This window comes from Salminus brasiliensis, chromosome 22 (assembly GCF_030463535.1).
Source record: "Salminus brasiliensis chromosome 22, fSalBra1.hap2, whole genome shotgun sequence".
In the NCBI taxonomy this organism is placed as follows: Eukaryota; Metazoa; Chordata; class Actinopteri; order Characiformes; family Bryconidae; genus Salminus; species Salminus brasiliensis.
Window position 1 is genome coordinate 22601728 of NC_132899.1, and position 70473 is coordinate 22672200.

At 41.8% G+C, this 70473-nt stretch overlaps 7 protein-coding genes and 1 non-coding gene across 10 annotated transcripts; 4 read left to right on the forward strand and 4 right to left on the reverse strand.

Annotated features, from left to right (window-relative positions):
* Positions 1-315: 315 nt before the first annotated feature.
* pank1b (pantothenate kinase 1b) lies at positions 316-13619 on the forward strand. The gene is made up of 7 exons (XM_072667371.1): positions 316-924; positions 4615-4967; positions 5534-5787; positions 8017-8193; positions 8299-8422; positions 9414-9539; positions 9760-13619. Exons 1-7 carry the CDS (start codon positions 666-668, stop codon positions 9817-9819), a joined length of 1353 nt encoding a protein of 450 aa, XP_072523472.1. The 5' UTR covers positions 316-665; the 3' UTR covers positions 9820-13619.
* Positions 13620-18140: 4521 nt separating this feature from the next.
* slc16a12b (solute carrier family 16 member 12b) lies at positions 18141-30899 on the forward strand. Its single transcript, XM_072667000.1, has 6 exons — positions 18141-18474; positions 22484-22587; positions 24301-24444; positions 25546-26143; positions 26980-27239; positions 29841-30899. Exons 1-6 carry the CDS (start codon positions 18362-18364, stop codon positions 30071-30073), a joined length of 1452 nt encoding a protein of 483 aa, XP_072523101.1. The 5' UTR covers positions 18141-18361; the 3' UTR covers positions 30074-30899.
* Positions 30846-34242, reverse strand: LOC140543773 (interferon-induced protein with tetratricopeptide repeats 5-like). The gene is made up of 2 exons (XM_072666999.1): positions 34181-34242; positions 30846-33868 (listed from the first exon to the last, which is right to left on the reverse strand). Exon 2 carries the CDS (start codon positions 33865-33867, stop codon positions 32419-32421), a length of 1449 nt encoding a protein of 482 aa, XP_072523100.1. The 5' UTR covers position 33868; positions 34181-34242; the 3' UTR covers positions 30846-32418.
* A 6432-nt stretch (positions 34243-40674) lies between these two features.
* On the reverse strand, positions 40675-42831 carry LOC140544071 (interferon-induced protein with tetratricopeptide repeats 5-like). The gene is made up of 2 exons (XM_072667436.1): positions 42769-42831; positions 40675-42473 (listed from the first exon to the last, which is right to left on the reverse strand). The coding sequence occupies exon 2, from the start codon at positions 42470-42472 to the stop codon at positions 41024-41026; it is 1449 nt and encodes a 482-aa protein (XP_072523537.1). The 5' UTR covers position 42473; positions 42769-42831; the 3' UTR covers positions 40675-41023.
* A 5281-nt stretch (positions 42832-48112) lies between these two features.
* LOC140543927 (interferon-induced protein with tetratricopeptide repeats 5-like) lies at positions 48113-53341 on the reverse strand. 3 transcript variants are annotated; one of them, XM_072667249.1, is made up of 2 exons: positions 53310-53341; positions 48113-51934 (listed from the first exon to the last, which is right to left on the reverse strand). In XM_072667249.1, exon 2 carries the CDS (start codon positions 51931-51933, stop codon positions 50503-50505), a length of 1431 nt encoding a protein of 476 aa, XP_072523350.1. In that variant the 5' UTR covers position 51934; positions 53310-53341; the 3' UTR covers positions 48113-50502. The 3 variants fall into 3 exon arrangements, with proteins under 3 accessions (XP_072523350.1, XP_072523352.1, XP_072523351.1); XM_072667251.1 differs by lacking the exon at positions 53310-53341 and adding an exon at positions 52656-52717; XM_072667250.1 differs by lacking the exon at positions 53310-53341 and adding an exon at positions 52243-52282.
* Positions 52669-52750, forward strand: trnal-aag (transfer RNA leucine (anticodon AAG)). The gene has a single exon. It is a non-coding gene; the product is annotated as a tRNA-Leu (tRNA).
* A 1931-nt stretch (positions 53342-55272) lies between the features above and the next one.
* LOC140543938 (interferon-induced protein with tetratricopeptide repeats 5-like) lies at positions 55273-59965 on the reverse strand. The gene is made up of 2 exons (XM_072667261.1): positions 59762-59965; positions 55273-57674 (listed from the first exon to the last, which is right to left on the reverse strand). The coding sequence occupies exons 1-2, from the start codon at positions 59764-59766 to the stop codon at positions 56240-56242; spliced, it is 1440 nt and encodes a 479-aa protein (XP_072523362.1). The 5' UTR covers positions 59767-59965; the 3' UTR covers positions 55273-56239.
* A 6129-nt stretch (positions 59966-66094) lies between these two features.
* Positions 66095-67283, forward strand: ch25h (cholesterol 25-hydroxylase). The gene has a single exon (XM_072667505.1). It carries the CDS (start codon positions 66142-66144, stop codon positions 66895-66897), a length of 756 nt encoding a protein of 251 aa, XP_072523606.1. The 5' UTR covers positions 66095-66141; the 3' UTR covers positions 66898-67283.
* Positions 67284-70473: the final 3190 nt, after the last annotated feature.

Here is a 70473-nt window from a genome sequence, read left to right on the forward strand (position 1 = left end):
AGCTAAGGTACAGCCGTATGCTGCGTTCCGGTGACATGTCCATTTTTATTATTCCCACCCTTATTCCGGCAAGCCCCGCCCTCTTTAGCGTGCAAGGGCTCGCAAGCTATTCGTTTTAAATGGCCTCCAAACCACGCCCCGTTTGCGCTGGGATTGGCTAATGGGTCACAATATGGTTCGCATTAGCCAATCCCAGGGTAGAAAGGCGGGACGTCGTGCAAAAAACGGTGGCAGCAGGACGGAAAACAGGTGGATCTACGAACTCCCAGCCAACCCCAGCAGAGATGGGCGGGGCCTGTCGGAATACAGGTGGGAGAAAAAGCCTCAGCAGACCCGCTTTGAGGGGTGACGTCGCGAACCGGGTGTTTGATTCGGAAGCTGCGACAGTGGAGCGAAAAACGCGAAAATAGCCCGACAGTGACCTCGCATTAATGTCCTAGAAACGGGTTCTGACCCCATCCGTCCTTTAACACCGCCGACGAACAGCCGTATGATCGTTCCTTAGTGAAAAACATCGAGGATTTGAAGACTCCGTCGCCACATCGAGGAAGAACAGTAGAGACGGAGGGTCGGACGGTCGGACGGACGGACTCGCTCGCTCGCTCACCGCCTCGGTCTTCAGCTGTTTAACGCTCCCCTCGGCTTCACACTCGCCTTGTGACATTATGGAAAATGCCGACCAGAAAGGGACCCCCACACACTACACGAACGGGCTTCTCAACGGCTTTCACCCGTCAAACGGAGGCGCTGGAGGAGGCGGAGGAGGAGGCAGCGCCAGTGGCACTAACGCTCACTGTGGCGGTGGCCATCATGGTATTGAAAATTTCCACCATCTTCACCGACCTGATGTTCACAACAATGGCTCGCCTGCGAAGCGCTGCAGACTGCGGAGACGGATGGACTCGGGGAAGAAGAACCGACCCCGTAAGACCCTCATTCCCACACAACACACCGCTTTATCCCCGCCGCTCTCTGCCAGGTCACTTCCTCGAACAAAGAGAGAAGAGGGGAGATGCTTTGACGGGTTTAGGAGGGAGTGGGGTACAGGGCGAAACACCGTCAGCACTGACACTGACACACACGGGTTTTTACGCGTTAGTAGGTCTGGCACTCGGGTGGTCTCGTTTGACAGATGGGCATTTTGGCTGTGTGTAAAATGTAGCTAGCGTAATTAGGGGAGGGAGCTGCAGTCAGTCAGTCCCCTCCCCTGGCAGTCCTCCTCAGTATGTCCTTGGATCTGTAATAGACAATTTATAAGACACAACTTATCAGATTTAGATTTAGCTGGGAGTACCTTTAAAAAATTCATTTTAATTTTAAATCGAATAAATCTGACAAAAAAAAATCAGCATAAAATTAATGTTTCTCACGCGGGTTGTGTGATTAGCTAACACTGGATTTAGCTGTAAAAATGCCGATATTATTTTTGTGTGAATCTTTGTGTATCTTCCGTACTGCGGATTTGATTGGACGAAACTGGTTCGGTGGGTGCGGCTCTGGTATGATTGACATGACGTTCAACCAACCAAGCAACCAACCAGCCAAGGAGGGGGAGGGGCGCTCTGGGGGCGGAACGGGGTGCACCTTCAATACTCACCCACTATTAAAATGACTCGATTTAATCGACTAACGAGTATACCTCGATCAGCCATAACATTAAAACCACCTGTCTAATATTGTGTGTATTGTGGTCCCCTTGTCCTGCCCAAGCAGCGCTGACAGATCGAGGCCTCTGAAGGCGTGACCCTTGAAAAGTCCTGTAAGTTGTGAGGTGGGAGCTCCATGCATCGCATCCCATGACCCTGTCCCCAGTTCACTGGTTGTCCTTCCTTGGAGCACTTTTGGTAGGTATTAACCACTGCATATACTGAGAACACCCCACAAGAGCTGCCTGATGTTTTGGAGAAGATGCTCTGAGCCACATTTTGGCTCTCATCATCAGAGTGAATCCTCAGATCCTTACACCTGCCCATTTCTCCAGTTTCCAACACATCAGCTTCTAAAACATGCTGCCTAATATAGCCCACATCTTGACAGACGTCACTGGGAAAGGAAAATCAATGTTATTCATTGATCTGTCAGTGGTTTTAATGTTATTGCTGGTCGATGTACAGATTTACTTTAATGATGACAAGGCACAGCAGTTTATGAGACTATATTGAAGTTCCAGAGCTCTGATTCTATAGCTGGGCTCTATTGGATGTTTTAGTGTTTTTTTTTTTTTGTTTGTTTGGTTTTTTTTTTAATTTTGTTCAATAATTTTCCAACCATAAGTGTAAGTAAGTCTGCATTCCTGCATGTTAGTAATTAGTATATATGTGCAACAGTACAGAGGAGGCTGTTCACCCAGTAACAGCATTTCTGCTTTTATTTACAGGCAGTAAAGATTAATTAGCACAATATAGTGGAACTAGGATAAACAAAATACTATTTGTCTATTTGTATTCAATTAATGTTTAAAGTTGGAGTATTTTATTGTTTCATTGTAACATTATTAACCCGGTATAATACAGTGATATGAAAAGAAAAACACCATGACACCCTGTGCGAACATTTTTCCCTTTTTTTTAAATATATTTAAACATAGATATCTTTATTCTAACACTGTTGTGGCATGGCTGGTGTATAATTATTCTGGGATCTTTTTAAATCCCTTCCCAGATTTCCCATATGCATCTACAACCTTCTCAGAGAGTTCTTTGGATTGCACCATGGTAATACCGCTTACTTCAACAATCAGCAACAAAAGGTTTAAATAAAACAAGCCCCTCCAAAATCTTCTCTAACCATGTTGGTAACCACCTGGTTCTAATTTTAGACATTTTTAAGTTGTAATAAATGTGTTGCACTATGTTTAAGATTCCTTTAAGTCAGTGAAGTGTTTGAGGGATGCTAAAGCTAGAAGATTTCTTCTGAAGGCTAGTAAAAAGAGTCCATAACTGAAGTAACTACAGTGATCTTAACACCCACGTGCTGCTGGAGCAAAACAAAACAGGACCACTGCTAGTGCTGGCCACCATTCCCTAACAAAGTGATTTGTTTGGTCCACTAATACTGAATTCTAAAAGCGTTTCTGTAGAAATCCCCCTACTGATAATACTCCTATATCAGCCTAAACCGGCTCTAATGCTTTGAGTAAAATCTCTGGGATTTGGAACTTGGTTTTTATTATTAGTTTCAAACCCCTGCTCCATGAAGATTCCAGGTTACAGATTTCAGTCCTGCAATGCAACCTTTTACAGCAGCGCAGAGAGTTATACATCACTGTTAACGTACAGGCTTAGATTAATAATTTGGTCTGAACCAGTCAACTTTCCCACTTTTCTCAGTTCAAGCTCCACTGCAGCGTTCCAGGGAGTAAAGAGCAAAACCACCTTTGCACTGGCAGTACTTGTAATGTAAGAGGATTACAGTAATAGCTATTAATCAACACATTAATTAACAAAGTACTTTTGCCCCAACAGAAACTGCTACGCCTGGCATCTGGACCTTTTTGCACAAAGAATCTTCTTTGCTCAAATAAGAGTTTTCTAGTCCTATTGTCAGGCTTTTCTCCCCCAAAACATGTATTTACCATTACGGCAAAGGTTTTCAGTTGATTTAGGGAGGCACAGATGTGGATGCTGTCAACATGGATGTCAATATCCATTTTTTCTTGTACATATCTGCAGATGTGATAGTGCTAAATAAACATTTAGAAATCATCAATTAGAAATCATCATTACAGAAAGATATAGAGGCTGGCCAATTTCCCCCCCCCCCCCCAATTTTGGCATTAAATAGTCTAGGTTGACCTTCATTAATAGATTACCTTTGCTGTAGCGACATGGTGCAGTCCTTCATTGCAGGTGCTTCAGAAGGTTGTTTGAACAAATGCCATAGAAGAACCAATTTTGGTTTCCTTAAAGAATGACATTTTTAAAAGGGATTTTAAGTATAAAATACTTTACGTTGTTTAGTCTCTGCTCGTATCAAGTAGTCTGCGCTTGTTGATCATATCTAGCAGTCAGTTTGTTTAGTCTGTGTGTTTGAGCGGTATTTAACGGTAATGCCTTATACTGAGGTATTTTAAAAAATTATGGTGGTGTCTCCTAATGAGGACAGTACAGGACATTGCCAAAATAGGGGGTTTAAAATGTTCTTAAAAATGTTCACTCAACTTTGTGCAGCTACAGGTCCAAACACAGCAGAACCAGCCTTATTTCACCTTTCTGTTCCTTCCAACGCCAGACGCTTGACTTCACGCTCAGACTCTGACATCAATTGTCCATACTCCTGTCATTTAGTCAGCAGCTGCTCTGGGGTGTCTGATACTCGGTGTATCTGTAGCCGAGCCAGCTAAGCATAGTGGGTGAAAACCTTTAACTTCGTCTTTCTGTTCTTTCAGCAGCAGTCGCTCGATTTGACATGGTGTTAGTTCTTTTTAATGCTCCTGCATCATCGTTGTGCTGGAAAGTATTTTATTGATCTGTTGTTGGGTTAAATCCAGCAATTATTCTGTTTACCTTAATAATTCATTTATCATCAGACTAGCTAGCTGTAGATATCACCCACTATATAGAGAGGATCACCGCAGGTATGGGCTTCTAATGATTTCCGAATTTGTTTCTGCAGCCTTCCCTTGGTTTGGCATGGATATTGGAGGCACCCTGGTAAAGCTGGTGTACTTTGAGCCAAAGGACATCACGGCTGAGGAGGAGCAGGAGGAGGTGGAGAGCCTGAAGAGCATCCGCCGCTACCTGACCTCCAACGTGGCCTACGGCGACACAGGCATTCGAGACGTTCACCTGGAGCTGAAGAACCTCACCATGTGCGGCCGCACTGGCAACCTGCACTTCATCCGCTTCCCCACGCACGATATGCACAGCTTCATCCAGATGGGCCGTGATAAGAACTTCTCCAGCTTGCATACCACGCTGTGCGCCACCGGAGGAGGAGCCTACAAGTTCGAGGAGGATTTCAGGACGGTGAGTGCTAAGCAGGAATCCTTCTGGAATTGTGGCCTTAGTCATTGAAAACTGCTACGTTTTAGCCTGGTATCACCAGCGCACCTCTCGGTCTGTTCAGAGGGTCTCTCATTTGTGGTGTGTGCATATAAATGCAGCTCTGTAGATTGTAAATTTGCTAGGTTTTGAGCATCAGACAGAGTCTGGTTTATACACACTGTGGCAAAACACGTGCACCACTGCACCAGACTGTCCACATTCCTCAATATTCATACCTCTAGCACCAGCCTCGCTGGCGACCCTGTACTTTGATGCCACTTTGAACTTTTTGAATTACCCATAAAAAAACATATTTCTTTGTTAATTCCTTTCTCTTATGTATAGATGAACCTTTTCTGTAAATCCTTTGCTTAATATTGTATGTAAATATAAAAAATACCCTAAAAAACAACATCAAGAGGTTCAGCTGATTAGATTTGTTAACAGGGAACAATGTAGTGTACTCTTTTGGGGGAAAGGGAAGGGTTGCCTTCAGATTGCCTTTCCTGCTCATGCTGCTCTTACTGGGGATGTGTGTTCCGCTGCAGGTGGCCAATCTGGAGCTGCAGAAGTTGGATGAGCTGGACTGTCTGATCCAGGGTCTGCTCTATGTCGACTCCGTCGGCTTCAACGGCCACCCCGAGTGCTACTTTTTCCAAAACCCCTCCGACCCTGAGAACTGTGTCAAGCAGCCATGTTGCCTTGACAACCATTTCCCCATGTTGCTGGTAAACATCGGCTCGGGGGTCAGCATCCTGGCGGTCTACTCCAAAGACAATTACAAACGGGTCACGGGCACCAGGTAAACAGTGTCTGCATGGGTACACAAAACTACCTTGGTGTACTTTCACCTAGGAGGGACTTGCTGAATCATGATGTAGTTTAGTTTAGAAGGCCAGATGTTTCTGAAACTGTGAACTTGAACACTATTGTGAGTCTTTCCCTTGTCATATGTTCACATGTCTGAGGCTGCTCCTTTATTTGCCCACTGGTCATGCAGCATTGTTTGACTGACTAGTTGACTGCCACACAACTAATAAGATAGACCACAACATTGAAAGAGGAGAAAACAAGTAGACCCTGTTTCTACACCCGGAAAGACTGTGGTGTCTTTCCAGGGAGTAGAGGACTTTAAGCTGTTCTGAGCAGTCTCTGAAATCTGGCAGAATTTCTTGTAAGGCAACATTGTGTATACTGAAGGAAGGTACAGTAGGCCATGTAATATGAAACAGTAGCCACATGTGTCATGTGGTCTAATTTTAGCACAAGGACAAGTAGATCTAGAAGTATTAAACTGATATATCAGCATTAGTGCATATTTATATATTTGCTCATAAAAATCTACATTTTTAAAGTTTGCTGTCCGTATCTATAGGTTTCAGTATCAACACTGGAAAAGGACAAACAACATTGCTTTATTTCTATTTGATATAGCTATCAGGTTTGGGCGGTATCTACTTTTTTTCCCCCCATACAGTCATAAAATCTTACCTCTGTGTACGGTATTACAGGCTGGTGGGGGATGAGGGTGTAGTCAACTAGCTCAATGTGCACAACTAACACAGATTATTCTATGTTTACGTGGCTTCCATACAATCCCATCCTGCGTTCTTTTAAAAAACAAAAACCAACCAAATGCAAAGTTCAGTTTTCTCACAGGGTGACAAACTAAGTGAACTCTGTGCACACAATCATTCATTCAATACATGTCAAGCTGTCAGTCTGACCACTGCAAATGTTAAACTGCTCTAAATCAGGAGCGAGGAGCTGGTTAGCTTTAGCTTAGTTAGCATGATCACAATCTGCCCACTGCAGAACAAAGCCTGGTTGACTGAAAGTCTACTTATAAATGACTCTGATTGAGCGGCTGGTGTTGGAAGGACAGAAGGCTGAATTTATTTATTTTATTTTTTTTATCTGTAACTTGGGTAGCACAGGTTTACACGCAGTTGACATTTTTGAGCTGTAATAGAGCTGTAAAACAGGCCAGTTCCATATTTGCACACTGAAAAAAATGGCAAAAAAAATGCAAAATTTGACTTCAGTGTAACGACATCGCAGTTCGGACATTAGGGTTCAGTATGAGTTTGGTATGGCGGGGGGAGGCGGGGGGAGGATCAAATAAAAAAAAAAAATACAAAAGAAAATGTATATTCCCTTCCAAGGTACGTTGGCATGTTTAATGTATTTTGCACACACAACTGTCCACAACTGTCCAACAACCCTGACACAGCGTCCTCGTCTGACCCCCCCCCATGATTTCATGATTTGACCTAAGATGGAAAAGACCAGAATGTTTGTGAAATACATTTAGTATTTTAACATTTCGGTAAACAGAACAGTGAGTCAGATGTATGTGAAGAGAACTGGAAGTATGTAAACTATTCTGTCTGAAGGCGAGTAAAACAGGACTGCAGTCACCATAAATCCACTACAGTTCCCACAATACAATACAAATCCAAACTTGACTTGCAGATGACTTCAATGTGCTTCTACATCGTCCTTGTCAGACTCCCCTATGACCGCATGACTGAACAGTAAGCATCAGATGTATGTCCTCTATTCTCTCTGAGGAAGTGAAATGCAGGCTTCAGTTATTATTAGTGCACTACAGTTCCCACAATACAATGCAAATCCAAACTTAAGGTTTGCATGTGGAACTTGCACATAAAGCTCATCACATATCATGTGTCCTCCATGCGACTGTGCGCACACCGGCCTGTGGTGTTCATGCCATGGCAGTTCGTTGCGAATATGTGTACCATTTATTTGTGTATAATAATGGTACATTATTTGTATTACCAGTATTTTATATGGTGTTTTTTGGTACTCGTAGACAGCTCCTCATTTCATTCTATATCAGACCACGTAAATTCTCAATAAATTCTATGGCCTCCTTTAAAATGAGTATAGTAGAGGCTAGTAATATACGATGACTCCCTGTCTTTTGTGTTCAATGTACTTTTATTGTGAAGTAGTACAGACTGCTTTCAGTGGCATGTCATTAATACGTTGCCTCTGCTTTTCTCAGTTTGGGAGGGGGCACGTTTCTCGGCCTGTGCTGCTTGCTGACTGGCTGCGAGACGTTTGAGGAGGCCTTGGAGATGGCGACAAAGGGTGACAGCACTAATGTGGACAAGCTGGTAAAGGACATTTATGGCGGGGATTACGAGCGCTTCGGCCTTCAAGGGTCTGCTGTAGCATCCAGGTACCAGACCGTTTCATCTGAAAGTTCTGAGCTTTTCATCATGAAAGCCTGTGGTTTTTTTTTGGGTTTTTTTTTAAAGGCCTAAAAATGTTCCCTGTTCTTTAGTTTTGGTCATATGATGAGCAAGGAGAGACGTGATAGCATCAGCAAAGAGGACTTGGCCAGAGCTACCCTTGTCACCATCACAAACAACATTGGTTCCATCGCCCGCATGTGTGCTGTGAATGAGGTTTGATTGATATTTCTTTCTTTTCTTTTTTTTTTGGTAATGCAACACCAACACAATGAAGATGAATGAATCTGAAAGAGTTTAATTGTGTTTAATTGTAGTTTCGTTTCATTAAGATTTGTTACTCATTTGTAGTTAATATGTGACAAAGTTTCGCTTGGGAGAATTTGGTGTCCTCCATGAGTGAAGTGAAATATGCCCCCACGTCACCATTACAGGCGCTACAAGGGGTGACGTCAAGCCTGCAGGAATGATCTGTGTGCTTTCAGCTTCTTTACAGTGTTGCCTTGTGGCATGGAGATCAAGCAGCATTGTACAGGGCTATCAAAGCGCACAGAAATGCAACACAGACACCACAGACGGTTGGAGGTAAAAGCAAAAGTTTTAATAAACGGGCCACAGTTCAGGAACTTAAACAACCATACAGTTTATTTCTATAAATATGTGAATCATATTTAGATTAGATTTAATAAACATATAGCAAATAGTAAAAAATACAAAAGTATTGGGACACCTACACATTACACCTTTCATTTAATATCGAGTTGCCCCCCCCCCCCCCCTTTTTTTTTTTTTTTTTTTTTTTGCAATATTAATAGCTTCCACTCTTCAGAGAAGGCTTTCTACAAGATTTTAGAGTTTGTCTCTGAATGGTAAACTTTCAAAATGAGATGTTTTACATTAACTAGGACTGGCTGCTTTTCAGCTGAATCTCATTATTCAATGTGTTGCGTGAGTAAGGAGGGGTCCGTTACTTTTTTTTTTTTTTTGTTGTTCTAAATTTGCTTTTAGGTTCCTCCTAAAATAAAGGTTGTCAGTTCTTGCTTGCAGTTTTTCCCATTGGTGCAAAAGCAACCACCATAGTGCAGCCTCTCACAGCTAGATGGCAGTCATAGCTTTACTTTTCCAGCTTCCCCTAGTTAGAAACATGTGTGTCAGAGTTGGTCTCCCACAGCTTTCCAATGTTGTTCCCTTTTTTTTTTTTGTTCAGAAAATCGAAAGAGTTGTATTTGTTGGGAATTTCCTGCGGATAAACACTGTGTCGACAAAGCTGCTAGCATATGCCATGGACTTTTGGTCAAAAGGACAGTTGAAAGCCCTGTTTTTGGAGCATGAAGTAAGTCCCTTGTCTCAGCATTTGTGCATAACTTCTATATATAGAATAGAATATCTGTTATGATATTTTTTGAATAATATCCTCGACTAAATAATAATTCCATTAGTCCATTGTCACTGTTTTTATTTGACACATGTAGCACATACAGATGCGGGTGGGCAGATGTACATGTATGATCAGTGGCTCCCTCACTAATCTGAATCGTCCTGATTTTACGCAGGGTTACTTCGGGGCTGTCGGTGCCTTCCTAGAGCTACTGAGGATGACTGAAGACCTCTGAGGATTTTGAGGAACTCAAAAACTTGCCAGAACCAGAAGCTGCTGTAAGATGTCAGGAAACCTCCTCCCATAACAAGGAAAAGCCATTTGGATAATGTTAGATATTTAAGATAATGCCTGTATACTCCTTCCCTGATTTTAAGCTTATTGCAAGCTTGCTCTCGATACATGAATGAGTTTCGGAGGTGAGCGTTTTGCGTATTGACCACTAACGAGAGAGCCTCTCAAGGTACAGTCTACTGAATTGAAGACGTTTGTGTTAGTAGGCCGTGCCCTACAAGCCAAAATTAGTTTGTTTGTTTCTGTTTTATTATTTTTTTAGACTAATGAGCACTTCTACAGATCACCAGTTTGTGTTGTATGTTTTACATACCTGGCTTTACAACCGTGGTCTAAAAGAATTAGACCCAAAGTCCATTGCAGACCATTTTGTTTGTGTATGTGTGTTTGTGTGTGTGGTCATCTTGTTCCAAGTCAAGGTTTCATTGACTTAACCTACCTTACGACATGTAAAATATGCTTCAGTTAGATTTCTGGCTGAAATTTCTGGTTTTAAATGTCCAATACGTAAGAGATTACCTTACTTTCATAGGCATTAGGTCTCCGCAGTTGTTGTTGGAAGTTGGTCTGACTGCTGGTCATTTTCAAGACTGGAATTGCTTCCAGTCCAGATGGCTTCCAGTTTGACTTGCAGTTACTCAATAATATGCAGTACACGACAGGGCAGGTTGTGAGCAGTACTATGCACACTTCGATAAGCTAAGCGGACTGTGGTCCGGCGATGGTTCGAGAGCCAGAAACGAGTTACTTATTGGACTTTTAAATTGTCAGTTTGGAAGTGATGCATTATAGCCCAGGTCAGGTTTAGATTTTAAACCTAAGATTCTGCAGTATTTGCCAGCTCAGTTTTGCTTTCTTCTCCCTCTGCCAACTATCGGTCTACTAATCCACATTTTGCAACTATAGAGACTATAGATTTGTGGGGACCAAGCTTTCAGTGTTGAACTGATCAACAGCTTATTCATTAATTTAGATGAGTAGTTGAGCGAGAAGCTGATGTCTGATTTCCCATCGGCTCGGATCTAATCACATAGAAGAATGAGTAATGAAGTGTTCGCTAAATGACTACTTTACTCTAACGACCATTTTCTTCTTACCCTTGAGATGTACTACACTGTAATAGAGGTTATTATTTGTTTGTTTGTTTGTTTTTTCTATTTAATCCATTTTTTTGCAAATTGTATAATTTTATTGATTGTCCTATTTGTGGCATTACATGATGGTATCATAGTTTCTCTTGGAACTACAAATCAAGCCTGTAAACCGGTCACCTGCCTTTCCTCCTGCCTTTTCCAACAAATGCCTTCATCCTCATCTCCTTTTTTAGGTCTTGCTGTATCGCTTTTTTCTCTGAGAAGCCCAGCATCACACACCTAAACGCATTGCGGGAATACAGCACTACGCCTGTAGAGTTTGCTGCTATTCCGGTCAATGTAGCTACATGTCCCAGACTGTAGACTTTCAACAGAGGATCCCTTAACTAGGGTAAAGGTCCCATAGCTAATTCCAGAAAATCTGGAATTTCTAGTCACTACAAGCTATATATAGGTTAAGAACTCAATGCTCCTCTTTGAGTGAGTGTTCTTTTAATCAAGGTTTCCTCCCCCTTGCTGTGTGGCTGTATATGAATTGACCCAGAGCAAGGCAGGAGAGCTACTTTAGGGCGTACGCAGTGTATGTAAACATATGCACTGCTGGCCTGTGTGCTTTAGCCAAGACTTGATTGGTTGTATTCCCAGCTAGCACACAGCAGCTAGTTAAGTGATGATAGTCGAACACTAGAAACCAAAATCATGTTTGGTTCTGGTTTCCCTACATTCCATAAACCTCTTTATCAGCCTCACATGTACTTTTGTTTTTCTCTTATAAACAGTGAATCCGTATCCAGCCAACGTTCTGAATAGATATTGTATGTATTTATTGAACTGTGTTGGATTTATTTATTGTACTGTCTTTTGTAATCCTACAATCCAGAGAAGTTGAACCCAGTTTATAAATTCAAAATCAACGGATTTTGGAGGAATTGCAGGAATCAGCCCGGAATTCCCATTTCTGCGCATTTCTCATTCTGTTTCGGAGCATCACTGTGTGACAAAATGTTGTTTCACTGAAATTCTAACATCCTTTTATGCAAAAAGTAACTTTCTGTGGGCTATTCGTTGCGTAATGTAAAGAACAGCTGGGAGATTTCAGATTTGAGTGTATGTGATGCTGGAGCGCTCTCAGACCGTTTACGTAGACCATTTTCCATTGCCTCTCCTCAGTCCTCAGAATTGCCTTATGCAGTTGGTCGCCATTTAGACTCGGGGTAGCTTCATATGCACGATGGCGGTCCAGCACAAATCTGAGCCACTACAGCAACTTCTGCGTGTATAGGGGTGCCTTTTACTGATGGAGTCCAGACTTTTTTTCTTTTTTTTTTTATCTGTGCATCTTCCTTATGCTCCTCCTTCTTCTTCTTCCAATGTTACGTCCAGATGTGTCCGTTCTAAGCGTTCATCCTGCGCTGTGTGGAATTCACTTCATCTAGTCATGTTTCTTGTTTGTTTCTTTCAGCAAATTGAACACACGTGTTTTAATACATGCTGTTGTAAGCTCTGAGCCACCGCAACCTATAGTAACTACAGCAGGATGAATGGAGTGAATGAAAAACAGGGAAAGAAACGAGTCAAGGCACTACATAATTTGCTATCAATTTGCTTCGTACAGGCTCAAGTTCAGCTTTTGTGCTTGAATGGAAAGGCCTAGCGTTGTGTGTAGGCATGTTTGTTCAGTTTTTTTGTTTCTTTTTGTTTGTTTGTTTGTTTTCTTTGATTCTCAATTAATCAGTTGCTCTGGAAGCTACAGTATAAAAACTACTGTATAAAGTAATGTACATAATTTCCATGACCCATAATGAATACTGAATGAATGCAGTGGTTGCTAAAAGTAATTAAACTCAAACATGTTAGAGATTTTATTCATCTGGAAATTATGTCCATGTTTGAATCTGTAAGTCATCATTTATGCATGTTCATAAATCTGTAAGCATATCGTCGCTGTTGTGCTGAAAACCTTGTATCTTCATTTTGTATTCTTTCATTTTTCACTTTCTGACATAAAAGTTTAAATCCAGCAGTTGGTGTTATTTACATTTTGACCAAATTTCATAATGAATGGACCAATAGAAACGCTCCAAAATGACTTGGACAATGAATGGTTTTCTATAGACTTCCATTGAAAGTTAAGAAGTTTTTTTTGGTGGTTTAATTTGCCATTTTGGAGACACTGGGTTTTTGCGTGCCTGCGACGACATGTTGAAAGATTCAATATGATTGAATCATGAACTCCTTCCTGAGCTGGATTTTATTTCTAATACTAAACCATTCGTGTGGTAATGATTACTTACAAGTCTGACCTCCCGATGGTGTACATTAATGTGCCTGGCCTCTATGGTGCAGCACATGTAGGCAACATCTACTTTATCCACTAACAGCGACAGTATATTACTGTAGTCTTCAGTCTTCAGTGTTTTCATTGGCCCTGTTCTCTCAGTATCACTACATCCAAGTGTTTTGTGTTTACACGTAGATGTAGGGACCATGGCTTAGTTATGCCTCCTCGCCCCCGGCCTCTCCGTCAAGTGAACAGCTCAGTCCACACCTGTTCTGAAATTCCTGTCACGCCTTTCAGTGTTGACCATGTTTCTGTTTCTCCTGCAACTTTTTCTCTGTCGCCAATAAACCTTGAATACTTATCAGATGTTCTGTATGTGTGTGTGTGTGTACGGTTTCTCAGTGCCACCTCATTTACATGTTGGCTGACCATGTGTGTATATGACTGTGAGGCTGTGGGTGTGGTGGACGTTTGTGGTCACACACTTTCAGGAATAAAATGTTCTAGCTTTGTAGGAAAGCCTGAGGGCAGAACAAAGGGAACCTACAGAGAAAATAACAAAAAAAAACACTTAAAATAATTTCTTCTAATGATAAGAAATGCAATATTATTTATTTTTAGTTTATGTTTTATGACCGATTGAGTGTGCATCAAACACATCCCACAGCTTTTGAGATACTGACACTATTTCAACCCCAGACAGTTAGGCCTGAGAGTGTGATTTGGGCTTGTGTACAATTCCCACAAAGCGATTGATTAAAAGTTGTAATAATTTATTAATAATAATAATAATAATATTTTGTTTTACAGAATTTATCCATTTTACCGCTAGTAACACCCAAACAACTACAGCACTCGCCCAGCGACCACTTAGCAACGCCATAGAAACATCCTAAGATACCACAGCAACAACATAAAGTTCACCTAGGAAAATAAAGCAACCGCCTACCAACACCATAGCAACCCCTTAGCAAGGCCACAGTAACTGCCCAGCAACCACTTAGCAATCTTATAGCAACCCTAGGATACCATATCCTAGATACCCCATAGCAACCACCTCCAGCAACCGCCTGGACACGCTCTTCTCTATATGATGGTGAAGGTGGTTGAAAGGCTGGTCATCCGGGCAAAAGCCCTAAGCTAGTTGGCCAGTTTATGGATTAGCTAGTCGTCGCGCTGGTTATATGTTGGTGGACTAACATGGTCAGGCTTGTTGTGACGGTGAATCAGCTTGGTCCTGCTGGTCATGGGGATCAATCGGGGTTAACCATTGTTCGCGCTGGTTGACTAGCTAAACCATCAAGCTCCAACAACAACATAAAAAAAAGACACTCTATGCTAGTCAGGAGCTAACCTGGTCGACCAGCAGGGCCAGGCAGGGAGGTGTTGAGTAATTAAGCAAATTAATGCGGCTGGTGGCGTCCAGTTCATGATCAACACGGAAACACACATGGACACAGCCTCATGGACACATGGACACAGCCTCACAGCCTCATGGACACATGGACACAGCCTCACAGCCTCATGGACACATGGACACAGCCTCACAGCCTCACAGGACCTGTTTAACTGCTATCGTGGCTTTATCGCCTTCCTGCAGAAGTGACTGCTGGTCCAGGGAGAGGGGAACTCTCGTGTAATTGCATAATTTGTCTCCACGTGTTTGGGGGTGGAGAACTGAGAGGTGCTTTCTGCACACCCATACACACACACGAACGCGAGCGCGCGCGCGCGCACACACACACACACACACACACACACACACACACACACACATGTTGGATGTTCCTGCAGCTGCCGGAGAGGAACTTTGGAGGCTGGTGGGAAGATGCAGGAGCCGCCGAATCGATATCAAGTGAGGAAAGGTCAGTGTTGCTGATCTGGAGCTGAGAGAGACTGGAGAGGGTGGTGCAGCAGCAGAGGCAGCAGAGGCAGCAGCCCGATGAGGAGCTCCTGGAGCAGCAGACTACTTTCACCCACGGTAAGAACTTTATGTCCTCGGTTTGGATCAGCTAAAGCTCTAGAGACTCTTTTAGTTTCCAGCCTAATGCTGAACGTCCTCGTCCCACGTTTTGTGCTGCTGCTGTTTCTGTATCTGACGCTTGGCTGTGCGTTTATTAGCATAATTTATTCATATTTGATATGTAATACAGTGGAAACAGTGTGCTAATACATGATCAACGCCCTGCAGTTTATATCACATTAAAAACCCACTGATAGCCAGAAGTAATGATTAACTTTAGCTGCAGACCCCCAAGAATAAAAACACGTGCTGCTCTACTGTACAGCAGTGCTATAAACAGACACCCCCCCCAACACACACACACACAAAAAAAAAAACCTAAAGCCAGATTCTCCTGGGTGTGTTTTTCTAGTCAGTTGCATGAATCCATGCTATACATGACTGCATACCATACATACTAAGAGGCCCAGCAGTAATTACTGGCTCTTAGGGCTTTTCTTCTCTCTTCTTTAACCTCTGCAGGGTGTATTGAGCATTGCATGTTACCCACAGCAGTGCACTACAAGTCCCTGCATGTGACCAGATTCAGGATGGATGTCAGATGGAGGTTTCAGACATGCATGTTACATTCCTTATAACTGCCCAAGCCTAAGCAGAAATATCTGACCTGGTGAACAAAGGAGGAGAGCATAGAAAGTAGTTTGGCGTATATGGAGGTTTCACAAGCAGCAAGTAAGATTCCCAGATGTCCGACCCAACCTCGAGAGTTGTGTGTGACTGGTTGTGGTTGTTATTACTCATTATAGTTTTCGTTGTATTAATGTTTGGAGTTGTTATTAAGTTATAGGAGGACGGAGCCGAAGTCTGGAAAGTCTGAACGGTTGTGAATACTAAGAAATCGGTGGCTAATCAAACATAAAACACTATTTTCAGCAAATCCTGATGCACGTTTCTTTGTCCTCAAGTAAATAAATCAAATCAACATCTCAACAGTGTGTCCTGTTCAAGTCCAAGTATTGCAAAATATATTTTTTTAAATGAGCAAATCAGTCCCGAAGCATGTCTCCAGTTCTGATTAGGAACTGTCAGCCGAATCTAATTTCGAAACGTAATATGGGCTCCTCTAAACAACTGTCTAAAGACCTGAAAACAAAGGGGATCAGAGCTGAGGAGGTCTGCAAGAAGATTAGTACTGAGTACTGAGTACTTGATTTAGTACTGCCAGTTAAGCCACCCGTTTGTAACTCGCCCTAGTACTAGCAACGCTCCAGGCGCTAGGAGGGATACCTGCGAATTCCAGTCACCGCCTCTTGTCCACATTGCCGGTCAGCCGACATGCTCGGAGGAAAGCGCCAGGTCCCTTGCTCTGCCCCACCAGCTGACAGGCGCCTGTGCTGGGCCATAGTGGCAGCGCATAAGGCCATTGAGCCAAACATTTTACTAGTAGAGGGAAGAATATTCCATTCAATTCCAGCAAATTCTGGAAACAAACATAATACTGACTAAAAAAAAAAGCTGAAGATGAACAGAAAATGGCTTCTAAAGCAGGATAATGCTCCATAACTCAAATCTTAGAAGGGTTTGCCATGGCCCTCACAGTCCCTGGACCTTCGAAATCCTTCAAAATCTCTTCGAACTAACACTCAACAACCATGGACTCCTCTAAGCAGATCACGGTGCTGTGAGGTCAAAGCCAGATCTTTCAATCAAATAACAGCTTTGGACTAATGAAGGTAAAACACCTGGTGTATCTCTTATACTTTTGGAGTTGTATGGAAGCCAGTGACACGGGAAACACGGCACGGGTACAAGGAAACATGGATCCCACTAAACATCAGCAAATTCTGAAAGCAAATGTGACTGAGGCTGAAATGATGCTGGACAGTACCCCCAAACATACCTCAAAATCCTCAAGTACTCTCGTGAAATGCAAACTTGAGCTTTTGGAATGGCTCTCACAGTCCCCTGACTTCCTTGCAACATGAGCATCGTTAAAATGTGCATGCTGTGCAGTGAGGCGTCCCAAGAACATTGCAGGGAGAGAGCGCGAAAGAGATGTGAGAGTGAGGGGGATGCAAAGCTTTTCCAATGACAAAGCCATAGGCCTGTGTAGTGGCAAGAACCTGGCGATACAGTACAGTATTACAATACAGGGGGTACGATTCTATATATTGTGATATATTGCGAAACTGTTAGCAATATATCGATATATCACATTTGTGAAGAAACAAAATAAAAAACACCATCAAATGCATAAAATTGGAGTAAAAAGGTCGACACATTACAAAATGAACCCCAGTCTGACACCAATCTTGACTTTCCATTAAAAAATCAAAACTGTTTTTAAGATTCAGTACAATATAGCTAAACCTGATACTGCGATATTGTCTTACACCCCTATACAACGTCAATGTAAATCCAAAGTCAGTGAGCCACAGGTTTGTAGCCTTCAGCCTACTACTGAGTGTTTTCTGCTGAGCTTGCAGCATATGCAAAACTCTGCCCTTTGTTTATGAGGAAGAATGATTGCAATTGATTATCAATGTGTTTGCCTGTGTATGTTTATGGCGGAGGAGAAGCAGATCACTAATGGGACTGTGACCCACTGTTTCTTCCTGGAAGCGCATGTTAAAGCACGCCTCAGCTTTTCAACAGGGCGAGAGGGGGTCAGGGAGACAGACCACAGGCTCCTGAGTTAATCTGGTAACTCCTGAGTTAGCATGGCCCCCGGACTCATAAACACCCCGGCTGAGGTGGTCACACGTCATGAGGAAGCATGCTGCCTCGCTCCTGCCAGCTGTGAATCATTAGTGCTGCCCGTGTGCTGGGAAAAGGCCAGACCAGAGGGCACTTGAGAATTGCTGAGAAGATGCCCTGGCTTCACTGGGTAGCTTGCCAATGCTATAGGTTAGGCCTGACCCGCTGCTTGTTAATCATTTTAGCTCATCACTCATTTCTGCACGTGTCTTTGTGCCCAGGTCCGCGCGGCTACAGAGGGATGTCCGTGACTGGAGAGCGTGCTGGAGACAGGCTGTGAAAAGCGGTTGTGTGCGCCTGGCGGTGTTTGTGGAGCTGTGCGTGGGGAGTGACCGTGGGACTTGCTACTTAGCACAAGGAAGAAGACCCGGAGGTGGATGCGGCTTCCATGGCTCAGGAAAGGAAGACGAAGGCAGGAGTGCTTCCTCCAGACGGAGGCTGGGGGTGGATGATTGTGGCCGGCTGTTTTGTGGTCACAGTCTGCACACGTGCCGTGACTAGGTAAGCCTCGCTTGGGTCGCACACTCGTTGCATTTTGACCATTCCATGTGTTTTTTTTTTATGGGGTCATTTCCACAACACTGTAGTGTTGACTACTCAATTGTCTGTGCACGGAATTATTATTAGGCTTATTATTCATTATTAATCTTAATATTACACAGGAACTGTTCACACAACATTAACAATTCGCAAGATTCTCAATTTGATTTTGTACAATATGGTAATATTTCGATTTGATGCTACAAAATAAGGTTACATTGCTTTATGTTAACATCTTTACAGTTTACTAGAGATTTCATATTGTGATATTATGTTCAAAACATAGATGAGGTCTTGGAAAGAGGCCAGGCACTATATTTAACTTGTTCTGCGCCGAGAATTACTGAAAACAAATCCACTGGTTCACTGAGCGACAACAGGTCTCTAGTGTTTATGTCACGGCCTTCCAGGTCAGATTACATTTCACATGCTGGTAAACAAATCTTCAAACAAGGAGGCCAGAGTGGACATAGTGGACTTTTTACATGTAATAAATCACTTCTAATGACTAGTACACTCTCCAAAATGAAGGTGCCAATAAGAGAACCACCTTTCAATGGAGGGTCCTTTAAAAAGCTGAATCTCTTAAGAACTCCTCAGTTGGCCAGGATTACACACTTTTCCAAATGCCTTTCACACACACACACACACACACACACACACGTACGTATCTACATTACAGAAAGCATACACTGAGTACTTTAAAATACTAAGTATAAAAAAACTCAAAACACTCAGATGTGCTCTTACAATCCACTTTTAATTTGCCTCTGAATGAAATTAGCCATTTTTCCTTTTATAGAGGTCTCATGAAAAAAGAAATAGTATATAGCTTAGTTTTAACACTGTAATTATTCCCAATGTAGAGATCGTAGCTGGTTATCTTTTAGCCCTCAAATAAGCCGGTTCTTTTAGCCTTTTTAGGCTATCGATAACAGGGTTGCGGGTTCGATTCCTGGGCTCGGCAAACTGACACTGTTGGGCCCTTGAGCAAGGCTCCCCTCTCTGCTCCCCGGGTGCTCTGGGTGTGTGTGTGTACTCACTGCCCCTAGTTCACTAGTGTGTGTGTGTGTGTGTGTTCACTACCACAGATGGGTTAAATGCAGAGGACACATTTCGCTGTACAGTGTACACTGTACAGTGACAAATACAATTTTTTTTTTTTTTTAGATGCACATTTTGGGGGATTTTGAATTGGCCCATTTTCCAGCCCTGTTTTGGTTGACATTCTAGGGCACCTTAAAACATAGTTGTCAGCTAGTTTGCAGTCTAGTCATTGTCGTTACTGAATATTAAAGCCCTAAGTAACATTTCAAGCGGTTAAAGAACCCTTGATTTCTACGGATGGACTGTTCTACTTGAAGACCAGGACAGTTTTAGTTGCGTAAGTGGAGTCAATAATTGTAGGACTATGAATAACTACTGTTCAGCTGCCTGTCTTCCACCATGTGTAAGTGGAGGGACTTTGACTGCTTATCGGTGCGTTATCTCCTCCTCCTCCATTCTGTGTGAACCATCACTAATGATGGTTTTGTAATTACATAATTGTACCAGGACTTTAAGCAGCTGCCTGTATATTGAAATCTAAAAGTGAGGGAAAAGTGTCAGAAGTAAAGGGACGGTGAAGGGAAACTTGGAACAACATGTCACACCCGACACACTGTTTTTCATATTGCAAAATTTGGTTTATGATTACTCCCTGTCCCAGTTTTAAGGAGTGCCACATAGTGTATTTAGAGTACAGCACCTGAAACATTCAAAAACAGTCGTGACACGCAATCGCTCACCTTTGGAGACAAAGGCACTGATCCTTTAAGCTGTCAGTGTCAATCTGGGCCTCTGGACTCCAGCAGAGATATGTAGCGATAATCAACTTTCTTTTAGAGGTGAAAGAGCAGTCGTGTGTGTGTGTGTGTGTGTGTGTGTGGGGATGTTTTTTTTCCTTCATCTGTACAGGTTCTTCAGTGTACAGATGGGCGAGGTTCAGGCCCTGAAGAGTTGTTTGAACCCTATGGCCCCAACCTGGTTGGCTCTGAGCTGCGACATGTTCAGGTTGATTAGGGAACAGCAGACTGAAGTACATATCTCCCTTCGATGGCCCCTAGCCAGCTTTGCGTGTGTGTTCTGTGGCCAGTGATTGAGCATGTGAGAGTCACTGGCTGTCATATTCCCTCCGAGTGTTTTGACCCTGCTGTCCTGCCTGGTGCTTTCTCTGTGTTTGTTCAGGTGCAGACAGGCTGGGTCGAGGCTTGTGCCTCATTACCCCTTTCACAGCTTCCCCCACCTCCTTCCCAACCCACCCACCCCTAAGCCCCACTGGGCTTCCTCTTGTCCAGCTAGTCAGCAGTAATGGCTGAGTTGCAAGCCAAGGTGTCTCCTCTTATTTGCTTAGGTCCAGTGCTCAGTACTTAATAAGGGCTGGACCATATGGGCAGAATACCATATTGTGATATTTCTGTGAATTGCATGTAGGATAAATTAGCCAGTGTGTTTAGGGAGTTTGGTAAACTCTATATACAGTACATTAGTCTGATACAATAAGCAACCTTCAGCCATAACATTAGCACCGTCGACAGGTGTTGTGTTCAAAGCAGGAAAAATGGGCGAATATAAAGATCTTTGGGGGGGGGGGGGGTGGTCAGTGGTCAGTACTTACCAAAAGCTGTCCAAGAAAGGACAACCGGTCAACCTGAATGACAGGGTCAAGGGCACCTAAGGCTAATTGATGCAATTCATAGAGGTCCCACCTTACATCTTAAAGGACTTAAAGGATCTGCAGCTAATGTCTTGGTGCCAGATACCACCAGATAAGTCATGTATTCATTAATTTTGAATTGTTCTCTTATGTATAAGTACACTATAAGGACAAAAGTATTGGGACACCTGCTCATTCTTAGTTCCCTCTGAAATCCAAAAGGTATTTTTGTTGGAGTAACTGTCTCTACTGTCCAGGTACGACTTCCTACTAGATTGTGGTGCATTGCTGTGAGGATTTGAATACATTCATCGAAAAGAGCAATAGTGAGGTCGGGATGTCGGATGGTCACCACCCCACCTCATCCCAAAAGTATTGAGTGGAGCACATTCATTCCAGAGAACACCGTTACACTGCTCCACAGCTCAATACTGGGGTTTTTTATACCCCTCTAGCCCATACCTACCATTAGGCTTGGTGCCTAGAAGAGTTCCATTCTATTGCCAGTACTTCTCTACAGGGACTAGACAAGCTGTTGCTGTGTCAGCAATGGGTGCAACTTTAAGTAGTTGAAGGCATTCAATAGAAGGGGTGTCCACAAACTTTTGGACATATAGTGTAGTAAAAATTGGGCTTTGGTTAGGACGGAAAGTGCTCAGATGTTGTTGAACCTATTTGAAGCCGACTGCATAAATTTGCTATCCTCTAGTTGTGTCCTCTCAGGTCTCAGGCCTTGTCCGACAAGGCTTCACTGGGTTTGGCTTTCTCAAGTCTTACTGGTAAAAAAACAAAAAAACAGAGAAAAATAGTGCCAGTGTTTTCTCTTCTGATGTGTGTTTAGCTTCAGTTTGGTTCAGCTGAGGTAGAAGCAGTTTATTTTTTTTTCGAAGAAGTGGACGTTGGAGAGAAAAGATTGGTTAATGGCCTGATTGGAGTAGTAGTCCATATTACCATATCTAGTTCCTTGAGATCAGGCTACCAACCAATAACCCACTCCAGCCCCAGGTTCAAGTCATGTGCAACACACTGCACATTATATATTTTACTATTTTATTTATTTATTTTACATGATATATGTATCCTAGTATAAAATAATAGCTACAATAGCAGCAGTGAAGGTGCATGAAAATAATATCACAAACAGAACTTCATCACATCACACAATACTGTACACGTGTTTAATGAAGAACACAGCAACACTGCAGTGTTTGTGGACGTTGTGGCTTTCATTTCCATCCTATATATGTACGTATATGTGTTTTTCATCTCTTCCAGATGCATCTCCATCTTTTTCGTTGAATTTCAAATGCATTTTGCACGTGATTACTCTGGAACGGCATGGATCCATTCACTGGTAGACTGCACCACCATGCTCTGTGGTATGTGATCATTTGGGTCTCATTGACTGCACTGCACTTTAACATAGAGCACCTACAATCTCCTTGACACTAAAATAATCTGATCAGTGTCGGAATGCCAACATGCATTTTTTTTTTGTCTGAAAAGGAACACTTTGACTCTGGCCATTCATGGTGCAGTCTGATCTAGGTAGATGTAATTTTGTGTGGCCACCATGTCCAGACTGTACACTTCCTGTTAACTTGTTCTGAAGTATGTGTCCTCCATTATGGGTCCAAAATACAAAGATGAATGAGCTTAATCGGAGTATGCAAAAATTATACATACAAAGTCAAAAATATACACACACCCACTTAGATTATTAATTCGGTGTTGCTGAAATCCAAAATGCTCTTAACGTCCTGTTAGTGATCATGATTGACTACAGACCACATATAGTTGACATGGCATAGTCCAAAAGTCTCCTGAAGCCAATTTCGAAATAATTGCAGATGCCAAGATCATCTGTGTTTATTCAAGCCAAAACAAAATAAAAATGGAAGGTGAAGCCACTTTGCCAAAGAAGCCCTAAACTGTCACTCTCGGCTGAAAGGAAATTGGATTGGATGGTCAGGAACAACCCAAGCAACAAGACTCAAGCCCTGCTACAGTCACTATCTAGAGTCAAGAGAGTTTCAATTCACCATGGACTGAGAGGCCGCCGCCCCTGCTTCAGAATTGGCACCTTCGTGCTCGATTAAAGTTGGCAAAAAGACAAAGAATGAGCCTTTTGGAAGAGGTTTTCTAGTCAGATGAGAGACAAATAGAGGCGTTTGGCCACAACAACTAGAGGTATTTTGGATAAGTAAAGGTGAGGCATTTAAACCCAAGAAAACTGTACCAACTGTTAAGCATGGTGGTGGTAGCAGTATGCGTTAGTCGTTAGTCAAATAATCACCCCCCCCCCTTTTTTTTAGAAACTGTAGCATGAAAGCTAAGCTTTAAAAAAAAAACAACAAAAAAAAAAAACAATCTGACAGTTGGTGTAGAGTCATTAGCCTGTACTGCATTTCTATCCAAACACACCATGGATATTTTTGGTAAACTGCATCATTTTGCTCCAGAAATGGAATCCTGTGCCTGGTTGTGGTTTCCCAATTTAATGAGCTCCTCAAAAAAGCTGAAGTCTGCAGGAGGATCGACCTCCCCCCCTCCTTGAAAGTCAGCAACACACAGCGAACATCTTGAAAGGACATGCCAGTGTCACAACAGCTTGACCTGAAACAGCAGGCCTATTTGTTGTTGTCCTACTCACTGCTATCTGCTGTCACGCCAGCCAGCGGTTCAGGGAGAGTCTTCTAACAGCATACACGACTAAGGAAAAGCTGTTTCGAGATGTGCCTGGCAGAGTATGAAACATGGGAATTATTTCTGAACACAGGCTTAAGCAATGCTATTGATGTTACATAAATTCTTCCAATAGTGCAATTTGCTGATATGGTAACTTTCTTATCGCGGGACTGATAGCAAGGCTTCAGCTGGCTCCAGGCCTCAGCAGTCCAAAGAGTTGAACCGAAGGTCCTGCAGTGTCTTCCAGTACAATAATAAGGCCGGCTCATGTGAGAAGTGACTGATCATCATAGCAACCGTGATGAATATAAAAAAAATATTGAATTGTTTACTGTTATGATATAAGGTTTCAGTTTAAGCATTTATTTTTTAGTATTAAGTATTAAGTATTTTGCGGTTTGCAGCTCCACTGGGCAGCCTGATCGGGAATCAGCTGTCGTGTCGCGTGGCAGTGATTCTGGGAGGATTTCTGGCCTCTATCGGATTGGTGCTCAGCTCATTTGCCACCAGTTTGGAGTACCTCTACCTCACTTTGGGGGCATTAACAGGTACGACACTCTGACACCAGTCCTAAAGTCCCTCCGGCAGTCTTGTGTAAAGCATGTTTGTTATAAAGGTTACATTACATGTCCAAACATATCCAGAACATCTACTTTGGGGTGCAACCATTGCTGACACAGTCGTTCAGTGATAACAGCTTGTGAAGTCTCCATGGAAAAGCACCGTCAATAGAATGGGATGCTCTGAAGTAACCATATATAAAGGGTCACCATGCCCAATTCTATGCATCAACTAGAGGGGTATAAAGCCCCTCTGTCATTTGGTTGTAGAGATTTGGAATTGCATTTTCTGGAGGGATGAAGCATCATCCAGTACTTTTTTGGAATGATTGTAGTCCCAATCCAACACCACTAATGCCCCTGTCGATGAATACAACCAAGTCCTCACTGCAATGTTTCAAAATAGGGTGTAAAGGCCAACCTGAAATAATGGGGCAAGATAGGAGAAACTCACTATTAACACCCTTGATTTCAGAAGAAGCACTGGTCAAACAGGTGTCTAGACACTTTTGGACAGTTAGTGTATGTATAGTTAGTGAACAATACAACCTGTCTTTTAAAACTAAGAACATATATTCTAATATTTGTTTACTGTATATACACACACACACACACTATATGGACAAAAGTATTGGGACACCTGCTTATTCACAGTTTCTTCCAAAATCTATGAGTATTAAAACAAGTATTGGGAGTATTGTATTGGGTGGAGCACCATCATTCCAGAGAACACAGTTCCACTGCTTCACAGCTCAATGCTGGGTGGGGTTTGTACCCGTCTAGCCCTAACCTGACATTAGGAATGGTGACAATAGGTTCATGTTAATCTGTTCTAGAGAGTCTATTGGCAATACTTCCCTACAGGGACTAGACAAGCTATATGTGTGCATTTGCACATCTGTTGCCGCAATAAGTGTAACCTATTCAGTAGGAGGGATGTCCACAAACATTTGGTGGTTATGTAGCGTATATAGTTTACACAGCAGGGTGAAGTGGCAAACAAGCTGGTGAATAAAGTCTTATTTTCAGCTCATGTGAACAGGGGTGTCCAAACTTTTGCTCACTGCAGATGTTTCTCGTTTTTGGCAGGGCTGGGCTTTGCCCTCTGTTACACACCGGCAATCGCTATGGTTGGAGTTTATTTCTGTGAGCGCAAGTCGCTGGCGTATGGCATCGCAATGTCCGGCAGTGGTATCGGAACGTTCGTCTTGGCCCCCGTGGTGCAGATGCTCATTGAGTACTACTCATGGCGAGGGGCCCTCCTCATCCTGGGAGGCCTGGTGTCCAATCTGTGTGTGTGTGGAGCGCTGTTACGGCCCATTACTCTGAAAGAGGAGGAAGCCTGCCCCCTGCCTGTGGACTCTGAATGTGGCTACAGCACCAAGCCTCTGGTAGCCATCAGCTCTGTGGAGGAGAAGCAGCTCGAAGCCAGCAAACAGCAGAGAAACAGCAAGCAGCGCTGCCTGCAGTCCATGCAGGAGTACCATTTCCTGCTCATGCCAGACTTTCTGGTGCTGGCGGGCTCCTTCTTGTTCCTGGCCAGTGGCTGCAGCCTGCCGTTTGTTTACCTCGTGCCCTACGCGCTGGACGTGGGCGTCAGTCACCACAACGCCGCCTTTCTGATGTCCATACTTGGAGTCATCGACATAGTTGGCAACATCACGTTCGGCTGGCTCACTGACAGAAGGTAGGCAGCTTTGGACTTTTTAGCAAAGTCACATATTAAGCAGTAGTCAAAAGCAGCAGATAATAGTAAACACATGAAGCTACGCTTTCCAAATAACTCTTGGCTTGGAAGTACAGTTCTAGGAAAAACCTTTGACCCCTTAAATGACCCCAGGAGCTTCTGACGAGTCCAGGCTCCCATTCCTGAGATTTGTAACTTGCAGCCAGTTAACGGTTTTCCATATAGTTAATAAACAATAAACCTAAGAAAATCATAAGACAGAGAACTTACGGCTTTAATTGGTGTAAAATGTTTATATTACAATTAAGAAAAACATGCTTCATTTATAACCATAGTTTTTTGTAAAAGAACCATGCACTGCAAGGTAAAAGGTTGATACTTGAAAATGAAAAGCTCTTTTTTGTGGATTTTTCTATGGCAATAATCTCTAACCATGCATTTGGGAATCTACAGTCCAAAAAGTTCTTTAGTAAAGGCAGTAATGCTATATAGAACCATCAAAAGAACCTTTTAGATACTTAAATAGTTATTTGCCTGGTTTCTTCGGATTGGTAGATGGCTTTAAATGGTTCTATTTAGCACCCATCTGTTAGATTAGAGTTAGTCAATACATTAAAATAACTACCCAAATATAAATAAAAAAATATATATATATTACCATAGTCACTATCAACATATATTATATAAAAAATAATAAACAAATTATATACTGACAAAATACCTGTAACGTAAAAAAAAAATACTAAAATAAAATAATAATTATAAAAAATGTATATAAAACATATATAACATTTAAAAGTAATGTATTAATTACACTTCTCTCTCTCGCTCTGCAGGTGCCTGAAGAAATACAGAAACATTTGCTATATGGTTGCTGTGGGGATGGAGGGTCTCTGCTGCTTCCTCATCCCTCTCCTTCGTACATTTGCCCTGCTGGTGCCTTTCTCTGTGCTCTACGGCTATTTTGACGGTGCCTACGTGGCCCTTATACCTGTGGTGACCTCAGATGTGGTGGGGACAACATACCTCTCCTCTGCTCTCGGGGTGGTTTACTTCCTCCATGCTATTCCGTACCTGGTTAGCCCCCCTATTGGAGGTGAGTTGAAGCAGCTTCACACTGTATCTGCTTTAAGGCTCGTCTTAACCCAGAGAGAGGCCAAAAGGTGAAAGTCTTTGATTTATTATATGCACATTATCTTGGACATTTATGTCTAGGGGTGCTTGTGGTGAGGCTTTGGGGATTGCTTTACTACACAGCATCTTAACAGAAGATTCAGGAGGTTAACTAAGGTTACAAAAATATCAATAATTAATAAATACAGACATGCAATATCAAATGTGCAGGAGTAGAGCAGGGCTAGCCAAAGCTGGATGTTTGAGTTGGCCCTCCAGAAGGTTAAATGGCTGTCTTTATCTATGAGTATTTACTATATAGAATATAGATATTTGTGCTTTTTATAATCAGTGTTATTGTTTGACACTAAATTAAAACATTAACCTTATTTTCTGTAGCCCCATTTCACATTTAGATGCAGTTAACAGTACACATTCAGGTTGATCAGCTTTTTTTACTTCACTGTTCCTTCAAAACACCAATATTTGACAGACGTGTTTCCATTTTTGGCCCTTGGCCCACCACAGCTATTGCACTTTGCCCCCCTACGCCATAAGTTTGAGCAGAAAATCAGTGTACGTGGTGACTGACACGAGATATATAATTAAAGTAAAATTAGTCCGGACTGACAGTGTTGATCAGTGGAAGTTAATAGTTCATTTCTATTTGTTGCACTTTGTAACTGCTTTCATCCCAATCTTGTTGTGAAACGGTCCAGTGGCTGCTTACTGTACCACCACTTGTGATAATCAGGAGAGTTACAGTGTGTCAGAATGAGATTTCTCATTCACAAAACAGCATGCCATTTTTTAACGTGTGTATTAATTTTTAAACTTTTGTGCGTGCAGTTTAGGGCTGAATTTAGGTTTACTAAATGTTAGTATTTGGACAGTAACACACTCTTGATACTTTTGCCTCGGTAGACCACCACAGTGGAAGTGAAAAGAGGAATTCAATATATGTGATTGAAGTGTAGCTTTGAGTTTAACTGAAGTATTTCATGAACCTTGGCAATTGGCAATTACAGACCTTATTTACACAGTCTCTCCATTTGCCCAGGCTCAGTAATTGGACAATTGATTTTTACATTCTGTCCAGGTGTGCCCTGTTAATGATTTTTGTCAAGACAAATGAAGGAGATTAAAAGGTCTGAAGATGATCCCATATGTTGAATTTGGTAGCTGTTCATGAGAACTCCCCATATGTGGTCCCATGAAGTGTCAATACAAGTGAAGGAGGCCATCATCAGAGAAAGAAACCTATTTGAGAAAAAGCAGAAATTTAAGAAGAGGCCAAAATCAAGATTTTTTGGAACAGATGAAACCAACATTAACTTGAGAAAAAGAAAAGAACGGGTTCTTGATCAGAAACAATACCACATCATCTGTCAAACATGGTGGAGGCACTATTAAGGCATGGGCATGTATGGCTGCCAATTGAACTTTAAAGATGAAGGCAGAAAGATCCATGAAGAAACAGCAACTGAGGTAGTAAAGGCCTGGCAAAGCATCTTAAGTGAGGAAACTCAGTATTTGTTAATGTCCTTAGGTTGCATAGTTTACTCCTCCAAATGTTGTTTGCTTGTCCAAGAACCTGTGAAAATGGAGGGACTGGGTAAAAATTGCTGTAATTCTCAAACGGTTAAAGGCTCTGGGCACGATTCTGGAGAAAGACTATTGTACAGGACGAGGGGAAGATGAGTGTATCTGGTATCATGAGAATGAACACCCCTGTTGCTTATTGGCTGGAATAGTGTCGCGTTTCTCGGTCTGAGATACTTTTTGTATCTCATTTACAGAACAACTGCAGAGTACGAACCTGACTTTTTCCCAGCACGCAAACTGGAGAGCTAGTGTACCCTGAAGGAACACTCGATAAATTTGTACTGAATTGAAATCACATACTGATCCTTTAATGCAATTTTTGTTAACCCCCTTAAATTAAATCTGAAGGCTACACTTCAATCACAATCAAATCCAGTAAGGTGCTGAACAGAGGCAACATTGACAAAATTGTCAATGTCTAAATACTTCTGGATCGCACTTTCATAAGTAATATAATGCTCAAAAAGAACATTCCTAATTGTCTGAAAGCCCAATAATTATTGGAGTAAAGAGCAAAACATTGTTTTTTTAGTGGACTCTTTATGTTTATGAATACAAACTTTAAAATGCAGAACAAATACAACATTTCAACAAAGAGCTGAAAATATTGAAGAGTATTGAAATGTTTTCAATTTGCAGTTTAACAACTTCCAATATATCTTTCAATAATTTGTGCTACTCCTAATCTGCATTTCCAAATGAAAGTCAAAGGGTTTCACTTTTCTTAATGTAAGTGATAATAAGGAGATTTGAAAGTGTAAATAATAAATTCACTCACGTTTCAGTTTAAGTGATCAGTATATTAGTTTGATTGCTTGTCAGTTCACATTGTGGGCGTTTAATGTTAGGTCTGATGTTTTACTCAGAATATTTAGAAATAAAAGAGAACTCATTAATCAGTGCATCATTTCTGAACGTGCTTTTCACAAGAACTCGGCCCGAACCTGTACTAATAAGATTGATCTTGTTTGTTGTTCAGGATGGTTGGTGGACACCACAGGGACCTACACAGCAACGTTCTTCCTGAGCGGCTTCGCCCTCATCTCCAGCGCTCTCCTGCTGTGCACCGTCACCCTTATCCGGCACTGCCAGAAAGTTCAAAGAAACAGGCGAAGCAAAAACCCCACACTGGAACCAAGTGAAGCCCAACAGGCAGACTTTTATACTACCAAAAACAAGGACCTTCTGATCATTAACACATCCACCTCGTAGTGTCCGACCTAGTGTTTGTATTTTCTATTTCTCTACACTTCTTTTTTGTAAAAAAAGTAATAAATAAAAATCAGGTGTGTAAACTACTGTAGTAAAGAGAACTGTAGCATCACCAGCACACTTTAACTGTCTGTTTGCTAATGTGCCTTTTCTGTCTAGCTGTCTTATCTGTCATGCATTTCATTCTTGACTCTGGAATGAAAAGCTAGAAACAGAAAAGGGGAGTTAGAGCTGGTGCATATTGCATCGAACCTTTGTAGAAAAGTCTTGGTTTAATTTTTTTTTACACAGATGAATATGCTTTGTTCGTGATTTACTGTTTGTCTAATGAACTGTGCACAATGACTTCACGCTCATCAGAGGAACAGCGTTTGACGTCTTGCGAAAAGGGCCTTTTTAAGTAGATGCGAGATCAGCTATACATTTTCTTGTAGCAGCTGAGAAAGATTAGAGGTTAGTCACATGATACTGGTCTTAGGATAATTCCAACTTGAAACCTCCACTGCCAGAAGAGGGCAGTGTTTAGTGCTAAAGGTCAGTTCCATCATTAAGTGCTGTTCAAACCATGTCCAAATACAAACCGTATTCTGTTCTGCATTTCATTAAAGCAGAAAGGTATTTTACAGTAAAGTAGATAATGAATTCTAATTGTTTTGCAATGTTGTTTAGCAGACCAGTACAGAGATTGAATATACAGATAGATAGATAGATAGATAGATAGATAGATAGATAGATAGATAGATAGATAGATGGATGCTATGAATCATCTTAATTTGATTTTATTACTGTTTAAATAAAGTTCACATTGGTTAAAATTTTATATAAACATCTGATTCATTAAACACTACAGGCATGCATAATAATCCATCATCACACACATACAGTATTTTGCTACCCTCCAACATAAATACCTTTAAGAGACTTGACAAATGAGGATACCTGCAGAAACCCTACTGTCTTAAAGGACTTTTATTTTAACCAGGAAATAAATGGTATCCAAATTTTCCCTTTAGCCAAAATATCATCAAATCAGTCTTTTTTTTTTTTTTTTTTTTTGGGGTGGGGGGGTTGTTTCTTTTTTAGCTTAGTGCAGGCACAGGGACATTTGAGCTTTCAGCAAATCGTTACCTCCACAGTCTTAAAAAAATAAAAGATACTACAAAAGGGTTCTTTGAACGATGTCACCTTTGCTTACATAAAAAACGAAAAAAGAAAAGTGCAAGTGTGAACCATTAAACTGGTAAAAGAACCTTTCCATCAACTGAAGGTGACCTTAAATGTCACACTTACACATGGAGTGTATTAAGAGTATTAGCAAAACACTCAGTGTCCAGAGTCCTGTTATGAGATCATGGTATTGAAATCTACAGGTTTTGTAAAACTGGTGTATCGGCAGTGTCGACATTGTAATAGTTGTGTCTGGACTTTAGTGCAGAGTCCCACAAACCTTTCTAGAAAATAAGGAAATTTAAAGTTAAATATCTTGGTAGGTTTGCAAAATATCTGCAAATACAGCATTTAGAAAAATGGTATAAAGTGAACCAGTGCTTTTAACACCTCTAAAAGCATTATTACATGGCATATTTATGAATATGTTGCCTGATGCCAGAAGTTCCATTTTACTATAGACTGAAAAGTAAAGAGTGTTAACTAAAACATTTCTTTACACATAAACCTCAGAAGACAAACACTGTGACCTACGGTCCCCATGTAGGGTTGTCACCTTTTCAACAAGTACAATTTTAATAGACTCGCCCCTTCTCAAAATAAGAATCCACCCCTTCACTTTAAAACAAGCAGCAGCAATTCAGACCAACTTTTCTCCGTCTTAAACATTCCCCCCGTTTCCCCAAACAGCTTTAAAAACATGAATTTCATTCAGCAGTGTTCTTAGTAGCTGGAACGACAGCTCCAGTATAATCCAAGGAGGGGAGCTGATGCTGTATTAGTGAAGGTAAGCTAAAAAGAAGTTCAGAAGTTTTTTTGATGATTTTCTTAATTAATACAGTGTTTTGACTTGGTTCTGTTGTGGTGAAGCTTGGCCTGTGGTTATCTGATAACGCTAAGACAGGTTACTGATTTCACGGTCTACAGCATCACTCGGATGTAGTGCTCACCTTCGGCTGGTGGTAAAATGTATTTTTGCTCAAATTATCACCAACTTTCCTTCACCCATCTTCAAACTGTACTCTGGGTGGGGGGACTAACAAGTAAACCGGACTGTCCAGGTGAAAATCGGACCCCTCTAAATGACTTGGGGGAAAATGGTGGGATTCCCCTTTTAATGGCATAATGTCTGCAGACAATGTACCATTACGTATATAATAATGTTTTTTGCTCTACTTTTACAAGGTTAGCCTCAGTTCACACAGAGCACTGAGGTACTCGTCGTTGCCATTAAATTGCAGAGCTTTCTCATAGCACTTAAGGGCCTCTCTGTTCTCTCCCTTTTCCTTATAGACGAATCCTCGTATGCCCCAGGCTTTTGCGTCTTGGGGGTCCCTCAGTAAACTTCTATCAGCTATCTTGGTCAGATTGATAGCACTTCTTTTCCCATCTACTGAATCATGGTCTATCTTCAGACATTCCTTATAGTAGCTGAGGGCCAGGGGAAAGCACCTCTTTCTGTACTGCTGGAACTCCCCATAGTAGACGTAGACCTGCTGAAGGAACTCGTTTTTCTCTTTGGCCATCTGCAGAGTTCCCTGAAACATCTCTTCAGCACGATCAAGCTGGTTGTCCTCCCCGTACTGTACCGCTAGCTCAATCATAGCATTGATGAAGCAGCTCTTTAGTGTGGCGGCCTTCTCCAAATGATAGATGCACTGTTGACGAAGCCTCTGAATCTCAACCTCGCTTGCAGCGCTAGGTGACTCTTGATGTACAGCTTTCTGCAAAGAGATTTTCTTCTTCCTGTAACAAAGTGCTAGCTGATGGTGTAAGAAGCCGGAGTTCGGGGAACTCTCCAGTACTCTCTTCAGCAGGGAAATGGATCTGTCTACACATCCATAGGTCCTCAAATATTTACCCACATGCCGAATGACATTAGGAGCACTTGGAGAACCTTCCACAGCTTTTTCCACCAAACTCTCAGCTTCATCGTACTGCTCAAACGTACACAGCCTCAGAGCCAGGAGAGCTTTCAGTTCATCATTCTCTGGATCTGCGTCTATAGCCTGGTGCAGCTGTTTAACACATGGGGAGTTTTCTGGACTGGAGACTGACCCATATAGCTCTGTCCGGTGGAGCACAAAGGCATACCCAGTGTTCCACTGTGGATCCCTGGGCTCCAGCTCCAGGGCCTTCTTGAAGCACTCCTCAGCCCTCTCATAGTACTTGCGAGAGAACTTGAAGAAGGCCCAGGCCTTTTCCCCGAGCACTTCATGGTGGAGCGTGGAAGGAGAATCAGTTGGGAATTTCTCGCCAATCTCTCGCAGCTTCTGCAGGTAGCTTTCACACTCGCTGTAAGCTTTCATGTGGTGATGCAGCCAGGCCAGATTCCCATAAGTGACTATGAGCCACTTGTCACACTTATCCTCACGCCACTCTCTGGTGAGCTCCATGGATTTGTGCACGAGGCCAATTCCTGCTGTAGGAGACCCTAGAAGGTACTTCACAAATGCTAAAGAGTTGTATGTCTGCGCAAGACCTGCTTTTCCTCCAAGACCCAACTCCTCATGCTGTTCCAGCCTGTTCAGAACATCAGTGATATTTATGTCCTCTTTTTTCAGCTCCCAGGTGAAGTGACACTCCAGCTGCTGCAGTTCAGGTTCTAGAAGAGTGGCCTCAGCCATGCTGTAACACAGTGCGATATTACCTATGATAACCATATTAACCATATTAACTGTTTAATGGTCCATTTTCACCCTCTTACAGTAAAGCAGCCTTTGAGTTTCTGTTCCACCTTAAATGGTGCAGTGGTTATATGCTGGTGCCTGCTCGGAGCCCTCGCTGTAACTGCTGCATCCTTTAAGGTGGACTGGACCATTCGAATAAGAACAAGAAAAAACATCTTTTATAAACGTTCATCAGTCGCTATATTGTTCAATAAAGGCTACACCTGAATGTACAGTAGTGTCATAGCGTTTAAACATCTGGATTACATACCTTCTCTTCAGCTGTTCGAGCAAAAACACTGCCAGCTCACAAACAAGGAAACAGAAACTAAAAGAGCTATTGAGGAAGTGCTTGTCATCTGGGCATGCAGCCTGCCTTTAACCCCTTAACACCCCAAGGCTTCTTACACACTTAGGTGTATTACTCAGTAACTGCAGGGACTTCTGTGCACATTGGTGGGACTATTCTTTGGTAACAGAAGTGTGTAATAACCCTCTTGGCTCATCAGCAGACCTAGAGATTACAGCATGAGGTGGCATGTTATAGTGAAAGGCTCAGTTAAAGTGCCACCCTCTCCTTTTTTAACCCTCCCTCTTTACTACATGAGCAGAATCACAGTGACATAGCAAAAATGTTTGAAAATATTTGAAAACAGTAACATTGATGGTCTGCGTCATCATGCCCTCCCCTGGGGTGGACTCGAGCTGCAGCCCGCAGGCTCCCTTAAGGACTTTTGTGTTTCCGTTCATGTTTGATTCTCTGTATCGGTTCAGTGGTTTGGTTAATGCTCATGTGTTTGGTTCAGTTCATTTGTATTCACACGTGTTCCTAGTTTTACTAAGTTTATCATGTCTTTATAATGTGTTTCACCTGAGACTGGGGGTACTTAATGAGCTTTTTTGACACTAAGCTCCTCGCAGAGAATTGTTAGTTTCGGACCTCAAGGTAGCCCGAGAAGTTCAGGTTCAGGACACAGTCTCTGCATGGTTCACATGTTTCCCCCTTAGTCTCCCCAGGCACAGCCTGTAGGTTTTGTTTGTATTCCCCCCGTTTCCCCTACCCTGCTCATGCTGTTCTCGCCCAAGGGCAGTTCTTGGGGCAGTAGCAGCTCACTGTCCAGAGTGTGTCTGAGTCTGTTGGTAGCCTGGTCCAGCTGCACCAAGTCACCCAACTAGTGGGTGGCGTTCAGGGGCTCACGAAGCTCGGTCAGGCTTCATTGAAGCCCACTAGTCCTTCCGGCCCGGTCACCTCGTCCCCTAGTTCGTATCCGGTAGGCAAGCCTTTGTGAGGGGTTCTTGTTGCAGTGGTTGGTTCTTTTTTTAGCAACCAACCGACCGCACTGACCAGGCGAAAATCGTCTTTTTAGTCTCCCGTCTCGCCGGTAAAGCTCTGGACTGGGCCACCACCACCTGGGTGGAGCTCAGGCGGTCAAAATTGCTTTAGGAGAGTGGCGTCATTGGCTAGAGGGCGCTACCCTCCCCTTCCTAGTATTGACGGATCATAAACACTCAGAGTACCTGCGGTAGGCCAAATGTCTGAACCTGGTGATCCCCGGCTGCTCAGAAAAGGGGGAGGCATGTCCCCAGCATATAACCTGCTGACGGACTGCAGATGGGACATATTGTCGCCCAGGAGGTCCATCCCCAGGGTCAGGGTGATTGAGCCCTCGATACCCCATTGAAGGGGAGCCAGGATCCAGGAAATTGGAATGATAGGTTCTGGCAAAAGATCAGAACCCAGGGGTTCCTCTTGCCTAGACAGTGCATCAGGTTTAGTATTCTTTGAACCCGGCCTATATGATATCAGAAAGTCAAAACGCCGACCGGGCGTGCCGAGAGTTGAAGCTCTTGGCTTGTTGTATATAGGACAGGTTCTTTTGGTCAATCCAGACCTCAAATGGGTGCTTGGCTCCCTCCAACCAATGCCTCCACTCCTCCAAGGCCAACTTAGCAGCCAGGAGCTCCCGGTCCCCAATGCTGTAGTTGCGCTCTATTGATGTGAGCTGGTGGGAGTAGTAGGCACAAGGGTGGAGTTTCTTGTTAGGCCCTTGGTGCTGGGAGAGCACTGCACCTATACCAATCTGAGGCATTTACCCCGACAATGAATGGCTCTTCTGGGTCAGGTAGTTGAAGAACCAGTGGTGAGGTAAGCCGAAGCTTTATATTCTCAAAGGCCTTCTGGACCTCTGTGGTCCAGTGGAAGGGTCCTGGGGTCTTCAGAGTAAGGGCAGTGAGGGGAGCCGCCACAGAACTGAAATTCTACACCAACCTTCGGAAGAAGTTCGCAACCCCCCAAAAAAGATGGAACTGTCTAAGGACATGGCCAGTCAATAACGGCCTTAACTTTGGCTGGGTCCATGTGAAGGGCACCCGTTGAGACCAGAAAGGCCATAGAGTCGGCATGGAACACTGATTTCTCCAACTTTATGAACAGGTGGCTGTCCAACAAGAGATGGAGAACCTGCCTGACATGTCCTACATGATCCTTGAGGAACTGACTCTAAATTAAAAAATGTCACTGAGGTACACGTATACAAACCTGTCCAGGGTCTCTCTTAGCACCTCATTAATAAAACATTGGAAAACAACCAGCACTTTCATGAGTCCAAAGGGAATTACTTCAATGCCCAGAGGGTGTGATAAATGCCATCTTCCACGTGTCCCACTTTCTTATGCAGATGAGGTTGTAGGAACTCCACAGGTCCAACTTGGTAAATATGGAAGCCTGCTGGAGTGCGTTCAGCGGTCCTTTACTGTAATTGCATTGAGACTGCGGTAATCAATACAAGCCTGGGCAATGGGAATCTGAGCAGAAGGTGCTAGCGGTGCTTCCTCAGACTCCTTACTAACTAAAGTGTCAACTGTTGCATAATATGTTGCAGCAGTTGCTCATTGCAGCCAAAGGCAGAGCTCTGATGTTGTATGGCTTCTTTAAATCATACTAGCTCTGCTGGGTCCATGATTGGCCTCAAGAGCAGAGCTCCTGCTTTATTTACTTAAAACAAGGAGATAAATAAATAAATAAACTGAACTGGATAATCAGAAAGGTGAATAATGATGAGTAGGTGTGTTTTGCTTAGACTGTGTTTGAACCAGCAACCCACTGAACTAAAGGGAAATGTGGTATCACTGCACTACAGGGGAGGTGTGAAAATGAGTGTAAAAACACTCCAAGAAGTGATGGGGGAAAAGGCAGGAACAGCAAACAAAGGAGACACACATCATGGTGTACTCAAACAAAGGGAAGCAATAAACATCAAACAGGGTTCAACAAAAGACACCTTCAGGGCTGAAAATAAGACTAACTGAAATGTTTGTTTCACAGAAATGAATTAACTTAAAGGCAGTCAGCTAAGCCCTTGGATCTGTTTTCTTCTTAAATCAAGAATCCACTTGTCTGGTTGTCTTTTCTTTCCTTCCAATATTTCTTGTTCTTAATTTTCTTTTGCTCTGATCTAGGTTTCTCTTTACCAGTTTACCGTCTGCCCCTCTACAAAGGTGCAGCATTGAGTATTTGTTTGGGAGAGCTTTTATACAGAGCCCAGCAGGTGTGTCTGATCAGCAGTAACCAGCACAGGGACTTCTGGGAAATGGAGTTTTTAGAGCTGCTCCCAGCTGCTTCCTTACTACACTGCCTTGGCCCCCTGCTGGCGACTAGCAGTGTGGACTGAACCCTTCCACACACACACACACACACACACACACACACACACACATATAAATATATTTGTTTATATATATATATAAACAAACCTCTTCCAATGCAGACACAATAGAGTGTAATTCTGGTTCTAGCTTATTTTATCTATGCTTTGAAAATATTGAAAGTTAGAGTATTGAATTGTATTGTTGCAACTCTGGTTCAATGAAGGATGGATTTGTTTTACTTTTATTGAATCTTCCTTAACATCGTCAATCTGTTTAGAATTGAAAAAAATGTGTAATCTTTACCATATCTCACACACACAGAATTCTCACTGTCCAAAAAACATGTATCTCCAAAATGGTAACTTTTGGGAAATCAAAAATTTTCTAAATTTTTAGAGAATTTTATACAATGAAATTCCTGTGAATTCTCTTATAGTTCCGCTCAATTTATCAGTTCAGTTTCTTTTCATTTTAAGAAATGACTGTCACACAATAACCTTTCATCTCCATCTTTTGAATCTGGCTGTTGTTCTTTATATCGTCTCTAAATTCCATGATGAATGGACAAAAAGAGATGCTTTAAAATGACTTGGAGGAATATATTTTTACATTGACTTCCAAAGAAAGTTAAGAAGGCCAAGGTCATTGCAGGACCATATAACAGGTAATAGTACATACTTTCTGACAGAGCTGTCCACAAGAACTCAGCTTGAACCTGTACTACTAAGATACTGTACTAATAAGCAACGTTCTTCCTGAGCGGCTTCGCTCTCATCTCCAGCACTGTCCTGCTGTGCACCGTCACCCTTATCCGCCTCTGCCAGAGAGTTCAAAGAAACAGGTTAAGCAAAAACCCCACACTGGAACCAAGTGAAGCCAAGCAGGCAGACTTTAGTCATAGTGTCCGACCTAGCGTTTGTATTTTCTATTTCTCTACACTTCTTTTTTGGAAAAAAGTAATAAATAAACATCATGTGTGTAAACTACTGTAGTAAAGAGAACTGAAGCATCACCAGCACACTTTAACCGTCTGTTTGCTAATATGCCTTTTCTGTCTAGCTGTCTTATCTGTCATGCATTTCATTCTTGGCTCTGGAATGAAAAGCAAGAAACAGAAAAGGGGAGTTAGAGCTGGTGCATATTGCATCAAACCTTTGTAGAACCTTTTACCCAGATGAATATGCTTTGTTCATGATTTACTCTTTGTCTAATGAACTGTGCAAAACGTTAGACGTCTAGGGGAAAAGGGCCTTTTTAAGTAGATGTGAGATCAGCTATACAGGTGCTGGTCATAATATTAGAATATCATGAAAAAGTTGATATATTTTAGTAATTCCATTCAAAAAGTGAAACTTAGGTATATTATATTATATTAATTCATTACCCCCAGACTGATATACTTCAAGTGGTAATTTTTGTTATAACTGACAACTAATGAAACCCCAAATTCAGTATCTCAGAAAATTAGAATATTACTTAAGACCAATACAAAAAAAAAGGAATTTTAGAAATGTTGCCATATGAACATGTACAGCACTCTTATTTAATACTTAGTTGGGGTTACTTTAGCCTGGATTACTGCAGCAACGGGGCGTGGCATTGAGTCGATCAGTCTGTGGCACTGCTCAGGTGTTATGAGAGCCCAGGTTGCTCTGATAGTGGCTCTCAGCTCTTCTGCATTGTTGGGTCTGGCGTACTGCATCTTCCTCTTCACAATACCCCATAGATTTTCTATGGGTTTAAGGTCAGGCGAGTTTGCTGGCCAATTAAAAACAGGGATATCATGGTCCTTAAACCAGGTACTGGTAGCTTTGGCACTGTGTGCAGGTGCCAAGTCCTGTTGAAAAATGAAATCTGCATAAAGTTGGTCTGCAGCAGGAAGCATGGAGTGCTCTAAAACTTTCTGGTAGACAGCGGTGTTGACCTTCGACCTCAGAAAACACAGTGGACCAACTCCAGCAAATAACATGGCACCCCAAACCATCACTGACTGTGGAAACTTTACCCTGGACCTCAAGCAACATGGATTGTGTGCATCTCCTCTCTTCCTCCAGACTCTGGGACCTTGATTTCCAAAGGAAATACAAAATTTACTTTCATTAGAGAACATAACTTTGGACCAATCAGCAGCAGTCCAGTCCTTTTTGTCTTTAGCCCAGGCGAGACGCTTCTGACGCTGTCTCTTGTTCAATAGTGGCTTGACACAAAAAATGCGACAGCTGAAACCCATGTCTTGCATACGTCTGTGCGTGGTGGTTCTTGAAGCACTGACTCCAGCTGCAGTCCACTCTTTTTTAAAAATGGGTTTTGTTTCACAATCCTCTCCAGGGTGTGGTTATTCCTATTGCTTGTACACTTTTTTCTACCACATCTTTTCCTTCCCTTCACCTCTGTTAATGTGCTTAGACACAGAGCTCTGTGAACAGCCAGCCTCTTTAGCAATGGCCTTTTGTGTCTTGCCCTCCTTGTGCAAGGTGTCAATGGTTGTCTTTTGGACAACTGTCAAGTCAGCAGTCTTCCCCATGATTAGGAGCCAACAGAACTAGACCATTTAAAGGCTGTTGCAGGTATTTTGAGTTAATTAGCTGATTAGAATGTGGCACCAGGTTTTCACAATATGCTAATTTTCTCAGATACTGAATTTGGGGTTTCATTAGTTGTCAGTTATAACCATCAAAAGTAAAAGAAATAAACACTTGAAATATATATAAAAAAGTTTCACTTTTTGAATGGAATTACTGAAATAAACTTTCATTATATTCAAATTTTATGACCAGCACCTGTAAATTTTTTCTTGTAGCAGCTGAGAAAGATTAGAAGTTAGTCACATGATACTGATCTTAAGATAATTCCAACTTGAAAAACCTCCACTGCCAGAAGAAGAGGCAGTGTTTAGTTCTACAGGTCAGTACTATCATTAAGCGCTGTTCAATGTCCAAATACAAACCGCAGAAAGCAGAAACAGTAAAGGTGGTAAATGTATTTTACAGTAAAGTAGACAATGAATTCTACTTGTTTTGTAATGTTGTTTAGCAGACCAGTAGAGAGACTGTATATATATATATATATATATATATATATATATATATATATATATATATATAGATGCTATGAATCATCTTAATTTGATTAAAAAAAAACTACAGGCATGCATACGAATCCTCCACCACACACATAGTATTTTGCTACCTTCCAACATAAATACCTCTAAGAGACTTACAAATGAGGATACCTGCAGAAACCCTACTGTCTTAAAGGACTTTTAACCAGGAAATTAAAAATGTATCCAAATTTTCCCTTTAGCCCAATTCAGAGTATTCAGAGCTTTCAAATCGTGCAAATCGTTTACCCAATATATCCTCCATATGGAGTTCTAAATGGTGGGCAAATGGTGGGATTCCCCTTTTAATGGCATAATGTCTGCAGACAATGTACCATTATGTGTATTATAGTTTTTGCTCTACTTTTACAGGGTCAGCCTCAGTTCACACAGAGCACTGAGGTACTCGTCGTTGCCATTAAATTGCAGAGCTTTTTCATAGCACTCAAGGGCCTCTCTGTTCTCTCCCTTTTCCTTATAGACGAATCCTCGTATGCCCCAGGCTTTTGCGTCTTGGGGGTCCCTCAGTAAACTTCTATCAGCTATCTTGGTCAGATTGATAGCACTTTTCTTCCCATGTCCTGAATCATGGCCCATCTTCAGACATTCCTTATAGTAGCTGAGGGCCAGGGGAAAGCACCTCTTCTTGTACTGCTGGAACTCCCCATAGTAGACGTAGACCTGCTGAAGGAACTCGTTTTTCTCTTTGGCCATCTGCAGAGTTCCCTGAAACATCTCTTCAGCACGATCAAGCTGGTTGTCCTCCCCGTACTGTACCGCTAGCTCCATCATAGCATTAGTGAAGCCGCTCTTCAGTGTGGTGGCCTTCTCCAAATGATAGATGCACTGTTGACGAAGCCTCTGAATCTCAACCTGGCTTGCAGCGCTAGGTGACTCTTGATGTACAGCTTTCTGCAAAGAGATTTTCTTCTTCCTGTAGCAAAGTGCTAGCTGATGGTGTAAGAAGCCGGAGTTGGGGGAACTCTCCAGTACTCTCTTCAGCAGGGCGATAGATCTGTCTACACATCCATAGGTCCTCAAATATTTACCCACATGCCGAATGACATTAGGAGCACTTGGAGAACCTTCCACAGCTTTTTCCACCAAACTCTCAGCTTCATCGTACTGCTCAAACGTACACAGCCTCAGAGCCAGGAGAGCTTTCAGTTCATCATTCTCTGGATCTGCGTCTATAGCCTGGCGCAGCTGTTTAACACATGGGGAGTTTTCTGGACTGGAGACGGACCCATATAGCTCTGTCCGGTGTAGCACAAAGGCATACCCAGTGTTCCACTGTGGATTCCTGGGCTCCAGCTCCAGGGCCTTCTTGAAGCACTCCTCAGCCCTCTCATAGTACTTGCGAGAGAACTTGAAGAAGGCCCAGGCCTTTTCCCCGAGCACTTCATGGTGGAGCGTGGAAGGAGAATCAGTTGGGAATTTCTCGCCAATCTCTCGCAGCTTCTGCAGGTAGCTTTCACACTCGCTGTAAGCTTTTATGTGGTGATGCAGCCAGGCCAGATTCCCATAAGTGACTATGAGCCACTTGTCACACTTATCCTCACGCCACTCTCTGGTGAGCTCCATGGATTTGTGCACGAGGCCGATTCCTGCTGTAGGAGACCCTAGAAGGTACTTCACAAATGCTAAAGAGTTGTATGTCTGCGCAAGACCTGCTTTTCCTCCAAGACCCAACTCCTCATGCTGCTCCAGCCTGTTCAGAACATCAGTGATATTTATGTCCTCTTTTTTCAGCTCCCAGGTGAAGTGACACTCCAGCTGCTGCAGTTCAGGTTCTAGAAGAGTGGCCTCAGCCATGCTGTAACACAGTACGATATTACCTATGTTAACCATATTAACCATATTAACTGTTTAATGGTCCATTTTCACCCTCTTACAGTAAAGCAGCCTTTAAGTTTCTGTTCCACCTTAAATGGTGCAGTGGTTATGTGCTGGTGTCTGCTCGGAGCCCTCCCTTTAAGGTGGACTGGACCATTCGAATAAGAACAAGAAAAACATCTTTTATAAACGTTCATCAGTCGCTATATTGTTCAATAAAGGCTACACCTGAATGTACAGTAGTGTCATAGCATTTAAACATCTGGATTACATACCTCCTTTTCAGCTGTTCGAGCAAAAACACTGCCAGCTCACAAACAAGGAAACAGAAACTAAAAGAGCTATTGAGGAAGTGCTTGTCATCTGGGCATGCAGCCTGCCTTTAACCCCTTAACCCCTTAACACACCAAGGCTTCTTACACACTTAGGTGTACTACTCAGTAATTGCAGGGACTTTGGTGGGACAGAAGTGTGTAATAACCTTCTTGGCTCATCAGCAGACCCAGAGATTACAGCATGAGGTGGCATGTTATAGTGAAAGGCTTAGTTAAAGTGCCACCCTCCCTCTTTCCTACATGAACAGAATCACTGTGACATAGCAAAAATGTTTGAAAATATTTGTAAACAGTAACATATTGATGGTTCCTGTCAGGTCTGCGTCATCATGCCCTCCCCTGGGGTGGACTCAAGCCGCGGCCCGCAGGCTCCCCTAAGGTCTTTTGTTGTATTTCCGTTCATATTTGATTCTCTGTATCGGTTTGGTGGTTTGGTTCATGCTCATGTGTTTGGTTCAGTTCGTTTGTATTCACACAAGTTCATGTCAATTATCATGTCTTGTTTATTTAATGTGTTGAGACAGGGGGTACTTAAGGAGTTCTGACACTGAGCTCCTCGCCGAGAATTGTTAGTTTTGGACCTTGAGGTAGCCTAAGAAGTTCAGGACACGAATCACGGTTTGTTTAGGCCAGCTTCAGTTCTTTGGTCACGTCCTCAAGTGGACCATCGGTTGATTTTCGGATTTAGCGAGGCGCTTTCGCTCGCTCCCTGATTTTACCCGCGACTCTCTTTCATGCTGCGTTGTCAGGTTTGTTCGGCCTGGCCGTTTATGGTTCAGCTGCTGGTTCCCCAGCCCCCCATCCCCCCCCTCCCCCCCCCCCTTGAGTAGTCTCTGCATGGTTCACATGCATCATTAGTTTCCCCCTTTGTCTCCCCAGGCACAGCCTGTAGGTTTTGTTTGTATCCCCCCAGGTTCCCCTACCCTGCTCATCCAGCTTAGCTTCCAGAGCCCCCTGGTCTCAGGTGTGCTTTGTGTTGCCCTTTTGGTTGTCTAGTTTATGTTGCTTTCCTGTTTGTGCCCATTAGTTGCTGCATTACCTAATTTTGTTTGCACTTTGTATTATTCCCTTTTGTGTTATTAAAAGTACTTGCATCCCTCTGTGTCTGGCCTAACCAGCCATGACAGTTCCGTCACAGTACACATGAATAATGGCAGACAAACATGCAGACAAAGCAACCCAAGGGCATCTTAATGCAAATAAATGCAATGTTTTTAAATAGCAGAGTCAGTAACCTGACTGTAAACCAGCTGAGCAGCTTTTCATTTCTTGAACACAAATTGAAGGCAGCTGCAGAACCCTGGCATTTGGTGATGTCCATGCATTAATACAGTTTCCTAGTTCAGAACATGCCATCAGCTTGATGATTTGGGACTAGACAGTAAGAGGGGGAAGAGAACTCCGAGAACTTTGGGCTGGAGGGCAGGCTTTTGATTTGTTGTGGGAAGTCAGTCACCCTTCTAAGAGGTTGCAAAAAGTAATTAGATATGTGCATGAAGTAGAAATTAAATATTTAGGATTTTGGGTTGGAAGAGGGGCTTTAGACATGTTCCTATTGCCCAAATGTTATTTCCTATCACTTTGCTTGTTCAGAACCAGCATAGAATGATTCTTTGGGAGGAGACTGTAAGAAGGGGAGGAGAACTGTAGTTAGGTAGCGACAAATCCAGGGAGAAAGTTAAGCTGATGAAATTGGAGGCAGCACACAGAGAAAATCCAGATGACAAACCCACAGTGACCCCCAAGCAAAATCTGCTGCTGAATTGGGGCCCTCGGTCAGACACCACATCAGCAGGCATGCTGTGAACCTACATGTCTCCTTGGCAAAAAAGAGTTTGGGCAGTGCTACAAACTTACAGGCCTTGGAGAAGTGGTCCACAATTACCAAGATGACAGTGCTGCCTTTGGACAGGGGCAAATCAGTCACGCAAATAAGTCCATTGATATAAGAGACCAAAGAATATGTAAAAGATGGAGGAGGTCCTAAGGTCGAGACTGGGGTGTTTTGCTTCTTGCACACACCTCACAAGAAGTGATGAAGACCCGGATTTCAGTCCACTAGAAGCGCCGGTGGAGGATCTCCAGGTTCCTGGTGATCCCCGGATGCCCAGAAAAGGGCATGTCCCCAGCATGTAACCTGCTGACGGACTGCAGATGGGACATATTGTTGTACAGGAGGCCCACCCCCAGGGTCAGGGTGATTGAGCCCTCGATACCCCAATGAAGGGGAGCCAGGATCCAGGAAATTGGAATGATGGGTATCTGGGTTCTGGCAAAAGATTTGAACCCTGGGGTTACTCTTGCCTAGACAGTGCATCAGGTTTAGTATTCTTTGAACCCGGCCTATATGATATCAGAAAGTCAGAACGCCGACCAGGCCTGCCGAGAGTTGAGGCTCTTGGCTTGTTGTACATAGGACAGGTTCTTTTGGTCAATCCAGACCTCAAATGTGTGCTTGGCTCCCTCCAACCAATGCCTCCACTCCTCCATGGCCAACTTAACAGCCAGGAGCTCCCGGTCCCCAATGCTATAGTTGCGCTCGGCCAGTGTGAGTAGTAGGGAAAAGGGTGGAGTTTCTTGTTAGGCCCTTGGTGCTGGGAGAGCACTGCACCTATACCAATCTGAGGCATTTACCCCGACAATGAATGGCTCTTCTGGGTCAGGTAGTTGAAGAACCAGTGGTGAGCTAAGCCGGAGCTTTATATCCTCAAAGGCCTTCTGGGCCTCTGTGGTCCAGTGGAAGGGTCCTGGGGTCTTCAGAGTAAGGGCAGTGAGGGGAGCCGCCACAGAACTGAAATTCTGCACAAACCTTTGGAAGAAGTTTGCAAACCCCCAAAAAATGCTGGAACTGTCTAAGGACATGACCAGTCAATAACGGCCTTAACTTTGGCTGGGTCCATGTGAAGGGCACCCGTTGAGACCAGAAAGGCCATAGAGTCGGCATGGAACACTGATTTCTCCAACTTTATGAACAGGTGGCTGTCCAACAAGAGCTGGAGAACCCGCCTGACATGTCGTACAAGTTCCTCGAGGAACTGACTCTAAATTAAATAGTCATCGAGGTACACGTATACAAACCTGTCTCTCTTAGCACCTCATTAATAAAACGTTGGAAAATGACTGGCACATTCATGAGTCCAAAGGGCATTACTTGATCTTGGTAATGCCCAGAGGGTGTGATGAATGCCATCTTCCAGTCTTATGCAGATGAGGTTGAAAGAACTCCACAGGTCCAACTTGGTAAATATGGAAGCCTGCTGGAGTGCCTCAAAGGTGGTTAGCATAAAGGGAATCTGAGCAGAAGGTGCTAGCGGTGCTTCCTCAGACTCCTTATTAACCAAAGTGTCAACTGTTGCATAATATGCTGCATCAGTTGCTCATTGCAGCCAAAGGCTGAGCCCTGATGTTGTATGGCTTCTTTAAATCATACTAGCTCTGCTGGGTCCATGATTGGCCTCAAGAGCAGAGCTCCTGCTTTATTTACTTAAAACAAGTAAATAAAGACTAACATGAAACATGAAAATACGACTAATTGAAATGTTTGTTTCACAGAAATGAATTAACTTAAAGGCAGTCAGCTGAGTCCTTGAATCAGTTTTATTCTTAAATGAAGAATCCACTTGTTTGGTTGTCTTTTCTTTCCTTCCAGTATTTCTTGTTCTTAATTTTCTTTTGCTCTGATCTAGTTTTCTCTGTACCAGTTTACCGTCTGTCCCGCTACAAAGGTGCAGCATGGAGTCTCTGCTTGGAAGAGCTTTTATACAGACCCCAGCATGTGTGTCTGATCAGCAGTAATCAGCACTGGGGCTTCTGGGAAATGGAGTTTTTAGAGCTGCTCCCAGCTGTTTTTAGAGCTGCCTTGGCCCCCTGCTGGTGACTGGCAGTGTGGACCGAACTTATCCACACACACACACACACACACACACACACACACACACATATATATATATATATATATATATATATATATATATATATATATATATATATAAACAAACCTCTTCCAATGCAGACACAATAGAGTGTAATTCTGGTTCTAGCTTATTTTATCTATGCTTTGAAAATATTGAAAGTTAGAGTATTGAATTGTATTGTTGCAACTCTGGTTCAATGAAGGATGGATTTGTTTTACTTTTATTGAATCCTCTTTAACATAGTCAATCTGTTTAGAATTGAAAAAGATGTGTAATCTTTACCATATCTCACACACACAGAATTCTCACTGTCCAAAAACATGTATCTCCAAAATGGTAACTTTTGGGAAATCAAAAATGTTCTTAATTTTTAGAGAATTTTATACAATGAAATTTCTGTAAATTCTCTTATAGTTCAGCTCAATTTATCAGTTCAGTTTCTTTTCATTTTAAGAAATGACTGTCACACAATAACCTTTCATCTCCATCTTTTGAATCTGGCTGTTGTTCTTTATATCGTCTCTAAATTTCATGATGAATGGACAAAAAGAGATGCTTTAAAATGACTTGGAGGAATATATTTTTACATTGACTTCCAAAGAAAGTTAAGAAGGCCAAGGTCATTGCAGGACCATATAACAGGTAATAGTACATACTTTCTGACAGAGCTGTCCACAAGAACTCAGCTTGAACCTGTACTACTAAGATACTGTACTAATAAGCAACGGTCTTCCTGAGCGGCTTCGCCCTCATCTCCAGCACTGTCCTGCTGTGCACCGTCACCCTTATCCGCGTCTGCCAGAGAGTTCAAAGAAACAGGTGAAGCAAAAACCCCACACTGGAACCAAGTGAAGCCAAGCAGGCAGACTTTAGTCGTAGTGTCCGACCTAGCGTTTGTATTTTCTAGGTGTGTAAACTACTGTAGTAAAGAGAACTGAAGCATCACCAGCACACTTTAACTGTCTGTTTGCTAATGTGCCTTTTCTGTCTAGCTGTCTTATCTGTCATTCTTGGCTCTGGAATGAAAAGCTAGAAACAGAAAAGGGGAGTTAGAGCTGGTGCATATTGCATCAAACCTTTGTAGAAAGTCTTGGTTAAATTTTTTTACCCAGATGAATATGCTTTGTTCATGATTTACTGTTTGTCTAATGAACTGTGCACAATGACTTCACACTCCTTTTCGGTGGAACAGCGTTAGACGTCTTGGGAAAAGGGCCTTTTTAAGTTGATGCAAGAACAGCTATAGATTTTCTAACAGCAGCTGATTCTATTTGAAAATGAGCAAGTTTAGCTCCAGTCCAGAAACTCAGTTCCTTCATAAATAATGATTTGGTGCTTATCCATGTTAAGACACACATACAAAAGTCCAGTGACTGTTTGAACCAGTAGTCATCTTTATTTCATTAAAGGAGATACAGTAAGGTGGTTAATGTATTTTACAGTAAAGCAGATCATGAATTCTAATTGTTTCGTAATGCAGACCAGTACAGAGTCTGTATAAATGTGGTTGGTGTGGCGCAACAGATAACTCCACTACCGGCCGGTGAGCTACCACACCATGTGGGAGACTGGGGTTCGATCCCTGGTCTGGGTGATTGTGCTGTCTGACACCAATAAGAGTCCTTGGGCAGGACTTCTAACATTACATCTACCTCTGTAATACGAGTAACCTTGTAAGTCGCTCTGGATAAGAGCGTCTGCTAAATGCTGTAAATGTAAATATCACCGCAGTCATGCACAATATGTGTTTCTCTGAAATAGCTACTTTACAGGAAAAGGAAAAAACCTTAAATAAAAAAAACAAACAAAACTTTTTTGAACACAAAATATTTATACAATGTAAAAGCTCGACTGTTAGATTTGCTTTGTCAGAAAGTAATAAATATACAGATTTAAAAATACAAGGTTTTTGCCTGACAGTGACATTATACTGATAGATAGATATAGTTTTATTTCTGTTTAAATAAAGTTCACATTGGTTAAAAATGAATATAAACATGCAGGCATGAATAATAGTCCATCATCACACACACACACAGTGTTTTGCTACCCTCCAACATCTATACCTCTAAGAGACTTACAGATGAAGATACCTGCAGAAGCCCTCCTGTCTTAAAGGACTTTTACTGTACATGTTGGTTAGTGTAAAAACTGTAAACTGTAAACAACGGTTTCTCATGAAGCTGCTGTGGCTTCAGGAGACCATAGACAATTTAGAGGAGCGGTGGAGCCACAGGGGATTCTCACCTTCCCCTAAGAGCTCTATCAGATAACATAAATGACTCTTTAAGCAGCTTGAAGTGAATTTGCGCTTTCTTTTTTTTCAACAAACATGCTTGCCAAATATATCCGGACACAGATGAGGACACCTGCAGAAGCCTTACAGTCTTCTTTTTAGACTTTTACTTTAACCAGGAAATTAAAAATGTATCCAAATTTTCCCTTTTCCCCCAAATTATCCCAAATATTATCAGCCAAGTTGATTAGTTTAGCTTCTTTTGTGCTGGAGGTTGGCAAACCAACAATACTTTAGGTAAGGGGAAATTGAGTACATTTATTTTTTCAGTGAACTATTCCTTTAATTAATTAATTATATTTTTTAATCTGAGTGCCCCCCAGCTGAGGCATTCAGAGCTTTCAGCAAATTGTTTACCTAATTTGTCCTCCATAGTGAGTTCAGTTAGCTTTACATTCTCCAAAATAAAGATACAACGGGTTCTTAGCCTATAAAAGAAATATGTAGAAGTGTAATGTACTCTCTGATTGGGGCCATAATTTGTGAAATGATTCATTTGAGTTGAAGTTTGTTGCGATAACTCGTCAACGCTGACAGCACTAGTTTTAAGATAACTTAATAAGAAAGCACTGTTTTCCTTCACATACTGACCTCAGAAGATACCTCATGTAACATTGTGATCCTTGGTTACTTTCACCACCACTGTAAATAAAAGTATACATATAAGTTCTGTTTTCCTCACTGTAAACAACGGTTTCTCATGAAGCTGCTGTGGCTTCAGGAGACCGTAGACAGTTTAGAGGAGCGGTGGAGCCACAGGGGGTTCTCACCTTCCCCTAAGAGCTCTATCAGATAATGTAAATGACTCTTTAAACAGCTTAATGTGAATTTGTGCTTCTTTTTTTTTTTCAACAAACGTATGTCTGCTTGCCAAATATATCCAGGCACAGAAAACGGCTTCTGTTTACACTTGTAAATAAAAAGGCCTTGCAAAGGTTCTACCAGGAGACTATAATGCAGCATCACTTTTCTTCAGCCAATCACCAGCCTCCACCTTTTTCCCCCTGCCACCACCAGTTTGGTCCTGTTGGCTGCCCGGAGGTAGGCTCCGCTCCCTGCCTCTATGTTCGGCAGGATCTGCGAGAGTCCCGATGTTGCAAGACCTGGGCTGATGATGGGCCCTGCGCCAAAGACAGTCAGCAGTTTAACCTGCTACCATTGCAGACTCAATTTATGATTTACTGTCCTGACATCTCCCGAGTCTTCTGGTAGAAATATAGTTTGAGTAATCCGGTCAAATCACACCCCGGGTGTGTTCACACATGACTTGGGGTAAACTACTGTAGTCCTGGGATCAAGTGAAATCAGAACATGATCTGACCAGGTATACGTTTCTTGAGTGCACCATTTCATGCCACACCTGTCTTAATGACTTTGTTTACATTTTAAAGACCATTGAATGAATATACTGGGTAAATATGAGAAAATACACTGAGAATATATGAGAAAGCTCTCACCCTACTTTTACAAGGTCAGCCTCAGTTCAAACAGAGCACTGAGGTACTCATCGTTGGCTTTAAATTGCAGAGCTCTCTCATAGCACTTAATGGCCTCTCTGTTCTCTCCCTTTTCCTTATTGATGAATCCCAGGATCCCCCAGGCTCTTGCATCTTGGGGGTTTTTGAAAAAATATCTATGAGCTATCTTGGTCAGATTTTTAGCACTTCTTTTCCCATCTACTGAATCATGGCCCATCTTCAGACATTCCTTATAGTAGCTGAGGGCCAGGGGAAAGCACCTCTTCCTGTACTGCTGGAACTCCCCATAGTAGACGTAGACCTGCTGAAGGAACTCGTTTTTCTCTTTGGCTATCTGCAGAGTTCCCTGAAACATCTCTTCAGCACGATCAAGCTGGTTGTCCTCCCCGTACTGTACCGCTAGCTCCATCATAGCATTGATGAAGCAGCTCTTCAGTGTGGTGGCCTTCTCCAAATGATAGATGCACTGTCGACGAAGCCTCGGAATCTCACTGGAAGCACTGGGTGAATCTCGATGTACAGAGATTTTCTTCTTCCTGTAGCAAAGTGCTAGCTGATGGTGTAAGAAGCCGGAGTTGGGGGAACTCTCCATTACTCTCTTCAGCAGGGCGATAGATCGGTCTACACATCCATAGGTTCTCAGGAATTTACCCACATAACGAATGACATTAGGAGCACTGGGAGAACCTTCCAGAGCTTTTTCCACCAAACTCTCAGCTTCATCGTACTGCTTGAACGTACACAGCTTCAGAGCCAGGAGAGCTTTCAGTTCATCATTCTCTGGATCTGCGTCTATAGCCTGGCGCAGCTGTTTAACACATGGGGAGTTTTCTGGACTGGAGACGGACCCATATCGCTCTGTTCGGTGGAGCACAAAGGCATACCCAGCGTTCCACTGTGGATCCCTGGGCTCCAGCTCCAGGGCCTTCTTGAAGCACTCCTCAGCCCTCTCATAGTACTTGCGAGAGAACTTGAAGAAGGCCCAGGCCTTTTCCCCGAGCACTTCATGGTGGAGCGTGGAAGGAGAATCAGTTGGGAATTTCTCGCCAATCTCTCGCAGCTTCTGCAGGTAGCTTTCACACTCGCTGTAAGCTTTCATGTGGTGATGCAGCCAGGCCAGATTCCCATAAGTGACTATGAGCCACTTGTCACACTTATCCTCACGACACTCTCTGGTGAGCTCCATAGATTTGTGCAAGAGGCTGATTGCTTCTGTTGGAGACCCTAGAAGGTACTTCACAAATGCTAAAGAGTTGTATGTCTGCGCAAGACCTGCTTTTCCTCCAAGATGTAACTCCTCATGCTGTTCCAGCCTGTTCAGAACATCAGTGATATCAAGGTCTTCTTTTTTCAGCTCCCAGGTGAAGTGACACTCCAGCTGCTGCAGTTCAGGTTCTAGAAGAGTGGCCTCAGCCATGCTGTAACACAGTACAATATTACCTATATGAACCATATTAACCACATTAACTGTTTAATGGTCCATTTTCACCCTTTTACAGTAAAGCAGCCTTTAAGTTTCTGTTCCACCTTAAATGGTGCAGTGGTTATGCGCTGGTGCCTGCTCGGAGCCCTCGCTGTAACTGCTGCATCCTTTAAGGTGGACTGGACCATTTGAAGAAGAATCTGAGAAGAGACTCATCCTCATCCTCATCTATATTGTTCAATAAAGGCTACACCTGAATGTACAGTAGTGTCATTTAAACGTTTAAACATCTGGATCACATACCTCCTTTTCAGCTGTCCGATCAAAAACACTGCCAGCTCAAGGAAACAGAAACTAAAAGAGCTGTTGAGGGAGGGCTTGTCTTGCCATTTAGCCTGCCTACAGGATAGGGTTACAGCATGAAGTGGCATGTTATTGTAAAAGGCGCAGTTAAAGGCCAACCCTCCCTCTTTCCTACATCAGCAGAGTAATCGTTGCACAGCAGACTAGACTAGACTCAGGCAGAACATCCATATCACTGCTTAACTGGATTCATCTTCTTTATCTACACAAATAATCCGTTAGTGTTGCCAAAATCGAGCTGGTGACTGGTTCACTTTAGGGTAGATACTATACTGCTAAGCTGTCATAAGAAGTCTCAGTATTTTAAGGAGAAGAGGCCGGCGGAGTTGCAGTGTACACTCCTGTAATCTCACCGTGGCTCCTCGTGGTAGCGTGGCCGAGCGGTCTAAGGCGCTGGATTAAGGCTCCAGTCTCTTCGGGGGCGTGGGTTCGAATCCCACCGCTGCCAGCAGAGCTTTTTGGCTGTGGGAAGGGCGATGGTCTCCCTTTAGGTAGTCGATTATTAGGGCATAGTTTTGAATGAAAGAGTTGACCAAGTAATGAAAAGCAGCCTGAAACACGTATATAAATATATACATTGCTATTTATTATTAAATAAGGCTCTAATCGCTAAAGTAATTCTTTAAATAAATTATTATTGCTTTAGGAAGTTTTATAGTTGGGTTATGAGGCCCATGTAGCACGCTCCCTCGTTCTGTGGCGCGTACGCATGGTGTATATCATGGCACCTTAGGGTGAAAGCCAGCCTGCTGACTGATTTTCACCGTTATATCATATACATCTATAAATGGACGGCGTAAACAGAGGCATATAACATATAGTTCTATATATATTTTAGGCCAGTGATGTAAGAACCTGACGCAGAATAGACCTATATATTATAAAACCATGGTAAAAAAATAAATAAAAAAAAACGACTCATCAGCGCCGTCTACAGGCGGAATGTCGTCTCTGCATCTGTTTTTAAGGTGGAACAGAAACTGTGAATAAGAGAATAAGAAACCAACTTCTCTCCGTGAGATCTCCTCGCCAAAGGAGAGAAAACGTGCCTGGTCCAGCCTAACCTTCCCAAAAGATCCCCCCAAACCCTCTCACACAGGGTGTCTAGACAGAGCTGCTTCTACAGTGAGCGTGTGGAGGCGCGCCCACCTACTGTCCACACAGCGTGCTGGTGGAAGCAAACAGAGAGGGAGATAAGGGGCCAGAACCAGACAGCATGATTTAGCATGTAGCATTATTTTATTTCTCATTTATTAATGGCATTGACCAGAGGAGGTTGACCCACCCCCTCCCCCTTCCCAAGTTTGCTTTTAATTTTTAAATCAGTGATATAATACAGTATAATCTCATTATCATAATGCTCATTCAGACTGATATGGATTCATCTATATTGTGAACAGTCTTTCTTTCTAATTATTTTTGTATTTCTAACAATAATAATACAAAAATAATTAGTAAATTAGTAAAAACAGTAAATAGAAAGAAAAACATATAAACATATATGATCTGGAGAAAACATTTGTTGTAACATCAGATATATTTTCTGGTTTCATAAAAAGGGCTAAGAACGATCTCGTAATCAAATGAATCAAATAAATGCACTGTATAAATAATAATAATAATAATAATAATAATAATAATAATGTCCCTCATCAACATATTCATGTCCTCCCTGAGAAGACAGTTGTCAGTCAGATAAGGACTTGTTCGTGCCAATCTCCAGACTGTCCTACCAGACGTGGTAGTCAAGCCTGTGTTAGTGGAACTTCCGTCATTGTGTAACTGGGTATAAGATGACTTTGTGGGGAATATTCGGAAACCTTTAAGGCCTTGGGCCTGTCTGAGAGTGGCTATTACAGTTTGGGATGCACATGAAGGACCCACACTGATGGTTTTTTTTTTTGCTGACTGAACTTAACTACTGCTGTTGTGTTTATGCTTAAGAACAAATCCATTATAACAGAGTTGATCTGCTGTGTAATGACAAATCAGCAACTGTATGTCTACATTTTTCCCTAAATTATGTCAAATAAACACATGACTACTCGTGTCAATGGCAGGTAGGAATCAGGGCCGCGAGTAGAGAGTTGATTAGAGTCTCGCGACATCGACAGGGCCATCCTCCTTATCCTTGCAATGCCCAAAAGAAAAGAGTAGAGTATTTATTTATTGCTTGGTTACATGTTGATTGGTTGTCATTGATCATAAAACTAAAATTTGTAATTCTCAATGTATGAAGAGATCTGATAGGCCCATTTAGAGTAAAACTCTCTTGGCCAATTTACTTTAGACACAGATATCTGCTGATTGGGGACTAAAAGAAATAGAAACAACCCCTTTCAGTTCATCTCTCTCCTACATGACTCTCATAGGATCTACCCAGAGGCCCATTATTTGCACAAAAGACAGTAAATATGGGACAATTTGGGGGAAACAGGAGGATGTATCAGGGGTATACTTTAATTTCTAGTTTTAATTATACATATTATCTATTGTATTATACTGAAGTGATTCCACTCATAAAATTTACAATGCTACTTAAAAGTGATCTGACCCTTTAAATGATCTGAGCCTATGCACTTTCAGACATTTGAGTTTCATCCCCATCATTTCATTTTTATGATCGTGCCAGCAGATCATACCACACCACATCACCATTCATCTTTTTTTTTTTTTTTTTTCTGTGAATGCATTGCATAGTTTGTGTCTTATTAAAGCAGGAGTATGGTTTTGTCGACAGTAACTGCTGTGTTTATTACAGAAATAGATTATTTAACTGAATGTAATGTAAATGGCTAAATGGCAACAGTTCATATTTTTTTAGCCCCTTAAAAAGCCTATGGCCCGCCGGTGGGTCGAATGTGTTTTAAAAAACTTCTATTACCAAGGAATGGCCCCAACAGGTTGTACAGAAGTCCCTGTAGTTACTGAGTAACACACATTAGTGTGTGATAAGCATTGGAGTGTTAAAGAGTTAAGTGATTAAAAAAAAACATTTAAAAAAGGCTTTGGGTTCTTATTTAAATTTTATTTTATTTCAGTCTAAACAGTGTTGCCCACCTGTAGTCTTGGTGGGCCCAAGTGCAATACAATTTAGTGATTTTTCTCTGAAAGATTCTAGACCTCGAGTACTTTAAAAAGAAAATAAAAAAGTTAAAAGAAAGTGCTTTTTTAAAATAAAGTGCAATATAAATGTAGAGAGTAAACAGAGAAACAACAGCAGATGTTATACTCTAAAAACTACAACCAATTTAACATGCAGCTCTCATTTTGCTGAGTTAAACTTAATTTAACATCAGTGTACATTTGCACTTAGCTGTAGATAACTTACAATAATCAAAGCACATCATGTACAGCTCTGGAAAAAAAATTAAGAGACCACTTTGCATCTCTACATGTATGGCAGCCATTGTATTCCAGGCATTGTATTCAAGGCATTTCATCAAACAAAGCTGAGTTATTTGAATTTGCAGACTATGAAGGGCATAAAGTCTCCCAACAGCAATGTGAAAGACTAGTGAAGAGCCGGCCAAGACATGAAACCTGTGATTGGCAGTCAAGGTTATTTCACTATAGTGATTTTTGAATGCTCTCAAAGTTCAAATATTAGTACTGTGTTGTTTAAGTTTGACTAATCACTTCTCTGCATTATATATTTTTTTTGCATTTTGAGCAGTTGTACTTTCTGAAAATAAATGCTCTAAACAGCAATAATTTTATTCAGAATCTAGGGGAAATGTCCATGGTTTATGAAATACAACACAAATGTAACAAACACATTGCCTATAAACAGTAAAACCAGAGAAACTGATCATGTAGAGTGGTCTCTTAATGTTTTCCAGAGCTGTATACAGTGTATGAGGATACCGCCCTTTTATATAACCCCAAGAATATGTGACTATTTGGATATGTGAGCAAACATGAAGGTATAATGTTGTTACTTTAAAGAAAGTCTAAGATCACAAAGATGAGTAAGGTACTCTTCATTGTCTTCATAGCGCAGAGCTTCTTCATAGCACTTTATGGCCTGCTGTATCTCCCCCTGTTCCTTATGGATGAATCCCAGGATTCCATGGGCCTCTCCATCTTGCTGATTTTTGCCAATTCTACTTTCAGCAATCTTTCCTAGTTTCTCAGCACATTTCCTCCCTTTAGCTGTATCTGGACCCATCTTCAGACCTTCTATGTAGTGCTTGATGGCCTGAGGCTCGCACCTCATACTGAACATCTGGAATTCTGCATAACAGAAATGCACCAGCTGGCAGGCATCGTTCTTCTCTTTAGCTACCTGGAACGTATCCTGGAACAGCTTCTCTGCCTTTGATGTATCTCCATTCTGTCCGTACTGGACTGCCAGCTCACTCATAGCCAGAATGAAGGAGGGCCTTAGTGTGGTGGCCATCTCTAAATGGTAGATGAGCTGATTACGGATACGCTGAATTTCAGCGCCTTTGCTGTGATGGCTTCCTTCACGTCGCAAAAGGACAATCTTTGTCTTGTAGGACAGTGCCAGCTGATGATGAATGAAGCTTGAGTTGGGCACCCTGTTCAGTGCTCTCTTCAACAAAGCGATGGCCCTGTCCGCAGACCCTTTGTGCCGGAAAAACTTCCCAACATATCGCATCACATGTGGATGTTCTGGAGAGTTCTTTAAAGCTGTCTCCACTAGGCCTTCAGCCTCATCGTATTTCTTGTAAACAGCCATTTTCAGACCAAGCAGAACCTTAAGGACATCATTATCTGGGTTGGTTTCTATGGCCCGTCTCAGTTGTTTAACTGTGGGGGAATCGGTTAGATTGGGGAGGTCAGTTTCAGTGCGGTACAGAGCAATGGCATAGCCGGCATTCCATTCACCCTCTGCTGGCTCCATCTCCAAGGCCTTTCTGAAGCATTCTTTAGCTCTTTCGTAGTAAGTGCGAGAGAACTTGAGGAAGATCCATCCTTTTTCCCCAAGCACCTGAGGATAGGTGGCAAAGGTAGAATCAGGGAAGTGTTTCTCTTTTATCTCTTTGAGTTTATTCAGGTAACTTTCGCACTCCTCATACGCTTTCATGTGGTAGTGCAACCAGGCGAGGTTTCCATAGGACACAACGAGCAGCTTCTCGCAGTCTTCCCCATGATATTCTTTCGTAAGCTCCACAGATCTCTGCAAATTGCTAAGAGCCTCGTCGTGTGAGCCCAGAAGATACTTCACAAATCCCAAGGAGTTGTAGGTGTGGGCAGCTCCTCCCTCTTTACCAAGATCATAGTTAATCTGCTCTTCCAGACGATTCAGAAGGTCAGTCGGGTCTGTATCCTCCTTTCTCAGAGCCCAGGTGAAATGACACTCTAGTTGAAGAAGTTTGGTTTTTAAAGATATGTCTTCAGTTGAACTAGGAAGAAAACAGTCAGTTTAGTCAAAGACAAGAAAGAAACAAACTGCTCACAAACAGATAGTTAGACAATCTAGATAAATATGTAGGTTAAATATAGGGAAACATGTTGTCATTATCATTGCAATAATTGTCCAAACCAGTTTAGGTGCTAAATTCCTATGCATTTCATTACACCAAAAAAACACAGCATGACTGCAGAGTGCCAGAGGGCATGTACAAGAAGGTATTCAGAGAATGAGAATTTACAATGTAAATAAAATGGTTAAAATGCTATATAAATATTTAAGTATGTATAATGATTCTTTTTGGAGGGGGCTAAAGAACATTTTGGGGCGAAACATTCTAATAACTGGCCTAGTGAAGCCTACTGTAGCATGTAACACTCAACAGAGTCTGGCCACTTCCTTCTCCTCCAATATTTATAATATTTATTTATGAACTTCCTTTATTTTAGAATGTAAAAGGATTTGGATATTCCAGGAGCAATCAGATTTTGGGCAGCAAAATAATGTCATTGCCACATTAGTGCTGATTGGCTAATGAGCTCAGAATGAATGTATGTCTGTGTCTGAAACGTTAGAAATGCTGCCTGATCAGACAGAATTCTGAGGCAGAAAGGCACCCAGTTATGTCTTATGCCTTCTATTTTATTGGGCGAAAATGCTAATAGCTTATGACAACACAGCTAAACGCCCGTATCTACCAGTGAACTGTCGATACCATGGCAATGTCAGGATGTCTCGTTGCCTTCATAATTCGGTTAGAGAGAGACATTCGTCCCTGCATGGCCTTCTGAGACAGTGTTTCAGCATTTAGCAGTTTCAGGCAGAGCCTACATAAGACACTGGCTATGTCCAAAATTGAAGGTCATTGTTTCGATGCTAACTGGAGTTGAACATTCATCCTTGTTCATTGTGGACTAGGTCAAAGCTGCCCTATATTGCTCTACAGTCATGTTTTGGTAAGGATTGCATTGCAAGTGACGTAACTGCCATAAACTACTGTCATTGTCTATAGTAAATAATGCCTGGAGCAAATATTACAGTCGTGTTTAAATATTTATTCTGTACACTTCTGATCAGCCCAGAGAGGATCACTCAGTTAGAGCGCTCCCTGACTAGAAAGCTTGTGGTATTGCCAATATTTCCAATAAACAACAACCAGTAGTGTCACCCTGCATCCCACCTCTGCTAAAAAACAACACTCTGGCCAGCTCAAGCTGGTTAAGCCTAGGGTATGTTTTCGGTTGAGTTTGATGGTTTAGCTGGTCTATCAATATGACTAACCAGACCAATATCATCGACCATTATAACCAAGCTGCTTGACCATCATAACCATCATGCCCATGGTGGTTAACCAGCATGACATGACCAACCTGACAACACTGGTCCACTAGTATGATTGGTTTAACCAAACAGTCATGACCAGTCAACCAGTATGTTGAAGCTTGTTGACCATTATGACCATCATAATCAAGCTGATTGACCAGCATGACCAACCTGACATTGCTGGTTCACTAGTATGAACAGCTTGACCAAACCGGGCAACCAGCTTTCCCACAATTGCCAACATGTATGACCAAACTCGTCGACCAGTAGAAGCAGCTTGACGACCAGCTTGGTCAGGTGGATCATGCTGATAGTCCAGCTAGTCCAGCAAACTCAGTAAGTCAAACAATGTTGATGCACTATGCTGGTCAAGAGCTGATCTTGTTCATGGTCACAGGGTATGCTTCCACCTGGATGACCAACTTTTCAACCACCTTGACCATCAAAGTCCAGTTTAGAGCTTCTAAAAACAGCTTGAACTGGCATTTTTAGCAGGAACCAAAAAACTGCATAGTAACAATGAGCTGATTGGATGGATGTTTTTTTTTTGGGTAATAATTTTAAAAAGTAACTCTTGTTACTGATTAAGTTCAATAAAATATTGTAAAATAATAATAATAATAATAATAATAATAATAATAATAATATTTGAACACCAGAAGCTTGATAAAACTTATCCAACTGTCACGAAGATGTCTTCAGACATAACGACCTTACATTTCAGAAGCACAGATCCTGTCTGCAGACAGCACTCACCTCATGGTTAGGTCCTCTCAGTGTGGTCTCTGGAGTGTTGGGGGGTCTGCGGGGTTTCTGCGGAGGAGATGAAGCCGGAGCAGAGAATGGAAAGTGAAACTAGTGGCGTTTCTGTTGATCTACTGCCACACATGCGCACACCGCCCTGTTTCTGTAATTCTGTTATCTAGAACATTTGCAAACACTTGTTCTCCTGCTCTCCATCTAAGTTATGTTTCATGCAGTCATTCGTTTTCGTTTTCCACATCACGAGGCTTCTCTGACCACTTCCTCCGTTTTTTTTGGCACGCCTTGTGTCGTCTCTGCCCAGCAAGCACGTTCACGTTGGGTCAGCGTTGTGTCCACCTGTTGCCCACAGCGTTGTCCACATGAAAAGCTTATAGCTTTTGTGAAAGACCCCAGGACTGCAGGACCCCTTGTGAATGGAATCTCCTCAGAATAGCAGTAATATTGTGCTGGAACTCAATACAGCCTTTAGCTTATTCAGTAAAGAGGCTGTGACACCTCTGTGACAGTGCTGTGTGGCTCCTGGGTGGGAACAGTGGGAAGGATATAAGAATCTAAGGAATGCTAAGATGAGTAGTAAGTGAATGAATATGAAAAAGATATTTCGGGGCTGTATGACGAGTCAATTTGTCCTGATCACAGAAGGTCAAATGCCTTAATACAGTTTATGAGTAATAAGCAATAACCAATGTTTCTGCGAATGGCTAGGTCATAGGGCCTGCTAGGTTTTTCAGTTATAAGTGCTTTGCTATTTACCCAAGAAAAACCTCAGCTAGTTTGAATAGAATAATAATTTAAAGATACCTCTAAGTTTAGACACTACTAAACACAAGTCAATAAGGAGACCATAGTACTCTACACTTCACCCAAGTATTCTCTGAAGAGGTGGATCTTCAGTCTGCGTTTGAAGACAGTGAGCGACTCGGATATTCGGACACCCAGGGGAAGCTCGTTCCACCACTTTGGTGCAGGACAGAAAAAAGCCTGGACGCTTGTCTTCCGTGGATTTTGAGGGATGGCGGTTCGAGCCGAGCCGTACTTGAAGCTCTTGAGGGCTCTTGGTGCAGATCAGCTTTTGACCATTGCCATCAAGTACGGAGGGGCTGGTCCGTTCTTGGCTTTGTAGGCCAGCGTCAGGGTTTTGAATCTGATGAGGGAAGCAGCTACAGGAAGCCAGTGAAGAGAGCGCAGCAGTAGAGTGACATGGCTGAATTTAGGAACATTGAAGACGACTCGTGCCGCTGCATTCTGGATAAGTTGCAGGGGCCTCATGGTGCGCAGAGGGAGACCAGCCAGAAGAGAGTACCAACATAAGTGAAATACACAATATACAGTGGGACCAAAAAGTATAAAGTAGTCAGCCACTGATTGTGCAAGTTGTCCTGTCTGTCATGTTCATCATATGTACACTTGAGACACACAAAATGAGAAAAAATACACATTGTCTGATTTTTAAAGAATTTCTTTGTAAATAATGGTGGAAAATAAGTATTTGGTCACCCATAAACAAGCAAGATTTCTAGCTGTCACAGACCTGTAACTTCTTCTTTAAGAAGCTCTTTTGTCCTCCACTCATTACCTGTATTAATGGCACCTGTTTGACCTCGTTGTCTGTATAAAAGACACCTGCCCACAGCCTCAAACAGTCAGACTCGTAACATAACCATGGCCAAGACCAAAGAGCTGTCGAAGAACACCAGGAAGAAAATTGTAGACCTGCACCAGGCTGGGAAGGCTCTTTTTTTTATTGTATGGCTCGTATTCATACACAAGGGCCTGCGCTGTATTACAGACAGCTTCAGCTTGCTCTCTGTTAAATACATCTGTTTACAGTAATTACCGTACCTGTTGTAGATAGCCTAAACTCTGCCATTTACGTTGATTGTGAGTATCCAAGTTAGTAATTGCATCTCAAGGAAATTTACCCTTCAACTATGAGACCAGACAAAGGAAGCATTGAAGCAGACAAGCATTGCATTTAAAAAAAATCATAGACGTGTGATCGCAAGCATCTGCCTCTCTTTGAACTCTTGCATTCCAAGCAAGACTTGCTACTGATTACAATAATACCATTCTGTAAAAACAGACTAAATTCATTATATATTTATTATGCCCTCTATAAGGGCACATATTAGATGCGGGTTCTTCTCTGTGCACAGGCAGCATGTAACAACAGGAGTTAAACTGAACATGTTTCATTAAATTGCAAGCTGTCATTTTTGCACCACATTAGTAAGGTTTAGTACATGTTATTGTCTTAAGTACTTTTCACATATCCCAGATTATAAAGCAGTGGTCAGAGTGCAGGGACAGAGAAGGTTAGGGGCCTTGCTCAACAACTTAGGGTACGTAGGTATTAAGCCCACAACCCTGTGATCATTTATCCAGTGCTAGACAAATCTACAAGATAAGCAGGGTACCAACAGTAATGTGAAATACACTATATATATGAGATAAGATGAGTAGTAAGTGAATGAATATGAAAAAGATATTTTGGGGCTGTATGACGAGTCAATTTGTCCTGATCACAGAAGGTCAAATGCCTTAATACAGTTTATGAGTAATAAGCAATAACCAATGTTTCTGCGAATGGCTAGGTCATAGGGCCTGCTAGGTTTTTCAGTTATAAGTGTTTTGCTATTTACCCAAGGAAAACCTCAGCTAGTTTGAATAGAATAATAATTTAAACAGACACTACTAAACACAAGTCAATAAGGAGACCATAGTACTCTACACTTCACCCAAGTATTCTCTGAATAGGTGGATCTTCAGTCTATATATATATATATATATATATATATATATATATATATATATATACATACACTTAATTATGTGGAAATTCATTCAACAAAAGCAAATCATTTTTTGAGGAAAATGAATGGAATGAGGAACCTTGTGTAGAATCAGCTGATTAAGCCAGACACACCCCCTGACTTGTCTGTAAGCAGTTGGTGATGGTCACATCCTTTACCAGATAACATGCCCATGTGGGGCCTGTACAGGAAGCCCAACTGAGAACCACAAGGTTTTGTCCACAAGCTTCATGTTGGCCCCACATATGGATCCCCACCAGGGTCAGTGATGGGACCAGAAGGGGTTAAACATGGGATTTAGTTGGCAGTTACAATGGGACCCATTTGGGAACAACACATGAAAAAACCCACCTAGCCATTTTCACAATTTACATCAATTTCATAGGCCCTGAAATAGAACCCTGTGGAACATAAAGTAGTTTTTGCTTTAGGATTAATAACTGAATTATTAGCATAGGGTTTAAGTTGCTAATTATGAAAGAAATGTGGTGCTTCTATGACCTTGCTGCAAATGACCCTATTGAAGAGTGCAACTGTAACTTTTTTCTTAAAAACTTACTCAGGACTTGTTTTATTATAATAATTTTATTAACATTAACTTTTATTTGCAACCATATATAAAAACATTAATTCTAAACTGCTGAAAGTCAATTTTGTGTCAAATAATGATGCTTTCAAAGTTCTTCAGTTACATTTTTTCAGTTTTTTTACCTAAAAGCCCTGATTATTAATTATTGTTATTGTTTTTTTTTTATTCATTATTAAATAACAAATAATAATCTTAAATAATAAATCTTAAGTATACTAATGCTTATACTTGGGCTGCACAGCCCACCTCTACTTAGTGCAATTGACTTTACCAATCAAAACCAACAGGTGGCGATGTTTATCTCTGTCAGAAATAGGCTGTGTTCTTTAGGCCTGACACAAAAAGTGTGTTGAGCTGCACATCATTTCTGAAAGTGTAGCCTTACATTGTCTTGTGCTCGGGCTTTTAGAGCCAGGAATGCCATGATCTCAGTGTTGGTGAGCTTCAAGCTCCAAGCTTTCTGCAGCTGGACTTCTACATCACCATGTCATTTGACCTTAAGATCTGTGTCCAGCTTGTGCACCACTTTTTTAATATAATACAGTATTAATGTGCAACATGCTCGGGTTTCCAGAGCTTTCAGCTGTCAGAGCTCTTCTGATTCCTCATAAAGCTTCAGAAAGCTCCATCTTTATATATGTATATCTCAGAATGCTGATTGGCTAGACGTACCATTCAGGGACCATTTTCCACTGGTGGTCTGTGTTTAATAGACAGAAATAATAAATTATAAAGTTTTACAAAGAAGCACAGACATTTGTATTTATTTATTTATTTAATTAATTTTTTATTTAAACAGTCATTAAGTACAAATGATTCATTTAAGCTCCAGGAAGATCTGCTTTAAGTGTTTTTTTGCAATAATTCTTTTTTCCACACCATCAAAATTCATTCTTACAATCATCCAAGTCATCCCACACACATTCAGTGAGGTTGAAGTCTGGACTCTGGATTGCTGAGTACATTACTCAGCAGCTTTAGCACCATGATATGATCAAATGTTCTTTTTTCAGTAAGAGCCTCCTGATCTGCTTCAGAAAACCACAGTTATGAGTCAACGTCTTGCAGTGGAAGAATGAACAGAAACGCCTGTGGATCTTGTCAGATCTAAAGTGAAAGCGGAGGTGTAGACTGTGCTCACTCTCTAAAAGGTAAAATCTGTTTATGTTTATCTAATGGAGCAGTTTTGGTGGTCTTGATGGATGGTCTTGGTGGTCTTGAAGGATGTTTTTGTAGTGTCTTTCTGTCATTTTCGAACCCTAGTTTTTGAACTGATTTAAATGCTCTTATATCTGATTTGCTCAAAAAGCTATTTTGGCTGGAAATCAAAGGCTGGTTTCTGAATTTTGCGTTTTAGTACGAATTTTTTTATTACTTTTATCAATTTCCTGGTATTTAAGACTATAAACACGGTTACTTCATTGTGTGAGGATAGGTTTCTGCTTATTTCCTCAGTTGCATTTTAGTCATTTACATGTGGTTTGTAATTCCTCTTCTGAGGTTAATACAGGGCTGTTCTCTTTGTGGAACTCACCACAAAGCAGATCCTAGATCTTTCAGGGCATCTCATTTGTTTTGCCAGCTACTTCTGCTGGTAAGATTTTCTTTAAAGCCATACTTTGCTATGTGCAATACTGAGAAACAACATCTTTCCAAACAGAACTTTTTTTTTTGTTCATCAGACTAGATCAGAATTGCCCATAACCAACAGGTGGCACTTGAGCTACATAGCTTCTGGAAAGTTTAGCTAATTCAGCGATAACAGAAAGGCTCTCAAAGAAAGGGGGTTCTAGGTAAGAGATAAGATCAGATTTCAATAGTTCAGTTGTGGTCTTTTCTCATTATCTTGTTTATATCTCTCCTCTGAAATGAAGGTTGACCTTGCGTCACCACCCAAATGCTTCAGTTGCTTTCTGTTTAAATCCATGTAGAAGTTTATGTACAGTTTTATGTGGAGTAACCAAATACACAAAAACACATGACCCTCACTCTTTCCTTTCTGAATATATGAACTTGAAGACAACAGAGAAGGATCTTGCAGCCTGGCCACCCAGACACATGATAATAGCTCAAGAAATGTATGTATATGACCATGTCTTACTGCCACTGTCTGGCAGTTGGACAGATCTGAGGCTTTGACGTCAGGGGTTTCACCCGCACTCTTCTGTGTCTATTAAAGTGGTTCACTAATATATATATATATATATATATATATATATATATATATATATATACATACACCTCATATCACACAAGTTTGGAAATTTGGCCCTTTTTTCCCATGCTGAGCGCCCCATGAGAATAGAATGATCCCTCTGTGCTCACATTTGAGCATTTAGACAGTGTGAAAGTTTTATGTCTGGAGATATTAAACCTTTAACATGGCGTCCCAGATCTGATATTCTTAAAATCAGTAAATATGAAAGTTTTTAGGAGAGTGTAGTTAGAATTCATCTGACTGTTCTAAATGAAAATCTTAATTTGACTGTAAAATGAAAAAATAAAAAATAAAAGCATAGAAAAAAACTGCGTAATCAAGAGAATTCACACAATTTCATCACTGTAGACCAGACAGGGCTAGATCTGTGGCAGTCTCAACACGTTCTTATCATTCAATAAATTTCTTAATGGTTCTGCCTTCGTGACTTCTGCTGTACAAATCAGGAACTGAGTGTGAGGAAGCATGCTCTCATCTGCAATCTTTGTTGAAAACGCGGCATGTGAAGGCTATATTTTGTTGTCATATGTCATTCTTAGTTTCCTTTGAGGGTTTAATCTGGCTGTGAAGGGAAAAGAGAGCTCTAACTGGAAATTCCAGCCTTCAGCAGGAAAACCTTTTATGGTCCTCCATGGTAGCCGCAAGACTGTCATTTGAGGGTGGGGCCATACAGTCCTATTTAAAGGGCTCTACGCTTCAGAAGAGCTCATTCAAGCACCTGCTTGCTTATACACACAGACAGATAAGAAATATGTTTCAGCTGCAGAACATCTGGGATAGCATCCGACAGCACGAGACCTTGCTAAGGTCTCCTTTTTTCCCCGCACTGTTTTCCCTGACAGTTTACCTGAGCTTCTGTCTGCCTTTCGTGGTGTTGGACCTGCTGTCTTCCAGAGTGGCCCTGGTGAGGAGATACAAGATCCAGCAGAAGACCAACGTGACTTTAAGCATGATGTGGAACTGCTTGGCTCTTTCACTCTACAACCATGCGGTTTACATCTTCCCCCTCAGCGTACTCCACTGGTACTGGAGGCCGGTCGTTTCCGTGGTGGAGGCTCCTGGAGTTCTGGAAGTGATCTGGGGGCTGGCATCCTGCCTGCTGCTCTTCGACTTCCAGTACTTTGTCTGGCACCTGCTGCACCACAAGGTGCCCTGGCTCTACCGCACCTTCCACAAGGTGCACCACAAGCATACGTCCACCTTTGCCCTCACCACGGAGTACTCTGGGGCTTGGGAGACACTCTCGCTGGGCCTTTTCGCAGCCATGAACCCCATGGTGCTGGGCTGCCACCCTATGACCGAGATGCTCTTCCACATTCTGAACATGTGGCTCTCGGTGGAGGACCACTGTGGATACAACCTGCCATGGGCCACGCATAGACTGGTGCCTTTTGGACTGTATGGGGGTGCTCCGCATCATGACCTTCACCACCAGAAGTTCAAGGCCAACTATGCACCGTACTTCACACACTGGGACAAGCTATTTGGCACTCTGCATGATGAATGAGCCTGTCAGCAAGACTGGCCTGGACTGTGCCTGGACTGATTTTCTCTTTTGCATCAAAAGAACCTAAGAGACTTTTTCTCATTCAGTGAATCTCAATAAGTTCATTCAGTGAATACACAGCACATTGTTGCTCAACACACTTGGGCTTAATTGGTTTTGTACTAATTTAATGTATCACACTGTCCTATTTATGAATGTTTTGTATGAATGTTGTTAAAGTATTAACATTTAAATATTTCTATGATTTAGTATATTTAAAAGGTGTACATGAAGTTATATATATATTTTAAAAATATCTGCATATTTCATATGTATGAAATGTCTCACTGCTTGCACTGTGTAGAAAACATGACATTGCAATAAAACTGCAAAATCTGAAGTTCAAATTTTGTGTTTGTGTTTTGACTTGACAAGCTCAAGTTCATTTATACACTTGTTCAGCATCTTTAAACAGGGAATATAAGCCTGCTCAGGAACATTAGACCACTGTATCAGTCCTCAGTCTTGTCTGAAACTGATTACAGACATCATCTTTCAGTAACGGACGCAGTGGGCAGCAAGATATGTTGATCCCTGCTGGAACATGAACCACTGCTTCCAGTCTGCGGTTCAAAGCATATAGGAACTCATTTCAGCTCTAATGAATCCATATTAATACACTTTTAAAAATAAAGGTGCTACAAAGGGTTTCTTTAAATGATACCACAGGAAAAAAACAAAACTTTTTCGGGTTCCATCAGTGATCATTCGTATAATAGAGACACCAGTGTAAAGGACCTTCGAACTGGTAAAGAACCTTTCCACTGACCTTTAAAATGTTCTTCACACATACGCCTCTTTTACAAAAGCGGTTCTTCTAGAGGAATTATTGTCTAAGTCATATAATTACACTTATGCAGTGCAGGAGTGCAGTTGTCCAGGAGCCAGTCTGAGCACCAATAGTTAACGCTAACAAAAGAATGTATCAAAAGCTTGGCTTTCACAGAAGTAGACCTACTATACTCATAGACCTGTTATTACAACCTACCTACCAGTCTTCCCACCAGTCCTGCAGAGAAGCCCTTCATTTACCATAACATAACTTTCTAAACTTGCTTTCTGTCTGTGTTTTCTTTCTCACCTTTGGGAATCATACTGAAAGCAATCTAAAGATTCTATTTTAAGGAATGGTTTGGTGAGAAATGCTAGGCTAACATGGCTAACAAACACTGGACTGTCACCAATCTCTTTAGTCACACACCAAAATCTTCATTTATTTGCTTTAATAAAATCAGTCAAAAAAGTTATTTAAGCTAAAATTGTGACCATTACTCAAAATGACTTCACTAACATTTAGCCGGAAGTGTATTTCTGCTTTTATAGACTAAATTAAGTCATGCCATGTTCTGAATCTCATTAACTTATCTGCACAAAAGAGATGTGTTTCAGCGTGTATTTACAGAGATGAGATTGGTGACAGTCTAGGGACAGTGTTTGTTAGCACTGTTAGCCTAGCCTCTCATTCTAATGGAGTGAACTTCAGATAATTAACGTGTCTTAGCTAAACGACTGAACCTGGAGTCAGTGATTAACCATGTTTTGCTGAAGTATTTCTTTCTAAGTAGTACCCCAAACTGCTATTATTCATGGGACTTCCGACCAGAGCTCTGAGGAACTGCTGGCTCCAGTGCTTCTTCCAGGATTACCTCTTGACGCCAACCTCTTAACCTCCTAAACAATGGCCTGCCGGCAGGCAGACAGTCTTAATATCAGAATCAGAATCAGAATACAAACTTCTGTTACCAAAGAATATCCACAACACTTTATTAGTCAGCCACTGAATGATACACCTTAGTGTGCAACAAATCTTAAAGTGTTCTGATGGTGCCGTTTGTTCAGGACAGTATCTGATTCCATATTCCCACAAATATGTCAAACCAAACACTCAGGAATTACAACATCAGACAGGAAGGATGTCCTGAATCCAAAAATTTCCAGAATTATTAAGCTCTGCACCTTTTAAATCGAATTTATCTTCCTTTAAAGGTGCCATTGGGATCAGAGGGTGTCTGTGTGGGCTTACTCTGGAGTTTCCTGTACATTGTGTCCATCCAGTATCAAGGCCTAGACTGTGAGTAATTTCCTGCTTTGGAAAGCGCATATAAAGACACATGTCACAAAGCCCTGATCCCTGAACATTTGGCCTGATCACAAGTATTTGCGCTGTTTGGATTATTGACAACAACCACAATGGCAAACAAGCTTTAGACGAGAATGTGAATTGGTTGCTTTGGACTGGAAAGAGAAGATCAACCTCTGGCGTGGTGCTAGTGCTAATGTTTCAGCGTTTGTTTGCACAATGAAGACCTTTTGCTTAGACAATTCTCATTCTCTGGCAAAAAAATGTAAACAGTCCTTCACACTTCACGTCATTCTGTAAAACTGTAAATACTGGACTGTGTGTGCATATCAGCACATTCATAACAATACAACTTAGTTGCATATTAGCTGCTAATAATAAAAAATAAAAAATACATATAAAATGTCATTAAAAATATAAATATAATAAAGAAAGCAGAATGGCCAGTCAAGTAATTTGGCTGCTTAAAGCTTGTACTTTAGTAATGAACAGAAAACTCTAATTAATAAATTAATTCATACTAATTAATTAATACTTAAAGTCTTATTAATGCTATCTGGCCCACTCTTGACCTTCAGCTTTTTCCAGAGAGACAGTAAACAAACTAATAAAGCAAAATCATAGCTAATGCCAAGTCTCTTCCTAAACCTCTTCGGAGGAATAGCATTTATTATCTGTAATGGAGAACTGCGGGAATTTAATTAATTTAAATTTATTTTAATTAAATTAAATCTTAAGACTTAGAATTTCTGTCTGAAAATCCAGCCGGATATCATTTTACATTTTAGTGATTTGAAAATCACTGGCGTGACTAAACCTCTAAATGTCTCTGAAGTGGTAATGTTCTGTTCAGTTTTAGTTTCACGTATGTCAGTGGGATACAATTTTAAAGTTCTGTTGGTCAGTTCATCACTCACTGAAAAAAAAGGTCTAGAATTTCTAAAATATAGCAGACACAACATGCCCTCTGACTCATTCAGTGGATTGGAGTGAAAGGGTGCGTTGACCACTGAAACAGGTATTGATCTAAAGTGGTATTGATAGGAACCAGGGGTCAATGCATTTAACACAAATTATATATATATATATATATATACACACACTGTTTAAAATGTTATGGCTAAAATGCTAAACCGCTGTCAAAAATGTTTCAGGCATCAGGCAGCAAGTTCATGATCATCTATGTGTAAAGGAGCTTTCAGAGGTAATACAGTCTTCCTATCAACAATTATGACTCAGTAGGTTTCTGTGGAATGGGGTCCACAGACCACTCACACAAACTTATCATTGTGTCAGACTTCACCACTCATAGCAGCTTAATCATTATTATGCAGAACCCATAATTAAATAAGATATTAGTGGAATTCCCCACACTCCTCATACAAGGCCTGTTCAAATCAGACATAAGAAACAGAGACAGCATCATAATGATATTATTTTTTATATATCATTATCAT

Bases quoted from the DNA above. Each gene is read 5' to 3' on its own strand.
- pank1b (XM_072667371.1), top strand. From the start codon at position 666: ATGGAAAATGCCGACCAGAAAGGGACCCCCACACACTACACGAACGGG. The intron at 5,788-8,016 runs GTAAACAGTGTC...TGCTTTTCTCAG, and splicing joins AAACGGGTCACGGGCACCAG to TTTGGGAGGGGGCACGTTTC. The intron at 8,194-8,298 runs GTACCAGACCGT...CCTGTTCTTTAG, and splicing joins GGGTCTGCTGTAGCATCCAG to TTTTGGTCATATGATGAGCA.
- slc16a12b (XM_072667000.1), top strand. From the start codon at position 18,362: ATGGCTCAGGAAAGGAAGACGAAGGCAGGAGTGCTTCCTCCAGACGGA. The intron at 18,475-22,483 runs GTAAGCCTCGCT...CATCTCTTCCAG, and splicing joins TGCACACGTGCCGTGACTAG to ATGCATCTCCATCTTTTTCG. The intron at 26,144-26,979 runs GTAGGCAGCTTT...CTCGCTCTGCAG, and splicing joins GGCTGGCTCACTGACAGAAG to GTGCCTGAAGAAATACAGAA.
- LOC140543773 (XM_072666999.1), bottom strand. From the start codon at position 33,867: ATGGCTGAGGCCACTCTTCTAGAACCTGAACTGCAGCAGCTGGAGTGT.
- LOC140544071 (XM_072667436.1), bottom strand. From the start codon at position 42,472: ATGGCTGAGGCCACTCTTCTAGAACCTGAACTGCAGCAGCTGGAGTGT.
- LOC140543927 (XM_072667249.1), bottom strand. From the start codon at position 51,933: ATGGCTGAGGCCACTCTTCTAGAACCTGAACTGCAGCAGCTGGAGTGT.
- ch25h (XM_072667505.1), top strand. From the start codon at position 66,142: ATGTTTCAGCTGCAGAACATCTGGGATAGCATCCGACAGCACGAGACC.